The sequence below is a fragment of the Caretta caretta genome, chromosome 11 (genome assembly GCF_965140235.1).
Source record: "Caretta caretta isolate rCarCar2 chromosome 11, rCarCar1.hap1, whole genome shotgun sequence".
Classification (NCBI taxonomy): domain Eukaryota; kingdom Metazoa; phylum Chordata; order Testudines; family Cheloniidae; genus Caretta; species Caretta caretta.
Window position 1 is genome coordinate 72,811,047 of NC_134216.1, and position 71,768 is coordinate 72,882,814.

A 71,768-nucleotide genomic window follows, 5' to 3' on the forward strand; every position below is an offset into this window, starting at 1 on the left:
AGAGCTGGATGCGATAGTTAGGGGCAACCCCACCTCCACTCTGAGTACCATCATGGATACTTCAGAGGCCAGTGCAACAAGGCAGGAGGAGGAGGAGGAGGAAAGTGGGAGTGAGGGTGCTGAGGAGGAGGGAGACACCCCGACATCCCTAGATGCATGCAGCCAGGAGCTGTTCTCAAGCCATGAGGAAGGTAGCCAGTTGCGACGGCCTGTGCTTGGGGAAGGACAAACACTGGAGGAGGTTCCTGGTAAGCAGCTTTTATTTTGGGAATGAAGTTATTCGGTGTGGGCTCTTGGGGCGAGGAGTGTTAGGACTGTTGTAGGAGCAGCAGTGATTTGTATGCTATGTATAGCATGTTACTCAAAAGATCTGTTACACCCCCCACCCCCACCCTTTTGTCTCTTCTCCCTCTTTGAATACCTGTGAAGTGGCTTTCCCCCACCCCTGCCTCCTGGAATGCTTGTGGGAGGAATGGGCTGCTTAAACAGCTGCAAGATCAGAAGAACTCCAAGGTAGACAAGATGTCTGGGACTCTGATTAGGCAGTGATCACAGACCCAATGCATGGACACTGCATGGACACTGTCCGAGGTGGAGTGTGATCAACCAGATGCGGCCAAGTCATCTCTAGTTGCAGGCCAGGAGGAGCAGGTCCTTAAAAGGGGAAGGGGCCACGTGCTCAGGAGTGCACTCACAAGCCTGTACCTCTCGTGAAGGCCCTTTGCCCGGATCGCCTGGCCAGTGGTTCACCACGTTTCATTCCATCGTGCCTCGGGAAGACTTACCTTCATCACACCATTCATCGCTGTGCTCTGGGACACACCATCCATCGCTGTGCTCTGCGCTCTTTACCTTGATGGATCCTGACATCTCCAGTGCTGTGCCAGTCCTGGGAGCACGAATATGGGAGTGTGAGTGTGACCCCCTCCCTTTTGAACTTAGCTACCAGTCTAATAAATGTGCTGCTTTCTGCCAAACTCTGGTGGGTCATTAGTCCTCCCTAGGCTTACTAGCTGGCCCAGTTTTGGGTAACATTAATGGTGGAGAAATGCGGGCAGTTTAGTGGAGGATTTGGCCCAAGGGTAGGGGTCCCCTGGTGCCCCCTGGTGGTCTCTTGGGTGGGTCCTGCTTGAGCCTGCATGAAAAAGTAGTTGGCTAGCTAACTGCAGGGAGAAAAGGACACCACTGTTGAGTGCCGGTGTCGGGCAAGGGAGAGAATTAAGTGTAAACCCCCCAATAGCTTCTTGAGCGGGTCCGGCTCGAGCCTGAGTGAAGAGTGGAAGGCTAGCAACCCACTGCAGGGAGAAAAGCATGCTGCTGCTACGTGTGCCACTGTGGGGCAAGGGGAAGGAAGAGGCGAAGCAGCCCGGGTGAGAAGGCAGCCCCCTTGGGGAGCGGCGCCGCCACCTGGGGTGGTGTCAGAATGGCTCCAAAAGAAAGGGGCAGACCCCTGGGAGGACAATTCCTGAACCAGAGCTCATGTTGGATAAATATGTACTTATACATGGTCCCAGTAGGCTGGACTGGATCGTGCAGCTGCCTGGCTGCTGTGGCAAGCAGGTTGGCAATGGCAGGTGGCAAAGAGTCAGCTCGCCACTGAAATAGATCCACTCAAGGACCGACGTAATGGGTTGGGGAAGGAACGGAATAGGTGGAAGGCACAGGCTCTGACTGCTAGCGCCCAGGCGTCTTCCCTCTCTGGAGCCACCGTGCAGGTGGCGGCAGCAGAGGAGAAGCGGGAGCGGCTGGAAGTAGAGAATGCCGCTCTGAGCCAGGCAGTCACCTGCCTGAAGGTTCTGGTCCTGGATGGGTCCGCCCAGGAGAACAGGGTCCGGGGGACTTATTCAGCCCAGGTCGCCGTCGTTGGGGTGAAAGCCCAGGGGGGTAAGGGACCATATGATGATTGGGACGGGGATATCTGTTGTGATCCGGATCCCCACCCTGGGTGGCCGGCCCCCAGACACCATGTTGCGGTGGTCTGGAGGGTGGTCCGAAACTGTGGGCCTGCGCCCTCAGGGGGCAGGGCAGCCCCAAGTACCGGACACACTGTGGCAGAGACCAAGATGACTCCCGCGCTAGCAATAGAGTTAGCGAAAACCCTGGGTGGCCCCTCACACTCTGGGTTCAGCAGGTGGGTCCGGGATATGGTGACCCTGTGTTTGGATACAGGACTGAACCTAGCTGAGACCCGATGGGTGTTAAAAGCCACGTCTGGGTTGGGAGGAGATTTAGCAGGGGCAGCTCGGCAGCAAGCCGGTCATGCCACACACAATAGTTTCTTTAATATGTTGGCGGGGATGGCGCCTGCCATGGGGCCACGTGGGTTGTTGGCAGAGTTTGTCTTGGCAGCTGCTGCGCCTGGGGAAGACCCCGTCTGGTTTACAGAGAGAATGGTTCTCCTGGCATGTTTATGTGGCTGGGGTGTGGCTGCAACAGTGGGAGGGCAGGAATTGAGGCTGATCGCCCACGGTCTCCCAGTCCATGTACAGCAGGCGATCGGGAGGTGGAACCCGCAGATGTGGAAGCCCTGCTGGACACAATCTGGCAGGCTGCTCTCATCACCCTGCCTATGCCACAATCACCCATGGGCAAGACTTTTAAGGTGGCAGCAGTAGACTGCAGAAATGTCGGGAGACCAGACCCTAGGAAACTGCAGGGGGCAGTCCAGCCTGCAGAATAACCTCTGGCGGGTTTTGCTAGAACAGGGGGAGGATATGGACAATCGGCATGGGAAACCCACCGGGGAGCTGATGCGTCAGTGCATGCAGTTGAGGATACCTCTTCCTGCAGGGGAGCAGAGGGGTGTCCCGGCCCTGTCAGGAGCAGTGACAGCCCGCTTGGATCAGCCAGCGCAAGTCCCATAGGGGAGCTTGCAGGAGGACGGATGCCTGGAGGATGGGTGGCGATGGGTAGCCACCCTGTCCCCTGATCACGGGGGGCGTCTAGTAGTCCAGATGATGGTAGGAATGACACGTACCCCCTGCGTGGCACTGGTGGATACTGGTGCAGCAGTTTCACTTTTACCCTTTTTTCCCCCTGAATGTGTGCAAGTTCAGTCAGTTGTGCTGGCTGTTCACGGGGGTCAGGAGGAGAGAGGAACCTTGTTGTCAGCAACTAGGTGGGAACTGGCAGGTTTGGTGGCTAACCTCCCCTGGGTTCATTCACAGATGGCAGGCAAAGTTATTCTGGGGGTTGATCAGCTCAAAGAGTTCCGTTTGGTGGTAGATTGTGCCAATCGACGTGTGTGGCAGGTCCCCGCAGTGGATTGGGGGAAGATCTACAAGGAGGGGTCTCTGGAGTGCTAATCCGCTCTATGTTGGGGGTGACAGCTGTGGAGGTTCCAGAGACAGATGAATGGAAAAAGCAGGTTCCCGGAGTCTGGGCTAAGGATAAATACGATTGTGGAAGGGGGAGTCCATTGTCATTCAGGGGCGCCCCGGTGCTGCCCCAGAAACAATGCAAGTATCCTCCTGAGGCAGAGCAAGCTGTGGGTGAGATATTGGATGCCCAAGGGAGTAGTTCATTTAACTACCTCTCCTTTCAACTCCCCCGTCTGGTCAGTCCACAAGGCAGATAGGAAGTCCTGGCAACTAACTATAGACTACAGCCAGATCAATGCTTGCACCCCACAGCGGGCTCCAGTGGTGGCAGACAAGACTGCATTGTTGGAAAGTATTCTGCCCGAGGCACAATGGTTTTCAGTGACTGATTTAGCAAACTGCTTCTTCGCCCTGCCCCTGGCTCCAGAGAGCCAAGACTGATTTGCCTTTACCTTTCGCAATATCCAGTATACGTTCACCCAGGTTCCCCAGGGATTCCACAGTTCCCCCACACTAGCCCACCAAGCTGTGACTAGCACCCTAGATACCCTGACCCTCTCTGACCGGCCATGGGACCCCGGAGGGAAAATGGGTACACCACGGGCAACTCAAATGATCAGGGTCTGCAGCGGTGGGAGCACTGTGCTAATTTGTTTCTAAGCTTCTATCTTTCAGCCTCTGAACCAGAACATCAGAAGAGCTGGTACCAGCTGAAGAGTTATAAAAATACCATGGTTATAGTGCCGCGACAAAGTCTGTGTTGCATGTTCTGTGTTGCATGTCCTGTGTCTGTCGCTGGTGGGTATCCTGTACTAGCATTGGGTCCAGAGAGTGGGGGGGACACTACACTAGACAGGGTAAATGCCTTTTCCTCTCTCTACTTCCCCAGTCTCCAACCAAATTATCAATCACATCCGCCTCGGTCCAAAAGACTTTGTCCCCAATGCATCAGGTTTATTTTTTGTTAGGTTCTCTAATAATCATTTTGTTTCTGAGTTTTGTTATTGATGCATTTGTATTGTTAGTTACATTTTCTTGTATTGTTAATTCCACACTTTCCTCTATGCATCCTGGTTCTACTTCCCCAAGCCCTGAAGGGTAGTTCATGGGCCCCCATAACCTATAAAACCTTGGCCCGTGACTGTAGGGCCCCGTCTTTCAGGTCTTGGATTCGTTCCCCCCCCCCCCCACCTGCAGAGACCTCTTGAGAACAACTGTTAGTAATATGTGATTCTGCAACATTTTAGCAACTAGATGTTAGTTTAAGTCCAAATCAGTTTAACCTTGCATGACAATTGTGGTACTCCTATAAATCTTGGAGGTTCTGACCTCAGTGACTTTTATTGTTTGATGGCTATTGCAGCACCAAACTTGGGCCTCATTTTGTTTGTCAATGTACCCAATTATTGTAATGGTGATGGTTTTATTGTATTCCCAATTATTATGATTGTGATTGTTTGCATTTGTGTTTATATTATATCTGGTGTTTAGTCAATTGTAATGGTTTTAGTTATATTCACCTGGCTATGATTGTTTGGTTTGTTTGCAACAGATCATCTGTGCCCTACAACAACAACAACTACTGTAATGATCATAGATCAAGGGGCGGAGTGTTGTAGGAGCAGCAGAGATCTGTATGCTATGTATAACTTGTTACTCAAAAGGTCTGTTACCCCCCACCCTTTTCTTTCCTCTTCCTCTTTGAATACCTGTGAAGTGGCTTTCCCCACCTGGAATGCTTGTGGGAGAAATGGGCTGCTTAAACAGCTGCAAGATCAGAAGAACTCCAAGGTAGACAAGATGTCTGGGACTCTAATTAGGCAGCGATCACACACTCAATGTATGGACATTGTCCAAGGTGGAGTGTGACAAACCAGATGTGGCCAAGTCATCTCTAGTCGCAGGCCATGAGGAACAGATCCTTAAAAGGGGAAGGGGGCCATGTGCTCAGGAGTGCACTCAAAAGCATATACCTCCCGTGAAGGCCTTTTCCCCGGACTGCTTGGCCAGTGGTTCGCCGCATTGCATTCCGTCGTGTCTCGGGAAGACTTACCTTCATCGCACCATCCATTGCTGTGCTCTGGGACACTTATCTTGAAGGATCCTGACATCTCCAGTGCCGGGCTTGTCCTGGGAGCGTGAGTATATGAGTGTGAGTGTGACCCCCCCCATCCCCTTCTTTTGAACTTAGCTATCCATATAATAAATGTGCTGCTTTCTGCCAAACTCTGGTGGGTCATTAGTTCTCCCTAAGCTTACTAGCTGACCCAATTTCGGGTAACAATGGCTGCATGCTTAGATGCGGAATAGGGTGTTGATGTGCTCTCTCACTGCATGGTAATCAGCCTCAGTGAACTCTTCAAAGGGCTCATCCAGAACTTCGGCAATGCGCTTGTGCAGGTTTCTTGGGAGAGCCACTGTGGTCCTTGTCCCAGTCAGGGTAACATGTTCGCGCTGCTGTGCTGTGAGGGGCGGGGGAACCATTGCTGCCCACAGGTAAGCTGCATATGGGCCAGGGCAGAAGCCGCATTGTATTAGAAGACCCTCCCTTGCTTCCCAGGTCACCCTCAGCAGCAAGATCTCTTCCAGAACGAACTCCTGTGGAAAATGTGGGGAGAGTGTTCAGTATAGGGGCTCCCTGCCACTGTTGGCTCTCCCCAAGGCTCAGAAACCTAGAGGACAGTATAGCCAGGAAACAATCAGTCCCCCTGGACCCAGTGCTTACTCACCATTTTGGGGCTCCTGTGGGTTATGGGCGCTCGCTTTGGGATGGACAAATTATGCTATTGTGTAGACTATGCTTGCCCTTAACTATGGGGGAATCATTGCTCTGTCTGGTGTGAACAATGCTGTCTCTGTTAAGTGTTGCATTTTGCTTTACAGATGCAACCTTGAGATCTCAGCCGTCCATGTTATCACCGGCTGAAAGACTCCAAAGAATCATAAAGAGGCCACATAGAAGCAAGGAAGACATGTTGCATGAAGTAATGCAGCATTCCAGTAATGAAAATCAAAAAGTGCAGGAGTGGCGGGACAGGGAAAGGAGGATCCACCAGCAGAATGAGGAGCGCCGGCACAAAAGCACGGTGCTCCGGCAGCAACGCACGGATCGGCTGATAAGCATAATGGAGCACCAAGTGGACTCTATCCAGGCGCTCGTAGCCATGCAGGCAGAGCACAACCGCGCCCGTGCCGCACCCTGCCCTCCTCCCCCGCAGCCTTTGTCCCAAAACTCTTTCCCTTGTGCCCCCATGTCACCTCCAACCCACTTTCCCCAACATCCAGGTTCTTACCACCACCAGCTGACTTCAACACCTGTAGCTTCACCACGCAGCCCTGAAAACTACAACCCTTACCCTCTTCACTCAACCCCCATCACCATGCAGTATAGCCATCCTGAAGTGCAGCACTCATTGCACAGCATTCCAGACTGGAAGGCTGAGTATCATAACAGGACATACGCAAACCTGTGATTGTACCGTTCCTCACCCCACTCCCTTGCCCTTTCTGTTTCCCAAGCAGTTCTGTTTCTTTTCAATAAATGGATTTTTTGGCTTTGAAAACATTCTTTATTATTTATTGCATAAAGTAAAAGATACCTTAGCCCAGGAAAACAACAAGCACTGCAAGTAAGCATAGAAAACACAGATTCCTACTACCATTGGAACCACTTGCACTTCACTCTCGAGCAGGGCACCAAACATTACTGGTGGCTTTCAGCCTCAAATTGCTCCCTCAAGGCATCCCTAATCCTTGCAGCTCCGCGCTGGGCCCCTCTAATAGCCCTGCTCTCTGTCTGTTCAAATTCAGCCTCCAGGTGTTGACCCTCCAAGTTCCATGCCTGAGTGAATCGTTTACCCTTCCCTTCACAAATGTTATGGAAGGTACAGCACACGGATATAATCGCGGGGATGCTGTCATCGGCCAGGTCCAGCTTCCCATACAGAGAGCACCAGCGGCCCTTTAAATAGCCAAAAGCACACTCCACAGTCATTCTGCACTGGCTCAGCCTGTTGTTGAACTGCTCCTTGATGCTGTCAAGGCTCCTTGTGTAGGGTTTCATGAGCCACAACATTAAAGGATAAGTGGGCTCTCCAAGGATCAGAATGGGCATTTCGACTTCCCCTACAGTAATCCTCTGGTGTGGGAAAAAGGCCCGGCTTTCAGCTTCCTGAACAAACCAGTGTTCTGAAAGATGCATTCATCATGCACCTTCCGGACCAGCCTGCGTTAACGTCAATGAAACGCCTACTGTGATCCAGAAGCACCTGGAGAACCATAGAGAAATACCCCTTCTGATTAACGTACTCGGAGGCTAGGTGGGCTGGTGCAAGAATTGGAATATGCGTCCCATCTATCACCCCTCCGCAATTAAACCCATTTGTGCAAAGCCATTCACAGTGTCATACACGTTACCCGGAGTCATGGTTCTTCTGAGCAGGATGCGATTAATGGCCCTGCAAACTTGCATCAACACGATTCCAGTGGTCGATTTTCCCACTCCAAACTAGTTAGCGACCGATCGGTAGCTGTCTGGAGTTGCCAGCTTCTAGATTGCAATAGCCACCCATTTCTCCACCGTCAAGGCAGCTCTCAATCTCGTGTCCTTGAGCCTCAGGGTCGGGGGCGAGCTCCTCACACAGTCCCTTGAAAGTGGCTTTTCTCATCCAAAAGTTCTGCAGCCACTGCTCGTCATCCCAGACTTGCATGACTATGTGATCCCACCACTCAGTGCTTGTTTCCTGAGCCCAAAAGCGCCGTTCCACGGTGGTGAGCATATCCCTGAATGCCATAAGCAATCTTGTGTCTTATGCGTTACTTGCGTCGATATCATCAGAGTCCTCACTGTCAGTTTGGATCTTAAGGAGTAACTCGACTGCCAAACGTGACGTGCTGATGAGACTCAATGTCAGCGTATTCCTCAGCAGTTCGGGCTCCATTCCAAAACATTGAAAGATGGCGCCAAGTGTGGACAGAAGCACAGGGATTGCTGGGATGCGAACTGATGGATCATGGACCTTTGGGACAGGACCCAGAATGCCCTGCATCCCCGTCCCCTTCCCACAAGCCACAGCGCCAGAATGGGAAGATTTCAGAGTAACAGCCGTGTTAGTCTGTATTCGCAAAAAGAAAAGGAGTACTTGTGGCACTTAGAGACTAACCAATTTATTTGAGCATAAGCTTTCGTGAGCTACAGCTCACTTCATCGGATGCATACTGTGGAAAGTGTAGAAGATCTTTATATATACACACAAAGCATGAAAAAATACCTCCTCCCACCCCACTCTCCTGCTGGTAATAGCTTATCTAAAGTGATCACTCTCCTTACAATGTGTATGATAATCAAGTTGGGCCATTTCCAGCACAAATTTAGGTTTTCTCACACACCCCCACACCCCCACCACACACACAAACCCACTCTCCTGCTGGTAATAGCTTATCTAAAGTGACCACTCTCCTTACAATGTGTATGATAATCAAGGTGGACCATTTCCAGCACAAATCCAGGGTTTAACAAGAACGTCTGAGGAACTGTGGGGGGGGGGGGGGAGAGGAATAAACAAGGGGAAATAGGTTACCTTGCATAATGACTTAGCCACTCCCAGGCTCTATTCAAGCCTAAGTTAATTGTATCAAATTTGCAAATGAATTCCAATTCAACAGTTTCTCGCTGGAGTCTGGATTTGAAGTTTTTTTGTTGTAATATCACAACTTTCATGTCTGTAATTGCGTGACCAGAGAGATTGAAGTGTTCTCCGACTGGTTTATGAATGTTATAATTCTTGACATCTGATTTGTGTCCATTTATTCTTTTACGTAGAGACTGTCCAGTTTGACCAATGTACATGGCAGAGGGGCATTGCTGGCATATGATGGCATATATCACATTGGTGGATGTGCAGGTGAATGAGCCTCTGATAGTGTGGCTGATGTTATTAGGCCCTGTGATGGTGTCCCCTGAATAAATATGAGAGCACAGTTGGCAATGGGCTTTGTTGCAAGGATAGGTTCCTGGGTTAGTGGTTCTGTTGTGTGGTATGTGGTTGCTGGTGAGTATTTGCTTCAGGTTGGGGGGCTGTCTGTAGGCAAGGACTGGCCTGTCTCCCAAGATTTGTGAGAGTGTTGGGTCGTCCTTCAGGATAGGTTGTAGATCCTTAATAATGAGTTGGAGGGGTTTTAGTTGGGGGCTGAAGGTGACGGCTAGTGGCGTTCTGTTATTTTCTTTGTTAGGCCTGTCCTGTAGTAGGAGACTTCTGGGAACTCTTCTGGCTCTATCAATCTGTTTCTTCACTTCCGCAGGTGGGTATTGTAGTTGTAAGAATGCTTGATAGAGATCTTGTAGGTGTTTGTCTCTGTCTGAGGGGTTGGAGCAAATGCGGTTGTATCGCAGAGCTTGGCTGTAGACGATGGATCGTGTGGTGTGGTCAGGGTGAAAGCTGGAGGCATGTAAGTAGGAATAGCGGTCAGTAGGTTTCCGGTATAGGGTGGTATTTATGTGACCATCGTTTATTAGCACTGTAGTGTCCAGGAAGTGGATCTCTTGTGTGGCCTGGACCAGGCTGAGGTTGATGGTGGGATGGAAATTGTGGAAATCATGGTGTGCTCTGTGGGATAGCTGCCCATAATGCACCGCTCCCAATGCCACTGCAAGTGCCGCAAATGAGGCCATGTCAGTGCGCTTGTTCCTGTCAGCGTGGACAGACTGCAGCGCTTTCCCTACTGTGCTCTCCGAGGGATGGTTTAACTCAAACTCGCTCTACATCTGCAAGTGTAGCCATGCCCTCAGAGTTGGTGGCATAACTATCCGCCTGGATCGTTCTCTCTAGATCCAAGATGAGGTTTTAGAAACTGTCCTACCTCGTCCCTGTGGTATGTTGTTTTACAGGGTGAGGTGGACCAGATCCAGAACCTTTTATTTGACCCAACCTCCCCCCACCTTAGTTTCTAATTTGAAAGAAGTGGAATGTGGATCACAACCACTTTTGGATTGGGGCTTGGTTTTGCAAAATCGCAAGGTGACCAGTGCAGATTTTCCACAACTAAGGGCATGGCTACACTGATGAGGTCCAGCACCTCGCCATTGCTCTGTACTGGGGATCACCTGGCACGTGGAGGCCTGGTCACCTGGAAAGATTCGCTGAGAGCACTCCACGCCTGGATGAGCAAACAGGAAGGGGATTTTCAAAATTCCCAGAGAATTTAAAGGGCAGGTCTGATGGTTGGTCACCTGAGGGCAGGGCAGTAGAGTTGAAAATGATAACCAGAGTGGCTAGAACAGGCATTGTGGGACACTTCTGGAGGCAGATCAGAGCGCACTAACAGACCAGGACATCCACACTGGCATGGTGGCGCTCCAGCGGGGGCACAGCAAACATTATTCCACTCGCCAAGGTGGAGTACCAGGAGCGCTCTAGCCATGGAGTCAGAGCCCTCTACATGCCTTGCCAGTGTGGGCAGGTAGTGAGCTAGTGCGCCCAGGGCTCCTCTAATATGCTCTAACTCACAAGTGTAGCCAAGCCCTAAAACACGGGACTCCTAAGTCCAGCTCTGCTTACTGGCATCTGGGGGTTAGATTCCTTCTTTCTTTTGAAAAGCAAGACAGCTGAATACATCTCCCCAAAAACATTTCTGTCCCTTTCAGGTAGAGACGTTGTACTCTACACAGCTTCACTTGGCATGTCCTGGGTTTCATACTTCCTTTCACATCAATCTGTTTGTACTAAGTGCTTACATATCCTTCATAAAGTTATCCTCACAATTACCCTGGGAGGTCGGGAAGTACTACCAGCTCCATTTACAGCTAGGGAAACTGAGGCACACTGCTGAAACTTGCCCATGGTCAGCCAGCAGGCCTGTGGCTGAGCCAAAAATCAAACCCAGGTCTCCTGAGTCCCCTTCCAATGCACTAGCCATTAGGGTAGGCAAACTGCTGGACCATTCTTCGTCATCTTTCCTAAGCCCTGAGTCAGAAGCACGTCTCTACTGCTTGAGCTAAGGGATCAGGTTGATTGGCTTGGCAGTAGTACCAACCTCTCTATAGACCCAGTGACTAGTGATTGTGTGATGCAACAGACAGGGCACTGAACTGGAACTTGGGAGACTTCAGTTCTGTTCCCAGCTCCACTGCTGTGACCTGGGGTAAGTCACTGCCCCTCTGTGCGCTACAGTTCTTCAGGTGATATAGATCTGCTCAGCATCAGAGGGGCTCTGAATCTGGCCTGTCACTATTGGTTTGGGATTTTCTTGTGAGGAGATTGTGGCCGCTTTGGGTGTGGCATGAATTCCTGAATTGTGATTTTTATTGCTAAGGGTGCATACACTTGCTTCTGAAGACTGGGCAAGATTCAGCTGCTGACTATGTAAAGGCATGAACAGCTTTGCTGCTGCGGAGCAGAGTTTTCATCACATTCTGAGTCTACTTCTTGACAAAACCCTGGGGAAAATATGAGCCAGTCAATCCCTCCCGCCAACCTTGGCACATTGGTTTCTTGGCTTGTCTGTGCTGAAAGAGCATATTAACTGACACAAGGGAGAATGACAAGGTGACCAAATCAGGCACAGATAAACCAGGTTAAAGTCTCCATGTTGGCCTGGAGAGAATTAGAATCTTCTCTGTCAAATTGGTGCTGCCTGCAGAAACAAACTGTGACGTGGCCCAGAAATGAACCCGTCAGGTCTGACAAAGAGAGAGTTTTCCTGCATGCTGGACACTCAGCAGAGACACAGGAATCCCTAAGTCTTTGGGTCTGGCAATGAGACAGCGGCGCACATTTCAGTTAATCTCGGAAGTAATAATAAGCCTGTTACAAGATCCTTTTATCTGAAGCCAGGGGCAAAGTGGGAAGAGTCTAGTAATATGCCACACCCTGTATTGCCAACACCAAGTTTTCAGAAATCATGAGACTGGCTTAAAAAATCAGGAGGGTTTTTTGTTTGTTTGTTTGTGCATTTTAATCAATTCTGGGTTTGTTTTTGAGGCTTTAGGTCACGCTCAGGTCACATTTTGAAGCTTTTCTCTGCAGCCACAAGGGCTAGACATTGCTTAAGAAGAAGACGAAGCTGAGATTCTCAATCATGTGCCTCCAGGAGCTGGGATTTTAAGAAAACTACCAAATATCATATGACTTGCCATTAAATTGTCAGTCGGCAACTCCACAGATAAATGGGTGTCTGATCAAACTGGGAAGTGGGCGGTTGTGTTGAAAGCAGCAGCATCAAGGTAACATGCCTGACCATATTGCTTCAGAGCCACACTAGAGTATAGTAGGGTGACCAGATAGAAAGTGTGAAAAATCGGGAATGGGTGGGGGGGTAATAGGCACTATATATGAAAAAGCCCCAAATATCGGGACTGTCCCTATAAAATCAGGACATCTGGTCACCCTAGAGCATAGCCATTTGCCACCGCTAAAGATATCAGTGTTATGACACATCTCTTCCTTTCCTGTGTAGATTGAAAATAATATTTTACCACTGTTCTTAGGATCCATCCGTTGCTGGGGTTAACTGGCCCCAAAACACAGAGGCCTGACCTTACAAATCCTTATTTGTGATCAATCTTTACGCATATGACCAATCAATTAGTCAAGTCAGGTCAGTCAAGATTAGGTATGATAGTAATGGTTCGCATGATTTCTTGTCGCAGGCAGGAAAAAGAATGTTATCACCCATGTGCTGCAAACCCTGGCAGACAGCTGTGTGTGTGAAGGCACTAGGTCATCAAAGCACTTTTTAAGCTCATGCTTCAGTCCCACTGATGGAACTTAGAGCTTGTCTATGATGTACAGGTGTTCACATGCACCATTCAATCGGTTTAACATTGCCCCTTTAATTAAACCAGTGCAACTTTGTGTGTAGACCAGGCCTTGCTTAAAGTTAAGCATGTGCTTAAGCCACTGACATCAATGAAAGCTGGATCAGGCCATCTCATTAGCCTTTGGAAATCACTCCTCTTCATGTTGGTTCATAATAGCCTGACTTTGTTAACTTTAGGTGCACAGTACGACTCCTCGATTCTCCTGAGGTCAGGAGATAAATTGGGGCTGGGTGTAGGTGGAAGTCAGTTGGGAGTCAAATTGCAGAAGGGTTTGCACACCATGGTGTCACATCTGTGGTGGTGCAGGGATATCTGATCTAGGATAATTGTTGAGGCTGTGTATTTTTACAAGCTCATTCAGAGTGCACAGAGATCTTTGACTGGAGAACAGTAAAGATCAGCATAAATAAATAACCCGGCCCACTTGATAAAAAGTATTATTTTTCTTGTGAAAATGTTTATAGCCAGAGCACTAAATGGAACTATTATCACAAGCTGAAAGGGCAGAAATCAAACCAGGTGATTTATAGTTTTATTTATTTTTAACATCAGCCTTTCCTGTGACTGGCAGCCAGTTTATTAGATGCCCCAAACCCATTATAAGGGACTGATATAGAGAGATGATTGATGACAAATTGTATTGTCAGACCTTTCACTGAACATAATTATTTATCAGCAAATATCCTGAAGTGATTAACTATAGCCGAGCGTTCCTTTAAATGTGGGGCACGCTGAGGAAAAACAATCATTTACTATTTTCTTTTTCTATTAAGATCTTTTTTTTCTCCTGCTCTGTTTACAGCTGGTATATTTTTAGCCAGTTCTGAGAGAGTGCAGGCTTCCTACAGGTCAGGTTGTGACTAGCGAGCTGTTCTGACCTGGATTTTCACACATGCCCTCTCATGCTGGGATCAGACCCCACTGCCGGACCTGTATAATGGGATTTCCTCTGTCAGCATGGAGTCTTAGGAACTGTTGATGAGAAGAGAAAAGGCTTTCATGAAACAGGATGATTAGAAAACGCTCGTGTTTCATAGTTTCCATTGCACATTTCCAAAATTAATTCCAATTTCATGGCCAAAAGAACTGTCCAATTGATTCAGACATCTAAACCAGTATCTCTTAGGTTCTTATGTGGCCCCCCACTACCATGGTGTCTGATATGATCACTCTATCCTCACAATGCCCCTGTGAGGTAGGGAAGGGCTATTATTCCCATTTTACAGATGAAGACCAGAGACGCAGAAAGAATTCAACCTTGTCTACACTCCAAAGTTTTGCCACGTCAACTGTAGCAATAGATAAAGCAGCCACGTATCTCCTCCCCAAGTGCAGAAGCAATTGTACCGGTATGAATGGTTTATTCCATGTAGCGCATTCCGGTTGGGCAGAATGAAACAAGCCTTACTGGTAGAAAGCACCTTATCCTGGTAAAACTGTGTCTACGCTAGGGCTTTTGCCGGCACAGCTGTTTCAGTAAAACTCTCGCTCTTTACTGATACCGTTATTTCAGTAAAGCATTTTACGTGTCAACCAAACCAAAGTGTCGCACAGGGGTCCTGTAGCAGAGCAGGGAATTTGAACCTAGTCTCCTAACACTGAGGCTAACACTAAACCATCCTTCCTAGCTACTTCAGAGGAAGAGATAGGAAATGCAGCAATAGGCAGTTATGTGAGAATCTCCCCCTGGGGAAAGTTTGTTCCTAACCCCCAGCGTTGTGACTTGGCTTTTGCCCTGAACCATGTGGTTTATATCTCTTCCAACATTCTTTGGGGTTTGTATTTATTGATTGACTTACTCCTTGCTATTGTAATGCTGGGCATTCTCATTTTTAAAATCCTACTGAGCTAAGATCATGTCTCAAAGCCCTGCACTGTTCAAGTCCTGGCTCCCTTGGAAATCACCGTCCTCTCCTGGCATTGCTGTAATCAGCTGGGGCACTGGAGTTCACAGCAAACAGAAGGGTCGCAGTGGTGGGTCTATCAGTGATGAGTCCATTGATGGTGTTACTGGCTTGGGCTGAGGGAGACAGCGTTTAACAGGCCTTGCTGCATGACTGCATGATTCTGTTTTAATCAAGGGAAGGGAGCTGGATAGTTTGAGGTGGCAGGTTTTTGTTCTCCTTTGTACTGTGGGGGACATCAAAATCTCCAGATTTTGTATGCATGTTTGTGATCCAGTAGAGAGTGTGTGTGTTCACAGTGATTCCAGTTGTGCCTGGTTTTCAGACAGGAGTTCACAAGAATCTATACACAAGAATCTATAAACAAAGGGCACCTATTTGGCAGAAGCAGAATTTCAGAGGGAGATCTGCCTGACTAAGGACTGAGTAAACACTGAGTAATGATCTCAGGACTTGGCAGAGCAATTGCTTCTAACAGTGAGGACTCACTGAAATAATTTATACAGAGCAAACATATCTGCTGATTGTACTCTAGTTTGCATATGTGTCCAGCGTTTGTTCTGTGTGGGCAATGTGATTTCCTAAGCATAGCTATGGAGAGCGCAGTGAAGTGATGGACAAATTATACATGAGTGTGAATAGTGGTTCAGATCCTCAGCAGTATTTAGACCCCTAACACATTCATTTCAATGGGAGTTAGGTGTTTAAATACCTTTGAGGATTTGAGCCACTGTTCTGATCATGCAGGCTCTTGTGTGTGGTCAATGGGTCACACGAGGAAGGGCCAACAGTACCACTTGTATGAAAAAAGAGCTTTGGATGGTTATAAACCATTTATCGCTCTCTTGAGGCTTTTATTTTTTTTATCCTGACCCTAAGTGGTTGAGCTTGATTCTCCTCTCCTTTGCCCTGGTTGCATGCCAATGTAATTGCACTAATGTCTCTGCAGCTGCCTCCAACCTCCTGTTGACAGTGAGGAATTGAGCAATTTACCATTGTGGGAGTGATTCTCCATAGCAGGGACAGGCTCCTGCAGGCAAACAGTGTGGCTCTGGAGTTTGCTTTCTGCTCCAAGGAAGAAAAACAAAAACAAATGTAGCCTTGCAGGAGGACAAGGGAAGACACAGCCCAGGTCAGAGATAACCAGCTCCCGAGTGCCACTCAAGCAATAACCCTGAGCAGGAATCTGTCATCTTATTTTTTTATCTGGCTTTGCTCAACAATATAGCTGGCCCCAAAGCACCTGGGGAAAACTTTTGACAGTTCTGTCACTGTCATTTCCTTTTTTTATCACAACTTGCATTTTTTTGATATCAACATTCAAAAAAATGCCAACTGGTTCTAGTCACTTAATTTGAAAACTTTATTTAACACCCCCTCCTCCTCCCCCACCCCCCACTTTAGTGATGTTAGGATTGAGGCCCCTTTGTGCTAGACACACACAGTGCAAACACTTCAGACTTGTCTAGACAGGGTTGAGAGTGTGAAAGTGAGGTAGAGTGTGTTAGCTAACCCATTGTGACCACCCTGTTGGAAAAGTCTAGTGTAGACATGCTACGCTGGTCAAGCTCCAGCACTTTAACCTGGCCAATTTAGCATGTGTTAAAGGCAGCCTGCCTTGTCTACACTAGATTATTTTCAACTGTGTTAGATAGAGCATTCTAACAACACACCTCTTATCCTAGTTTAGGCAAGGTCCCAGTAAGAGACAGTCCCTGCTGTGTGGAACTTACAACGTAAGGCCTTGTCTACTAAGGAGAGGTTTTTCGGTATGACCTAAAGTGTGAATGTAAACAGATCTATAGTTCTACTGGTATGCTATCAGTACAGTTATACTGGTATAATCCCCACTGTAAATGAGTGTGATGTTGCATTCCATATGCTTTATGGAAATATGCTTATGAATATGACATAACTGGAATGTGATTTACGCTAAATAGCCCTTGTATGGTGTCATTAGAAAGCTTGTATTCTATGTGTTCGTCCTATTTGTTTGCATGTATTATTTCTATATCTGGAGTTAGGGGAATAAGATATAAACTTGTATTACTGATGTAAACATATTAAGTGGAGGCCATTCAGGGTGCTCTAGAAACAATCAGTTGTAAATGGCCTTAGTTACTTGAAATCCTTCCTGTGTACGTGTGGGCCAGCCCATGGGGAATGCAGACTAGGGGGTCTTACAGTGACATGTGACCATGTCACCTGATAATGAAATCCATCTTAAATCTGGTACTTTTCCATTTAGAAGGAGGGGTGGGGACCCAGAGAGACAGAAGATTCCCTCCTTGTGCCAAAGCTATAGAAGGGGGTGGAGCAGGACAAAGGGGGAAGCCAGTCATGAGAAAACCCCTGCTTACCACCTGAGATGTCTGCTGGAACTAACAAGGACTGTACCAGGGAAAAGGATTGAGCACAGACTAGGAAGGAGTCTAGTCTGTGAAAGACGCGTATTGGAACATCTCGGAGGGTGAGATATTACCTGTAATCAGTTTTTTAATGTATTAGGCTTAGACTTGCATGTTTTTACTTTATTTTGCTTGGTGACTTACTTTGCTCTGTCTGTTATTACTTGAAACCACTTAAATCTTACTTTTTATACTTAATGAAATCACTTTTTTTAATAAACCCAGAGTAAGTGATTAACACCTGGGGGAGCAAACAGCTATGCATATCTCTCTATCAGATATCATATCTCTCTATCAGTGATATAGAGGGTGAACAATTTACGAATTTACCCTGTATAAGCTTTATACAGAGTAAAATGGATTTATTTGGGGTTTGGACCCCATTGGGTCTGTGTTGCAGCAGGCTAGTGTGTCTGGCTGAACAAGGCAGGGTTCTGGAGTCCCAAGCTGGCAGGGAAAATGGGCTCAGAGGTAATTTCAGGTGACAGTCTTCAGGGGATCTCTGTGACTGAACCCGTCACAATGAGCTCAACTGAAAAAGGCACTTTTATACCAGAATCAGAGGGTCCACATGGGTGATTATACTGGGATAACTATAGTGTTTTAAATTAGCACCTTGAGTGTTATCAGAGAAGACAAGGCCTACACAGACAAGAAGGGAAGTGCATGCCCCAGGTCACCGACAGAGCTGAGACCAGAACTCAGGTCTCCCGCTGCTCAGTGCCTTCTCCACTAGCCTATGTTGTGACAGAGGGTTTCCTAGTCAGCTTGACAGCATTCTTTGGTCCTACAGGACTGTTACCATGGAAGAAGATAGAGATGCTTTGTTTGTATGTGAGTCATGAACAGAAGCCAGGTGTGCTGGTCTAACACACGGAGCACAGTGCGTCTCTGGAATGTGTTTCTAGATGGGAGCTGATCTGGTGCAAGTACCTATTTGCTTTTTCATAATAATGGTCTTGAGTCTCAAAGTGGTGCTCTGCTTTGGCTTTTAGGTCTACACACCAACGGGAGCACACTGGAATGTGATAGCGTCTCCACTCCAGACTGCTACTCACCTCTCCCCTTCTATTTCAACTTTATTTCTCCCCTGGCTACAATGTGGCGTTGAGTTGTAGATCTTCAATCACCTATACGCCCCCTGCCCCATGCTATTCAAGGACTGCAGACCATCCCACTGGATTGAGAATGCAATCTGTCCATCAAAGTCACGACCTGCAGCTCAAAGCTCCCAGAGCTTTTTCTGTCATTGAAAGTTTCCTGCCATTTCTTATTTTAGATCTGTTTATTGAAGCTATTCTTCAATCCTGACACTCTTTCATATGCTATATATTTGCCTGTGCAATCCCTTATAGAAAGATGTGTCAGGCCATCAGATTTATGCAGCCACAATCAGGTTTCTTGAGAGTGAGATGCAGTAGCCTTTACATGAATAAAGTTGGCATTTGAGTCTGGGTTTCTGTACTGTTAAAAAGGAACAGGAAGGGGGAAAGTAAGACAAGCTTTTTTCATTATACCTGTACACAAGTCATTAACATTCTTTGCAAGTACCCTCTTGTCTTAACTGAACAATTTAAGTTCTTTGGAAACCAACAATTTCTGCATATTTCCTGGTGAAACTACAGTGAGACAGAAAGTGGGGGAATTTGGATTTATTTCATGTATCATTTCGGTTCCATTAGCCTGGTAATGGATGGAGGTTTCCGAGCTAATGATATCAGGGTGTTGTGGCTACCATAGGGGAAGATGGCCCATCAAGGAGGGGAAGGGATGATATATGGGTATTTGATACTTTCAGCTGTGCATTTACAGACTATTTAAACAGAAAAGACAGAGTGGGGAGATGGTATTGTGTTTAAGGATTGAGCTGGGTTCAGTTAGGGACTTACCCAAGATCACATCTGAAGGTTGTGGTGAAGTCATTCAATTTCTCTGCTGGTGTGTCGATTCTGTTCTAGGTAGGATCATAGACCACCTTCATTAGTGTAGCATCTGAGCACTTTCCAGTAGTGTGTTAAATGACCCATCTCACATCTGTCACGTGTGGTTTGTTCTCTCCCTAGGGAGAGAATGGTGGGTGTGATGCAGTGTTTTGGTTACGCAGGCATTTTAAAAAAATCATTTTAATCTTTTTTGTTTGTCACCGTGCTGCTCTGTGTTTATAGCCAAGAAAGCCAGCTGGAGCAGGGCACCTTGAGTAGAAGGTGGTGAGGTTTGGGATGGTCTTTAGTTCCTGGGAGAGTTTGTTCGACCGTCTGGTATCAGCCCCTGAGAAGACTCTCTCTCCTGCACAGGCCAGCTTTACCCTTATTGCAGGGAGTTCCATGGTGCCAGAGGTGCAGAGCTGTCACCCACAGTCACGTGCTCTCCTTGCTTGTTAGAGCCTTGGCTCTTTGAGCATGCCCCCAACAGCTGCTACAAGGAGAACTCTTATTGACTCCCCGCACACTTCTCTGGATGTGCACACAGGGGACACCACGCCGTCCCCTCAGGCCTGCCTAGCCCTCTTTGGCAATTTGGGGAATCTGTACAATTCATGAATCCAGTGTGAGATTATGAAAGCTCTGCCTATAACTATACAGACTCCATTTTCAGTGTGTAACCCTTTGTCTTCTCTATGGTCTCTTGGCCTCTGCTTTGGACTGCAATTCCAAAGGCATTGACATAAAGTGCTCTCCCATTGAAAGGGGATAACTCTAAACATGTTACTGGCTCCCAACCAGGAGCACTGGTTGGTCAGGGGAGAGGTCACCTGGCAATGAAGTCACCTGGTAGGAGTTTCTAGTCACCTGAGGAGGCTGACCATGAGGTCTCCTGAGAGAGAGGCTGGAGGGTGATCTCTTTGGTCCTCTCTTCCTGAGCCATTTTTCACCAGCTACAGCTGAGAGATGCTGAATGTAGGACCTGGTGAGGCTGGGGAACCTCACTAGGAACGCCAAGGGACGGGTGAGCTAGTGAAAGGCAATGGGGTCAGGGTGCTCAGTGTCTTATAACTGTTCTGTACGCTCTTGTGCTTCATCTGGAAAGTAGAAGAGCAACAGTGTTAGAACCCTTTGCAGAGTGTCTGGGTGTGTCAGATGCTGCACCTACCACGTGCCCCTGGAGAGAGGTACACCGTGACCCGGGAGGCTCACAGCTGCAGTGGGACTCTAGAAGAGTGTGTGTTTAAGCTGAGGGCGTATCCTGGAGGTCAGCACTAGTCCTGGGGGCTCGGGCCAGACAGGCCTGAGGAGATCAATTTCCATGAAGGGGAAGCAGAGAGGAGCCCAGGAATGTGCCAAGGAGGAGACCCAGGGGAGCTTAAAACACCCAGGGATCCAGAGATGGGATTTGGCCCCATAGCAATCTGGTGAAAAGAAGCCTTTTCTTTCCTGATGAAGACCCGGTCTCAGTGTCTCAAGAGGCTTATGAATAATTGCAACACAATGCTCCAAGCGGAGCAGGCCTGCTCCATTCAGTCCCCTCTCTAACATCCCTTATGCAGTTGAAAGCAAGCATCTATAGCGAACATCCAGGATGTAAAATATTCATTGAAAGGATGGCATGTGAGGAGCACATATACCGCTGCCAGAATGTCTCTGCGGCTTCAGGTTGTCAATCAGAACAGCGCAGAAGGACACTACATTCCAGGGACATTAAATCTGACCTTCTGTCCTTCCTGGCCAAACTCTCTGCTTACAAGCTTGGTGTGATATTTTATATATGCGGGGACTAGGTTGATTTAATCCACAATCCCCCAAACTCCCCATACACATAAACTAATTGCATTGTTTATTAACTATAAATAAATTAGTGCCAGAAGCCCAGCTCTCATCATGAGCAAACCCTACACTAAATAACAAGCTAGCGAAAGGGGAGGAAACCACATTTCAGGAAGGGTACATTGACACTGCAGCTGGAGGTGTGGTTTCCACTGTGGGGAGATGTGCTAGCTTTGAAAGCTAGCGTGCTAAAAATAGCAGGGTAGTCTAAGACATGCAGGTTGCCTACATGCTGAGGGTCCCTGGCCGACTTGTACTAGGCAAGCTAGCCTGTGCAGCCACGGCTACCTTATGTGTCGCTCGCTAGCGCATGTACGTCTAGCCGAGCTGGACATTGCACACCAGCTGCAGAGTAGACAGCCTAAGAGCCAGCCTGTGACACTTGCTGCATGCCCATGCAGGGCAGCAACTGTGTAACAAGTCCCCTCACTTCCTTGTGCTTATAGGTGGTATCATGGGAGGAGCATGGGAGGGAGCAGACAGCGTGGGGCTGACCCAACACCGAGCGGGAAGTAAGCTGTGCAGGGTCCAGGTTGATGATGTTCCTCGCCAGAGCATGGCAGGGAGTGGAGACCAGATTGTAGCTCTCGGAGTCACATTCTGGTTGGTCCTATGCTCCTCGGGTGCATTTCTGTGCAGCCCCTTATCAGGGCCGGCTCTAGGTTTTTTGCAGCCCCAAGCAAAAAAAATGTTGGCTGCCCCCCACCCCAGCCCTGGGCTCTCACTCCCCCCACCAATGCCCTCCCCCACCCGCACCCTCTGCCGCCCAGCGCTGGGCTCTCCCCCCCACCCAACTCCACCCCACCCGCGCCCCCTACCACTCCAGTGCTGGGCTCTCCCCACCACCCCACCCACACCCCCTGCCACCCCAGCCCTGGGCTTCCCTCCACCAGTGCTGACTCTGCCCGCTCCCCCCTCACCTCCAGCCAGTCTGGCGCTGGCAGGGTTGGGGAAAGCAATGGGGCTCCCGGGCCGCGCCTCAGCCCAGGGTCCCTCCAGCCAGGGCTCCCGCCTCTAGGACCGGCCGGGACACGGGAGGGCAGAGCCGGGGGACCGCCCCAGCAGGGGGCTGAGGAGCCGGGGCAGGGCAGCCCCAGAGGAAGCGCCCCGCCCTCTATGGTCGCGCTGCTGCTGCTGGCTGCCCTGCCACAGTCCCTGGGCAGCTCGGGCCACTTCGCCCAGCCCCGGCTGCGGCGCTGGGGGGCGGCTGCCCTGTGGAACCTGCAGGCAGCTCCGTGTGCCCCGCTGGACGGCCCCCAGCCCTAGTGTCGCCCGCTCAGAGCCACAAGGTGCGGGTGCTGCTGCCACGTGGCACGAACCGCAGTGGCCCCAGGGCACCCCCTGCGCACGACGGGCTGCTGCTGCCAGGGCCGGCTCTAGGCTTTTGCCGCCCAAAGCAAAAAAAAAAAAAAAAGAAAAGGATGGCCGGAATGGTGCCGCCCCTGAAAATGTGCCGCCCCAACCACGTGCTTGGTTTGCTGGTGCCTAGAACCGGCCCTGCCCCTTATGCAGGACTTGTGGCGAAGCCATGATTTAGCCCCTAAGCTAAATACTGTGACAAATCCACCATTAGTGGTGCAGCTCAGCTTCATAAACACTCCGGCCCCAGGGCTAACATTCCAGAAGGGTTTGCATTTCGCAAGACAGTTGTCCAGCAATTTCTCAGAGGTCTCCCAAAGCAGCACCACGGCCTCCTGCACACTTCATAGAATCATAGAGTATCAGGGTTGGAAGGGACCTCAGGAGATCATCTAGTCCAACCCCCTGCTCAAAGCAGGACCAATCCCCAATTAAATCATCCCAGCCAGGGCTTTGTCAAGCCTGACCTTAAAATCTTCTAAGGAAGGAGATTCCACCACCTCCCTAGGTAACGCATTCCAGTGTTTCACCACCCTTCTAGTGAAAAAGTTTTTCCTAATATCCAACCTAAATCTCCCCCACTGCAACTTGAGACCATTACTCCTTGCCCTGTCATCCGCTACCACTGAGAACAGTCTAGATCCATCCTCTTTGGAACCCCCTTTCAGGTAGTTGAAAGCAGCTATCAAATCCCCCCTCAGTCTTCTCTTCCGCAGACTAAACAATCCCAGTTCCCTCAGCCTCTCCTCGTAAGTCATGTGTTCCAGTCCCCTAATCATTTTTGTTGCCCTCCGCTGGACTCTTTCCAATTTTTCCACATCCTTCTTGAAGTGTGGGGCCCAAAACCAGACACAGTACTCCAGATGAGGCCTCACCAGTGTCAAATAGAGGGGAACAATCATGTCCCTCAATCTGCTGGCAATGCCCCTACTTATACATGCCAAAATGCCTTCTTGGCTACAAGGGCACACTGTTGACTCATATCAAGCTTCTCGTCCACCATAACCCCTAGGTCCCTTTCTGCAGAACTGCTGCCTAGCCATTCGGTCCCTACTCTGTAGCGGTGCATTGGATTCTTCCGTCCTAAGTGCAGGACTCTGCACGTGTCCTTGTTGAACCTCATCAGATTTCTTTTGGCCCAATCCTCCAATTTGTCTAGGTCCCTCTGTATCCTATCCCTACCCTCCAGTGTATCTACCTCTCCTCCCAGTTTAGTGTCATCTGCAAACTTGCTGAGGGTGCAATCCACACCATCCTCGAGATCATTTATGAAGATATTGAACAAAACCAGCACCAGGACCGACCCTTGGGGCACTCCGCTTGATACTGACTGCCAACTAGACATGGAGCCATTGATCACTACCCATTGAGCCCGAGAATCTAGCCAATTTTCTACCCACCTTATAGTGCATTCATCCAGCACATACTTCTTTAACTTGCTGACAAGAATACTGTGGGACACAGTGTCAAAAGCTTTGCTAAAGTCAAGGAACAACACATCCACTGCTTTCCCTTCATCCACAGAACCAGTTATCTCATCATAGAAGGCAATTAGATTAGTCAGGCATGACTTGCCCTTGGTGAATCCATGCTGACTGTTCCTTATCACTTTCCTCTCCTCTAAGTGCTTCAGAATTGATTCCTTGAGGACCTGCTCCATGATTTTTCCAGGGACTGAGGTGAGGCTGACTGGCCTGTAGTTCCCAGGATCCTCCTTCTTCCCTTTTTAAAAGATGGGCACTACATTAGCCTTTTTCCAGTCATCCGGGACCTCCCTGGATCACCATGAGTTTTCAAAAATAATGGACAATGGCTCTGCAATCACATCCGCCAACTCCTTTAGCACTCTCGGATGCAATGCATCCGGGCCCATGGACTTGTGCACGTCCAACTTTTCTAAATAGTCCCGAACCACTTCTTTCTCCACAGAGGGCTGGTCACCTCCTCCCCATGCTGTGCTGCCCAGTGTAGTAGTCTGGGAGCTGACCTTGTTTGTGAAGACAGATGCAAAAAAAGCAGTGAGTACATTAGCTTTTTCCACATCCTCTGTCACTAGGTTGCTTCCCTCATTCAGTAAGGGGCCCACACTTTCCTTGACTTTCTTCTTGTTGCCAACATACCTGAAGAAACCCTTCTTGTTACTCTTAACATCTCTTGCTAGCTGCAACTCCAGGTGTGATTTGGCCTTCCTGATTTCACTCCTGCATGCCCGAGCAATATTTTTATACTCATCCCTGGTCTCCCTGGTCCAATCTTCCACTTCTTGTAAGCTTCTTTTTTGTGTTTAAGATCAGCAAGGATTTCACTGTTAAGCCAAGCTGGCCGCCTGCCATATTTACTATTCTTTCTACACATCAGGTTGTCATGTCAAGGTCCCATGATTGCGATCGAGGCAGACTTTTCTCTCATCACACCCAGGGGACAGACACAACACAGGTGGGCAAAAAGCTGACATTAAGAATTAATACACAGCTTTACTTCCCTAATTGCTTTGCTATAATTAGGCTTCACAGAAGCTTATAATGGATGGACGTTTATCCCTCCACAAGGCTGGGGAGTGCATAAATTATGAATCACCCTGTAACTGTTTTATCCCACTGCAACCTAAACAAATTCTTTCCATCTTACCCCAGGGATTGCGAAAGGAAGGTGGGCAGCAAAGGGAGATATGGGGTCGGATCCTCAGCTGACTCTAATGGAGCAGTGCTAATTCACTCCAGCAGGCCCAAAGTCAGAAATAAAACTTAAGCAGACATTCTGTGTTGCCCGTCCAGGAGGCAGTCTGAGGGAGACATGCAGCTTAAAACCACCTTTGACCTTTCTCCAGGTTCTGGCCTGTTTCTGGGCTAATGAGCTGAGCCAGCACACTGAGTTTGCTCCCTCTGGTGAATGGCCTTTGGGAAATGCACAGCAACTCAACCACGCTTTCTCGCCTGCACTGAGAAAGGCACAGGCACCACCCCAAGGCCAGTGCTCACCAGCCAGACAAATATCCTGTTAGCCAAAGTCACCATGCCAAATGGGACATGTCCTGTGGGAAGAGAGTCATCTGGTTCGTCGCCAGGAACTGAACAAGAGCTAAAAGCGTGAGTCCCCTGGTAGCTGAGTGTGTCCTGCAGCTCTGAGCAGTAATGGACTCAGATCCTTTTGACTGGGCACGGGGTGCGGAGACAATACATGGATGTGCTGGATGGTGGGTTAGATACACATGATCCTGAAGGGGCACAGTCTGTGCGTCCACTGCCTGGGCATGTAGAGGCAGGGTGCCAGGAACTGGCCAGCAGCCCCATGAGGAGGACAGTCCCTGCTCCTTGTGATCTAGCAGGTATTCGATGCCTGGCAGTGGTCAGGTAAATGATGGAGCTGCAGTTCTCCCTCCCTCTCCTCTCCATGGACCAGCAGAGCTGGCTGGGCACAGAGGGGGGGTTTATACAGTATCCTCTTCCAGGTTGGCGCAGCAGGTATGCCAATTCCCACTGACCGGAAGCCTCCCCTACTCCCCCGGGATTCAGGGGGGGCCTGTGGCACTGTCTAGCTCTGAAGAGCATAATCAATGTGGAGCAGAGCTGTGGCATTTGCATTAAGAGTGTGGATGACAGCCAAGGCACTTCCCTTCCCATCCCATCCAGGGGCACCTGCCTACTCTTAGCATCAATACTAGGGCTTGCCGTTCCTGCCTGTTCCCGTGCTGCCGGGTGCTATGGACAGCCTGAGTTATGTCGGCTGGGTGGAGGTGCCCAGCATGCCTAGGGAATGCCTTGGAGATCTCAGCGCCTCTCATGCAGCTGACTCACCCGGCGGTTACTGGCTCAGCAAAGTGAGGGGATGATCGGGGACAAGAACTGAGCTAGTGAAACATGCACGCTTCAGAATGGATCAGGGGTGATGGAACAGGAAGAATGTCAGCAAAGTCTCTGAGGAAGGGACAGGAAGAGGAGGGATGAGAAAAATGAGGGTGGGGAAGGAGGAACCACAAGCAAGGGGAGAAAGTTGGTGGAGGCAGGACTCCAGGTGGGTCACAACTTGCCAATGTAGGTAGTGCCAGAGGCTCAGGGATCTTTCCTTTGCACCCGGATTTCTGCTCTGCATGATGCTACCCAGGGATCCCCTTGCTTAGCAAACTCTACCTTGAGTGGTAAGCGCCATGCAGAGACCATTCTGGGTAACAGCGTTGTGTCCTCCACAACCTGCCATAGCTGGCTGTGTTCAGCAAGATGGACAGAAGTGACCCGAATGCAACCTGAAAACAAACATTGCCGTGAATGATGTGCAAGAACCACATCATGCCAGTCTCCTTTTGCTCCTCAGGTGCAGAACTCTTTGTACCAACTTTCCTGCATCTATAAGCCCATAAACAAGCCACCAACCAATGAGTTTGCAGCCTCTCCTCTGCTAGTCTGGGCATTGGCCTGTGTTTTCTCTATAGGTGGGAGGATTTCCACAGCATTACAAATTGCTCGTTGGTCCTGTGTGGGGTTCTCTGTTCGGCAGAGTGCTCTTCAGTCGTGCCATGTGTGGTTTGAGGGAGCCACAAATGTTTGAGCAGCGCCCTCTGTGCTGTGAAAAAACTCCCCAGACTTGGAGATATGGTGGTGCCTGGTGCACACCTGCACAGCCACACACTTTGATGGTCATGCCATAAGGGCAAGATTGCATCTTGCTCCTGTTGAAGTGTGTGAGAGAGGAGAAGGCACCTTTAGTGGGAGCCAGGAGCATTGGCAGCCCACTGCTCCGGTTGGATAATTCATTCTCTAAGACCCATTCAGTGCTTGGTGCCTCAGCTGAGTGTCAGCCCTTCGCTATTCTTTGCACTGGTTGGCATGGTGGGTTTTGTGCTGTGAATACGGGGAGCTGGACTGGGCTCTCCCAGCCAGATCACATCCATGACCTTGGCTCCATTCTCTTCTGAACCAAGCCAGCTACTGCAAGGTTTTGTAGATTAATTGATAGGCATTCTTCAGACCCCCTTCTTATGAGTGGTGCAGGAAAGCATCCAACCCTCCAAAATGTCCCCCACCTCCAGTGGTCTAACCTGTCTTGCAGAACAATTTCCCTGTCAGAAGCATCAGGATTGTGCATTGCTTCAAGGTTTCTTTGGCCCAACACTGGGATATAATCAAATCTCAATCAAGTCATGTCTAACAAGGCTGGTCAGAAACTCAGTGACAGAATAGATCTAGTGAGCTGCCAATAAACAAAGACTGCTGCTCAAACTGAGACTTTCACAGACAGCCCAGGGGTAACACAGTCAGGAAGCAATTTCTGTCTGATTCTCGTCAATTTTTTTCCTACCTTTTGAAATGTATTACTGCAGTCTTCATATAACAATGTGGTACAGGGTCACAATACATTTAAAGCAAAGCCCAGCATCCATTTGTTTTGTTGGTGTGTGCTGGGGTCACTACTGTTAGCATCTAGTTCAACTGCAACACAGGCCTGTTTCTCAGAGTGGAGGGTTTTCTCCAGATCTTCAAAAGCATCAGGCGGAGTTAAGTGCCTAACTACCTTTGAAGATCCAAGCCTCAGTTTCCTGAATGAGCTTATCATAGAACACTGACAAAGTGTCAGTAACATTCATGGTGAGTATAAGAACAGTGGTGATTGCACCTAGACTTATTCAACTCCTCTTCACTCCAACCACTGTTCATCACACCAAACCCTTGCTCCTCTGCATTGCTGGAGCTATGAAACAGAAGCCGAGATCCCTAGGGTCAACCTGGGTTCGCCCTAAAAGACATTCCAAGCTGAAAGATTACTGCAGCTTTTGGAAACCACAGACTGTAACTCAATTGTGTATATATGTTTGTTTGCTTTAACCTTGTAATAACATTCTCATTTCTTTTTCCTAGTTAATAAATCTTTAGAGAGTTTATTCCAGGATTCGCTATAAGAGTTGTCTTTGCTGTGAGATCTGAGGTACAAATTGAGCTAGGGTAAATGACTGGTCTCTTGGGACAGGGAGCAACCTGAATATTTTCTGAGCTTTGGTGTATGACAACCAACTATCACTAAGTCCACCTTGCCTGTGTGACAAGATAGACTGGGGATTGTCTTTGATTGCTATAGTGCTTTAGGACTTCACATTTGTTACCGGGCTGATGAAATCTAATTGTAGAATGCACAACCAGTTTGGGGTCTCTGTCCTGCTTCTTGACAGTCTGCCCTGAGGTTGGCACAGTCGTGACTCACTCCAGCAGCATGACATTGTGAAAAACCAGGATGTGTGGTTACTTTAGCCAAATTGTGTGCAAGCCCCTCAGTGGGAAGGAAAGCCAGATGCTTCCCTTCCTTGTTACACAAAATAGCAGTCGCAAAGCACTAAGCAAGGGCTGCTTAATCTGATCCACCCTCCCCATCTCCCCCGGGCCCCAGAGCTGGCTTCCAAAGATAGAACAACTGAATGTGCACTGGGAGACATTGTACCTGCCTATTGTACCATCTCCCTTTACTGTTGCTGGGATTAGGACAGCTCCACATTCCCCTCTGTGCAGGGCTGTGGTGTCAGTAACACTATCACACCCACGCTGTGCCCTAGTGTAAAACATAACCACGGGAAACATACTGCACAGGAAATAAGTGAGCATAGCATCCTGGCAAACCAAAGCCATGATGTGAGCTTCTGCAGCTTCTAACAGAAACATGCAGCAGATTGGGCACAACGGCTTCTGTGACTTTGGCATTTTAGCAGATGCCAGGCTGTTTCTGCCACCACCGGTCATAGCTCACTGCCCACCCGGTGCCAGACTAGGAGAGCAAAGTTATTTCACTGATCCTGTGTAACAGAGGCTACAACTCTGACAGAGGACTAAAAAACCAGTAACTGAGTCTTGCTTTGACGTAAATAACCCTGGGCTTCAGAGCTTTGCTGGTGAAGATAATGCTCTGTAGTAGGGTTCAATGAAATTTTGAGCAAGTTCAATACTCAGAACATGCCACTAAACTCCAGCGGTTGCACCTTTAAATGCAGCCACCACCGCCTTTGGTTCATATTAGCCTGCTTGTTAACAAAACTAAAAGGATGGGAAGGTTGCCAACTCTTTCAAATAATCGAAAGAGGCCCCTTGTTATGAAGTGGCAGAGGCTGCAAAGGAGAGAACTTACAGAGGTTATTTAAACATTAACTAGTGCAACAGGCCCTTGGCATTAAGGATTTCCATTGACATTTTGGTCATTCACTTTCCTCAAGCCTTGAAGCTGTGGCTGGTAGCCTGTGCATAGAGTATGGAGTTTCTTTGTGTGTGGTATAACATACAACATAGTATGTATTACATCTTTCCCCCGCCCCCAAATCATTAAAGGAATGTTGGTTGCAAAGTCAAACACTGAAAAGCTAGAAAATGCCAGAACAAAAGTCATTGTCCAACATGGATACTCTACTAAGGACTGTTGTGCCATCCAGAGTGCCCACGGTTGATGGCGTCCCACCAGGCATGTGTTGTGAAGTTCCCAGAGTTGACTCAGTCCTGCAAACTCATGAATCTCTGGGAGGCCCCACAGATGAAGCTAGGTAAGGTCAGGACATGCAGCCTGTGACGGTTTGGATCACAGAAACCCCCTTGGGGCTGCCAACTGATGTATTAAGACTACTTCTGCCCCTGCTTTCCCTGCCAGCTTGGGAATCCAGCACCCTGTCTTGTTGAGCCAGACATGCAAGTCTGCTCCAACACAGACCCAGGGTCTAAATCACGTGCCCCAAAGCTGTAGACTTAACTGAAAGCAGCTTAAGAAGTGTTCCTGTCTTTAACACTCAGATGCCCAACTCCCAGTGGGGTCCAAACCCCAAATAAATCCGTTTTACCCTGTATAAACCTTATACAGGGTAAACTCATAAATTGTTCATCCTCTAAAACACTAATAGAGAGATATGTACAGCTGTTCCCCCCCCCCCAGGTATTAATACATACTCTGGGTTAATTAATAAGTAAAAAGTGATTTTATTAAATACAGAAAGTAGGATTTAAGTGGTTCCAAGTAGTAACAGACAGAACAAAGTGAATTACCAAGCAAAATAAAAGAAAACATGCAAGTCTAAGTCTAGTACAGTAATAAAACTGAATACAGATAAAATCTCACCCTCAGAGATGTTTCAATAAGTTTCTTTCACAGACTGGACACCTTCTTAGTCTGGGGACAATCCTTTCCCCTGGTACAGCCCTTGTTCCAGCTCAGGTGGTAGCTAGGGGATTTCTCATGATGGCTGCTCCCTTTGTTCTGTTCCACCCACTTATAGATCTTTTGCACAAGGCGGGAATCCTTTGTCCCTCTGGGTTCCCACCCCTACTTCTCAATGGAAAAGCACCAGGTTAAAGATGGATTCCAGTTCAGGTGACATGATCACATCACTTTACAACTTCATTACCCACTTGCCAGCCCACAGTTATACAGGAAGACTTAGGGCATGTCTATACTTGCAGACGTAGAGTGCTTTGAGTTAAACCAGCCTTCAGAGAGCACAGTAGAGAAGCGCTGAAGTCTGTCCACATAGACACATGGTGGCCACATGGTGGCCACATTTGCGGCACTTGCAGAGGCATTGAAAGCAGTGCATTATGGGCAGCTATCCCACAGAGCACCTCTTCCTATTCTGGCGCTGTGGCTTGTGGGAAGGGGGTAGAGGGTGCAGGGCTTCTGGGTCATGTCCCAACGCCCCGTGATGCATCAGTTCGCATCCCAGCAATCCCTGTGCTTCCGTCCACATTTGGCACCATCTTTTAATGTTTTTTGCACTGCGTGCTCTGCCTTCCCTTTCGGTCTGCAGGAAGGGAGCCTGAACTGCTGAGGAGTATGCTGACGAGTCTCGCCAGCACATCACGTTTGGAATTCCTTATGATCCAAAGTGACAGTGAGGGCTCCAACGATATTGACTCGAGTAACGCATATGACACAAGTTTGCTTGTGGCATTCACGGACATTCTCACCACCGTGGAACGCCACTTTTGGACTCGGGAAACAAGCAGTGAGTGGTGGGATCACATCATCATGCAAGTCTGGGATGACGAGCAGTGCCTGCAGAACTTTCGAATGAGAAAAGCCACTTTCAAGGGACTGTGTGAGGAGCTCGCCCCCCCACCCTGCAGCACAAGGACAGGAGATTGAGAGCTGCCCTGACGGTGGAGAAGCAGGTGGCTATTGCAGTCTGGAAGCTAGCAACTCCAGACAGCTACCGATCGGTTGCTAACCAGTTTGGAGTGAGAAAGTCGACCATTGGAATCGTGCTGATGCAAGTTTGGAGGGCCATTAATCGCATCCTGCTCAGAAGAACCGTGATTCTGGGTAACGTGCATGACATTGTGGATGGCTTTGCACAATGGGGTTTCCCTAACTGCGGAGGGGCACTAGATGGCACACATATTCCGATTCTGGCACCAGCCCACCTAGCCTCCGAGTACGTTAATCAGAAGGGGTATTTCTCTATGGTTCTCCAGGTGCTTCTGGATCACTCTAGGCGTTTCATTGACATTAACGCAGGCTGGTCCGGAAAGGTGCATGGCGCACACATCTTTCAGAACACTGGCCTGTTCAGGAAGCTGCAAGCCGGGACTATTTTCCCAGACCAGAGGATCACCGTAGGGGAAGTCGAAATGCCCATTCTGATCCTTGGAGACCCCGCTTACCCTTTAATGCCATGGCTCATGAAACCCTACACAGGGAGCCTTGACAGAAGCAAGGAGCAGTTCAATAACAGGCTGAGCCAGTGCAGAATGACTGTGGAGTGTGCTTTTGGCCATTTAAAGGGCCGCTGGTGCTCTCTATATGGGACCTGGCCGATGACAGCATCCCCGCAGTTATATCCGTGTGCTGTACCCTCATAACATTTACGAAGGGAAGGGTGAACAATTCACTCAGGCATGGAACTTGGAGGTTCAACACCTGGAGGCTGAATTTGAACAGACAGAGAGCAGAGCTATTAGAGGGGCCCAGCGCGGGGCTGCAAGGATTAGGGATGCCTTGAGGGAGCAATTTGAGGCTGAAAGCCACCAATAATGTCTGGTGCCCTGCACGGGAGTGAAGTAAAGTGGTTCCAATGTTAGTAGGAATCTGTGTTTGTTACGTGTGATACACTGACTTGCAGTGCCTGTTTCTTTCCTGGGCTAAGGTATCTTTTACTTTATGCAATAAATAATAAAGAATGTTTTCAAAGCCAAAAAATCCATTTATTGAAAATAAAATTCATTTATTGAAAAGAAACACAACTGCTTGGGAAACAGAAAGGGCAAGGGGGTGGGGTGGGGAATGGTACAATCACAGATTTGCGTATGTCCTGTTCTCATACTCAGCCTTCCTGTCTGGAGTGCTGTGCAATGAGTGCTGCACTTCAGGATGGCTATACTGCATGGTGATGGGGGTTGAGTGCAGTGGGTAAGGGTCTTAGTTTTCAGGGCTGGGTGGTGAAGCTACAGGTGTTGAAGTCAGCTGGTGGTGGTAAGAACCCGGATGTTGGGGAAAGTGGGTTGGAGGTGACATGGGGGCACAAGGGAAAGAGTTTTGGGACAAGGGCGGTGGGTTGGGCGCGGTAGCGCTCCGCCTGCATGGCTATGAGCGCCTGGATAGAGTCCGCTTGGTGCTCCATTATGCTTATCAGCCGATCCGTGCGTTGCTGCCGGAGCACCGCACTTTTGTGCCGGCGCTCCTCATTCTGCTGGCGGATCCTCCTTTCCCTGTCCCGCCACTCCTGCACTTTTTGATTTTCATTACTGAAATGCTGCATTACTTCATGCAACATGTCTTCTTTGCTTCTACGTGGCCTCTTTATGATTCTTTGGAGTCTTTCAGCCGGTGATAACACAGACGGCCGAGATCACTAGGTTGCATCTGTAAAGGCAAAATGCAACACTTAACAGAGGCAGCATTGTTCACACCAGACAGAGCAGTGATTCCCCCATACTTAAGGGCAAGCACAGTCTACACAATAGCATAATTTGCCCGTCCCAAAGCGAGCGCCCATAACCCACAGGAGCCCCAAAATGGTGAGTAAGCACAGAGTCAAGCGTGACTGATTGTTTCACAGCTGTACTGTCCTCTGGGTTTCTGTGCCTTGGGGAGAGCCAACAGTGGCAGAGGGCCCCTATACTGAACAGTCTCCCCACATTTTCCACAGGAGTTCATCCTGGAAGATATCTCGCTGCTGAGGGTGACCTGGAAGCAAGGGAGGGTCTTTTACTGCAATGCAGCTTCTGCCCTGGCCCATATGCAGCTTGCCTGTGTGCAGCAATGGTCCCCCCGCCCCTCATGGCACAGTGGCGCGAACAAGTTAGCCTGACTGGGACAAGGACCACAGTGGCTCTCCCAAGAAACCTGTGCAAGCGGATTGCCCAAGTTCTGGATGAGACCTTTGAAGAGATCACTGAGGCCAATTACTGCGATGTGAGAGAGTACAATCAATGCCCTATTCCACATCTAGGCATGCATACAGCCCTAACCCTCCTCGCCCCAAGAGCCCACACTGAATAACTTCCTTCCCAAAATAAAAGCTGCTTACCAGGAACCTCCTCCGGTGTTTGTCCTTCCCCAAGCACAGGCTGCCGCGACTGGCTGCCTTCCTCCTGGCTTGAGAACAGCTCCTGGCTGCATGCATCTAGGGATGCCGGGGCGTCTCCCTCCTCCTCAGCACCCTTACTGCCACTTTCCTCCTCCTCCTGACTTGTTGCACTGGGCTCTGAAGTATCCATGATGGTACTCGGAGTGGAAGTGGGGTTGCCCCCAAGTATCGCGTCCAGCTCTTTGTAGAAACGGCAGGTCGCAGGGGCAGCACCGGAGTGGCGGTTTGCCTCGCGGGCTTTGCAGTAGGCATTCCGCAGCTCCTTCACTTTAGCCCTGCACTGCAGTGCATCCCGGTCATGGCCCCTTTCCATCATGTCCCTTGGTATCTGCCCGAAGGTATCGTAATTCCTACAGCTGGAGCGCAGCTGGGACTGGACAGCTTCCTCCCCACAAACACTGATGAGGTCCAGCACCTCACCACTGCTCCATATTGGGGATCGCCTGGCACGTGGAAGAATGGTCACCTAGAAAGATTCGCTGAGAGCACTCCACGCCTGGAAGAGCAAACAAGAAGGGGATTCCCAAAATTCCCAGAGAATTTAAAGGGCGGGTGTGATGGTCACCTGAGGGCAGGGCAGTAGCGTTGAAAATGATGATCAGAGTGGCTAGGATCGGCATTGTGGGACACTTCTGGAGGCAGATCAGAGCGCATTAACAGATAGGCAGCGCTCCAGCGGGGGCGTAGCAAACATTATTCCACTCGCTGAGGTGGAGTACCAGGAGCGCTCTAGCCGCAGAGTCAGAGCACTCTACATGCCTTGCCAGTGTGGATGGGTGGTGAGCTTGTGTGCCCGGGGCTCCTTTAATACGCTCTAACTCGCAAATGAAGCCAAGCCCTTACAAGTAAAAAAGCCATCTACAGGTAATTGTCCTGGTTAATGGAAACCATTAAGATTCCAAGCCACCACTAATGGCCCACACTTTGCATAACTACAATATGACCTCAGAGTTATATTTCGTATTTCTAGTTTCAGATACATGAGTGATACAGTTATACAAATAGGATGACCATACTCAGTAGATTATAAGCTTTGTGATGGTACCTTAAAGAGACCTTTTGCATGAAGCATATTTCAGTTTACTAACATTTTTATGGCTGACTTAGAACAACACTTCCTTAGGTCTCGTCCCCTAACACCCCTTCTCTACTTGCGCTACATTGATGACATCCTCACCATCTGGACCCATGGAAAAGAAGCCCTTGAGGAATTCCACCATGATTTCCACAATTTCCATCCCATCATCAACCTCAGCCTAGACCAATCCTCAAAAGTGGTCCATTTCCTAGACACTGCGGTGCTAATAAGCGATGGTCACATAAACACCACCCTATACCAGAAACCTACTGACCGCTATTCTTACCTACTTGCCTCCAGCTTCCATCCAGGACACACCACACAACCCATTGTCTACAGCCAAGCTCTAAGATACAACCGCATTTGCTCTAATCCCTCAGACAGAGACAAAAACCTACAAGATCTCTGTCAAGCATTCTTAAAACTACAATACCCACCTGCTGAAGTGAAAAAACAGACTGACAGAGCCGGAAGAGTACCGAGAAGCCACCTACTACAGGACAGGCCTAACAAAGAAAATAACAGAACGCCACTAGCCGTCACCTTCAGCCCCCAACTAAAACCTCTCCAGTGCATCATCAGAGATTTAAAACCTATCCTGAAAAATGATCCCTCACTCTCACAGATCTTGGGACACAGACGAGTCCTTGCTTACAGACAGCCCCCCAACCTGAAGCAAATACTCACCAGCAACCACATACCACACAACAAAAACACTACTCAGGAACCTAACCTTGCAACAAAGCCCAATGCCAACTCTGTCCACATATTTATTCAAGTGACACTATCATAGGACCTAATCACATTAGCCACGTCATCAGGGACTCGTTCACCTGCACATATACCAATGTGATATATTCCATCACGTGCCAGCAATGCCCCTCTGCCATGTACATTGGCCAAACCGGACAGTCTCTATGCAAAAGAATAAATGGACACAAATCTGACATCAGGAATCATAACATTCAAAAACTGGTAGGAGAACACTTCAACCTCTGTGGCCACTTAGTAAAGATTTAAGATTTAAGGGAGGCAATTTTGCAACAGAAAAGCTTCAAAAACAGACTCCAAGGAGAAACTGCTGAGCTTGAATTAATATGCAAACTAGATACCATTAACTTGGGTTTGAATAGAGACTGGGAGTGGCTGGGTCATTACACATATTGAATCTATTTCCTTAAATATCCTCACACCTTCTTGTCACCTGTCTAAATGGGCCATCTTGATTATCACTACAAAAGTTTTTTTCTCCTGCTGATAACGCATCTTAACTAATTAGCCTCTCACAATTTGTATGGTAATTTCCAACTTATCTGTATGTATGTATATATGTATATATATATGTTCCATTCTATGCATGCAATGAAGTGGGCTGTAGCCCATGAAAGCTTATGCTCTAATAAATTTGTTAGTCTCTAAGGTGCCACAAGTACTCCTGTTCTTTTTGTGGATACAGACTAACACGGCTGCTACTCTGAAACCTGTCATTATATTCACACTCATTAGCATATTTTTATAAAATCATATAGAGTGCAACGTCACACAGCCCTTCACGCGTTGATGGAGCATTTGAGAGCATGGTCTGCAGGGGTGTTTTTGTCCATCCTGGCAACATAGCCAAAGAGCATGCAACACCACTTTTCACCGTAACAAGCAATAGAAGGGAGGCTAGATCTCTGTGAGATTGTGACATTTTGCACAAAGACAAACCACTTTATGCCCAGGATTTGGTGCTGACAGTGCATATGGAATGCCTCCTGCTGTTCCAGATCTGGCTGTAAGAGGAGCCAAGTTTCTGAACCACGTAGCAATACACGTTGCAAAAAGGTCTGATGGATAGAATCATAGAATATCAGGGTTGGAAGGGACCTCAGGAGGTCATCTAGTCCAACCCCCTGCTGAAGGCCGGACCAATCTCCAATTTTTGCCCCAGATCCCTAAATGGCCCCCTCAAGGATTGAATTCACAACCCTGGGTTTAGCAGGCCAATGCTCAAACCACTGAGCTATCCGTTCCCCCAACCCTGAACTTTGTCTCAGTGCAAAGATGTTTTGTGTCCGTAAGTGAGATGTGGACTTCATGCAGGAGGCTGCAAGACCTGTTCGCTGAAGAACATCCGGTTTGCTCTCGCCCTTTGAACTCTGCCTGCCGCGTAGGTGGATGAACTGTCAGTGCTTACAGAACTCAACCCCACCTGTACTGAGGTTTCTGATGCCCCACTCCAAAGTTCTGGACCTTGGTCTTCTGCCATGAGACTTCAACCCCATAGTGCAGGTGGTGTCTTGGAAATCTTGGAGGGAGGGGCTGAAATTCTCTGAGCAGGAAAGGACAGATGCTTCTTTTTCTTTATGATTAGATTTATACTTCTGGCTTAAAAACAAATACCCATTGGTTCGATTCAGACACTTGGCAGGGCTCCCTGCATGCCCTGGCTGCTTAGGAACAACTCCTTGTGTCTTCGTAGGGAGGGGGTGGGCACAAACTCCTCTGACATATCAGCCCTACTGCTTTTTCAGACTGGAGATGCAGGCTGCAGCTATGCCCCAGCCACTTCTCTTGCTGTGCACCGTTTATCCTCAGCTGTGCCTCTTGCTGTGGTTCTTAGCCTGCACTGGGTGAGACATCACAGTTTAGTGGTGGGATTCTCTGTGGATCCTTTTCACCTCCGACAATAAGAGGCACCATGGAAGCAGGTGATGACACAGCAGCCTCGGCTATTACTCTATTAGCTACCTGCTATGAGGAGCACAACCGGCATTAAGCAGCAGCGCTGAGTACTATGCCAGGACACATTAGCAGCATGGGAGAGTCACGTTTATGAACCCTGGAAGGGCCACACTTTGGTTTTGCCTGTCTTAGGTTTTGAGAAAGGCAGAGCAGTTGTTTCCTCTTTGGGAGATGGGGAGGGGGACTTGGTTCTGAAGATCAGGAGACACTAGAGTCATCTCTGAGCCTGAACTTCCCCATGGTTTCAGCAGGTTTCCTGATCCTGGCTTTTGTCTTGGCAAACAGTAGAGCTAATGACCAGCTTATCTGTATTGTGGTCGCACCATTGTTCTAATGCTGTACTTACACAGAGACAGTCCCTGTCCCAGAGTTTACAGGAGATCACAGATGGGAGAGCACTAGGAAACAATGCTGGTCATCATGATAGGCTGTGGTCTCAGCACACCAGCTGCCGAGTTGTTACCAAGATTTGTGTAGGCATTGTGGCAGAAATAGGATTTTAACCAGGGATTTGGAAAGACAATGAGGTATCTTTGCAGATGTTTGTGGGTACTCCTCCGACGTGGTCAGGCATCCAGCTCTGATTTCCATGGTGGTGTTGCCCTTTGGCCCCAGCAATGAGCCAATATCTGGGGCCTTGTTGGGTTGTTTCCGTTAGGAGGAGAAATTGACAATGGAGTTAGGTGTTTCTTTGGTTCAATCCTGTTTATTGACAGACTGTACACACAGTCCTGTTTCCCTGAACTCAGGAGGAACAAACAGCTAGCAGGTTCCTTGTTCAAAAATCCAACCTTGCCTTCTCAGCAGGTTCTCTGCCCAAAAGCAGTTGTCTCTTGGCTTCCTCCCAGGGCCCTATTCACACTGCTGCTCCTATGCCTGCTCGCTTTCTCCCTGATTTCTGGTTCCTTTCACTTGCCTTTCTTCTCTGGCACACAGAGTTACACATGCACAACTGTAACCAATCCATGCCCAGCCCCTGTGCTTGCATCCAATCCCCAGGGAACCCCTCAGCCCTGATGACCTAGCCTCTCTCCAGACCTTGCAATATGGTTTAATGCCTTGGGTATTGGCTTCCACTGTCTTCAGCTTTCTTACTCCATAAAGGAGCTTAATTGCTTCTTCCATTTAGTCTGAATGAAGGGTGGCTAGCATACCCATCAGGTTTAATGAGGTCCGAGACTGCCTAAAGATCAAAGACATGCTTCAATGGCAGTCAATAACACCTTCTACAATAGCAATGTACTAGTCACAATAACATGGGTCTCCCATGAAATCCAACCATACAGGTTCATCTGAGCAGTGGAGTTCTCATTGGCTCACTGATAACGTTCTGCTTTTTAAAAAGACTATGATCCTCTCATGCAAATGTGGATGGTGGAGCGTCTCCATTGGATTTATAATTAACCATGTTGACCTTCATGTATTGTGTCTCTCAGAAACGGAAACTGGCAGATTTAGTTTTGAGATGGTCAAACCAGTTTGGATAAGATAAGAGCCACTCATGCATCTCTGCACAGGGCTGGACTTGAAACTGAACCAAACCATGTTTCGAGCTGCAGACAGTTATTTATGTTGGGATCACCTCCAAGACCTTTTCCGCTCAGCGTATCTAGCCACACCTTGTCCAATTCTGGAAGGACATTTCATTCAGTTCTCTGGGATCCAAAAAACTCAGTTTGCCTCCAGACTGTCACTCAAGTTCCTTTATTTGGCACACAACCGTGTACATTGCAGCTCCAAAGTCCCACAGAAACCCTCTCCCTTTATGTATATTTACATATCTCATTGCATTTCCTATAAATTACATCACACATTTTTGGATTGGCTTGGTTACTTTGCAGGAACCAATCCCTGTGCAGCCTGCTCTGTCCATGCATTGTCCAAGCTCGACCTACTCCTTACCTCATCTGTACAGTCCTAACTTATCTTACCCATTGTTATGCTAGTTCATAGTAAATGGTTCCCTGGATGGTCTCCCTCTTATCTGTGCTGGCTCAGACATTCTGTCCTCTTAGCCGACAGACCTATTTACTTATCTTATTTAGACAAATAAGGTAAACAGACAGTTTAGCTTGTTGGTTGCCTGTGATGTTTCAGGGCCGGGTGACCTCTGGGACAGCAACAGCTGTATGTCTGGCCTGATTGGAAGGAAGTATCGTGGGAAGGGAAGGAGTGTTCCAGGGAGACTCCCAACTCCATGCTGACCCAAGAGGTGACTCGGATAACCAGCCAGACTCTGCGATGAGGTTAGTTTGTTGCTTCCCCACATTTAGAGTCCTTGGCTCCCAAGTTTCATGCGGGGGGCAGCAAATATGAGCACTGAGCAGCAGAGTGGTACCTGTGCAACTTTCTCCCCCCATCCATAGGAGTTCATGGAAGCCCCATTTCACAGCATTGGGACTCCACCACCTGAGGGGAGAGCACATGGGGTTGGTCATAGGAACAAGGGTCACGATGGTGTCAGTCTACACTGCACACGCCGCTACCTAACCTGGGGGAATGCTGCCAGATTTGGCAGTAGCTGGAGCCTGCCCTGGGGCGAGATGGTATGGCAGGGCAGGTTTGGCAGTACTGTGAACTGACTGGAGGAGTAGGGCAGGTTGGCTGGGGCTTGCATAGTAGGATGGCTCCAGAGGAACCATGTCACCAAAAGTATGGGACCCATGGAGCTTTGCAGATCAGGCCCTGGGTGTGGGCTCTGCTGCATACACACAACTGGACCTCTCTCCTCCCTCAGCTGCCCAAGAGCTGTGGGTTTGGAGGCCACATCCTTGCCCCTTCTTCTGACTCAGACCCCAGCCCTTCCCCCTGAGGGGGGCATTACCAGGCAGTTCCACAAGGGGAACTCGGTGTGGGTTCCTGGGCCCTGGCTTGAGGGAGAATGTGGACACGTACTCCTTGCTGGGCACTACAGGGTTCTCCAGGCATAGACATGTTGCTATTGACACACAACAGGGTGGAATAAGAACAGTCTCAGCCTTGACTCAGAATCCCTGGGCATTTGCAGGTCTAGGCCAGACCTGGCTTTATTTAAACACAGTTCTTGGTGCTTTCAGGGAAAGTTTACTCATGAGTGCTGACCAGAGTAAAGTAAACACGCCCCTTTGTAAGAGTGGGCTGTAGCGGGAGGGACCTATGGAGTCTTTTTATTTTAAAAGGGTTACTGATTAACTTCACTGCTGCAGTCCTCCCCCACAGAACGCAGCTAAGGAGCCATGTCCCATGACCAGAAAGCAGAACTGCCTGGGGTCATTCACTGTGATAATCTCTCGATATTCTCTCATTATTAATTATTTGTACTATGGTAGAGCCTAGAAGAACTGGTCATGGCCCAGTTTCCTTGTGTGCTAAGCGCTGGATGTGACGAAGTGGGACTGTTTTAATGTTTCCTCTGAATAGTGTGGGGGTGCCTCAGTTTCCCCTATGCAGTTCTTAAGTATCTAGGTGGTGGGGTAAGGGTGTATGATCACTGCAGAGCCCTAGAGGGCAGGTGTGTGCAGGGGTCTAGACACAGAGAATGGCCAACACCCTGTTTCCTGGCAACTGATGGCCTGGGCCCTTCCCCCCTGCAAGGTGAGAGCTAAAGGGTTGGAGAACAAAGGAATCAGGTGACCTCCTGGCCCAGGAAAGGGGAAAGCCCAGAGGAGGAGGGACTGGAGGGAGTTTCAGTTTGGGGCTGGCTGGGACATGGAGTGAAGTGCAGACGTGGTTGTCTGGCTCACTGCCCCCGCAAATGGACCCAGCTGAAAGGTCCTGTTCTCTGCACCTGCAAACTCTGTTTTAGACCATGTTCCTGTCGTCTAATAAACTTCTGTTTTACTGGCTGGCTGAGAGTCACGTCTGTCTGCGAAGTTGGGGTGCAGGACCCTCTGGCTTCCCCAGGACCCCGCCTGGATGGACTCGCTGTGGGAAGTGCACGGAGGGGCAGAGGATGCTGAATGCTCCGAGGTCAGACCCAGGAAGGTGGAAGCCGTGTGAGCTGTGTGTCCTGAAGACAGTCTGCTCACAGAAAGGAGACTTCCCCAGAGTCCTGACTGGCTTCGTAGGGAGCAGTTCCAGAGCATCGCCCCGGGGACTCCGTGACACTGTACAAATACAGAACAAAAAGGCAGTGCCTGCCCCATGGAGCTTACTTTCTAAATATAAGACAAGAACCAACAGAGGGATACACACAGACTGGGGAGCACAAGGAAACAATGGGGCAATGCTGGTTAGCATGATAGGCAGTGGTCTCATTGCCTCAGTGGTGTGTTATTGTCACGTTTTACAGCTGTTAAAGTAGTGCCTGCTTAAGTCTCTCAGTACCTCGGGTCAATTGTTCCAAGTTCACAGTTATCTGGTGCAGATAGAGCTGATTTAAGTGATAGGTTACATACCACAGTTAGTAGTTCTGCAGTGGCATATTTGAGTGCCAGTAGAACTCATGGGTGAATCCCATCTGGTCCTGGTGACTTATTACTGTTTATCAATTTGCTCCAAAACCTCCTCTATTGACACCTCAGTCTGGGTCAGTTCCTCAGATTTGTCCCCTAAAAAGAACGGCTCAGGTGTGGGAATCTCTTTATGTGGTGTTCTCTAGTGACGACTCACAGCCTTAAAAGAGCAGGTACTTGACTTTGCTGTGAGGGGCCAAAGACTCTCCCTTTTGTTATGTGTGTAAAGTGCCTCGTGTAATGGGGCTTTGATCCACGATTAAGGATTTTGGGTGCTACGGAAATAAATAAATAAATAATGCTCATTGTAATTATGATGTAATCCATAGTGAAAAATATCCAGAATCCAACTCATCCATCTGTCAGTAAAAAACAGAATAAACAGGGTCCAAATTCAAGTCATCAGGAGATTTTGCAATTTAAGGACCATCATTTAGAGACAGATTTTCCTACAGGTGTGAGTTTACAGCCAATGCATCACTGGACACCTTGCCATGTGAAGATAAAGCCCTCTCTGCAGCCACTTACTTCACATCGAGGGTTTGGATTCATGGGCACAGTATTAGTTGGGATAATCCATTTAAGTGGGCTACTTTCTTGGGAACAAATCCCATTTGAAATAATGCAGAGAGATTTAGCTTACCAAGAAAGCGGGATGAACGAGGGCATTCTGTTTGCTCCAGAGACACCTCTGCTGAATGCATGTACGAGGCAGACAAGGGTCTGTCTCTTGGAGAGCTGGAAGGGGGCCTCTTGGCACAAGGAGACCAACTCAGCTGCCACAATTTTGTGCATGAAAACATAGTCTATATCAAATTGTAAATTGGATTTGCAAAAACAGGGGCTAGAGCATGGAATGGGACTTGGGACACATGGGTTCTATTCCCAGCTCTGCCACTGGCTTGCTGGGTGACCTTGGTCAAGTCACTTCCCTTCCCGTGCCTCAGTTTCCCCATCTGTAAAATGGCGACAATGATACCAACTTCCTTTGTAAAATGCTGTGTGATCTACAGATGAAAAATGCTGTATAAGAGCTGGGGATTAATATTATTTGTATTACTAGTGACCTACCTCTGCTTCCATTGTAGACCAATGTCACTGGCATCACAGCCAGTGATGGGTGCCTTTGAAACTCCCTCTCAGCATCTGTCAGACTTTAAAAATAATGGGAACAAACTGTTTCAGGAAATGGAAAGGCACAGCTGCTCCCTCACCTCTGCCCTACACCAACCTCCTTTCTTACTTCATTTCTGTGCCTCAGAACTTTTGCCCATCAAACATTTGGGGTGGGGGGGAGAGAGGAGGAGGAACATGATTTAAAAAGGCACATGTATTTTTTTTAGATCTGAGCTTTTCAGGGCAGGTACCATCCCATATTTTGTATTAGAAAGTACCTAGCATGTTGTCGGAGCTGTGCAGAATAAAATACATTTGCTATCAGCACCAGGATAAGATACATGATAAGTTAGGAGAGTGTAGCTTTTAAGGCAGTAAGGCCTAGATCCACAGAAGGATTTAGGCACCAAAATATCTGTTGAGAATCTGGGTCTGACTGAAAAGTTAGGAGTAGAGATCAACCCAAACCCAGATCTGGGACCTGTGCACCATCAAACGTAGGGGATGCCTGGATCCAGACACTGAGCAAGCTTTTGTGGCTGACCCATATTCAGTGCTGTCCTTACCCGTATGTAAAGCAGGCAGCTGCTCCAGCCCCTGCTCCGGCTCTTCCGCAGATCCCCGACCCTGCTCCTCCCCAGCCCAGCCCCACTCCCCCGAAGATTGCAGCCAGGCCCGACCCTGCACTCACCGCGTGGTAAGTTTATGGAGCGGCCCCAGCCGGCCCCGCTCCCCTGGCTCCCAGCCACGCAGCCGGCGAGTGCTGGGGGGCGGTTCCCCCTTCCCCCAAGCCTGGGAGCCAGGGGAGTGGAGCAGCCGGGTCCAGGGGGAGCTGGCCCCAGGCCTCCGTGGGGGACAGTGGCTGGCCACTCAGTGACCCTGCCCCTGCTCCGCTCCCCTGGCTCCCAGGCTTGGGGGGAGGGGGGAACCGCCCCACAGCACTCGCCGGCTGCGCGGCTGGGGCTGGGTCGCTCCACTTCTCGCAGGAAGTGGCAAGCCCCCCTACCCCTCCCGCGGAGGCCTGGGGCCCCACACAGATCCCCCGGGGAGGCGTGGGGCCAGCTCCCCCCCGTTCCTCCCCGTGGAGGCCTGGGGCCCCACACAGCCCCCCTTGGGGGAGGGGGGGGCTGCGTAGGGCACCAAAATAGCTAGGGGTGGCCCTGCCCATATTGCTGTATAACGCACCAAACCAAAACCCCAGATCAGAACATTCCCAAAGTTCAGACCCTTGTCAAACGGCACCTCCAAACTCTAGGTGTGTTTGGAGCTCAGCTACAGTCCTATACACTATAAATGGAGTCTTCATGTGTTCTGGTAAGAAACCACTCCGCTGCTCCCCTGGAATGTGGAATGTCAAACACAGGAAACATACTTGACTGACCATCAAAGACTCCATCAACAAACATACTCCGGACAGAGCTGGCAATTCTTAGCACTGGTCAGCACTGGTCACACAGGTAGCAACAGCGCAACTCTTGTGCTTTTTTGACCCTGCACTTATTTGATTTTTTCCCCTACACCTAACAGTGCAGCAAAGAAAATAGCAAACATTTTGTGCTTGTATTACTGTGGCACTCAGAGGGCCCAAGTGAAGTAAGGGTCCCATCATGCTAAGAGCTGTACAAATGGACCCTGCCCTGAAGAGCTCCCAATCTAAACAGACAAGATAGAAAGGGAGGGGGAATGAAAGTGTCTTACCCAACAGACAGAACCTGGCCTCTGCTCTCCACACTGGCTTCCCATAGAATAGCAAGCCATATTCACGGTCTTGGTCCTTATCTTTATAGTGGTCAATGGCCTGGGACCAGGGTAGCTAAAACATCACCTAAAGTTCAGCAACTCCACTCCTAAGGCACAATGAAAATCTGTGCAGGAGCCACAACAGGAAGGAATCTGGCCCATCAACTCTTTACAGATCCGCAACTGGTGTATATGGGCAGAGCTGCCCAGAAGACAATGCCCATGTACACCAGCCGAGGCCCTGTCCCTTGAGCTCTGCTCACTAGTTTGTTTATGGCATTTTCAGTCTACGCATTTAGTTTTAAGTTTGCTTACATTTTATAGTCAGTGCATATTTAGGTCCCAGAGGGTGGGGCTGGGAATGGCTTGGAGTCCCCTTTGTTCTAAAGGGCTAGCTGTGGCAAACAGGACCAAGTATAGCAATTAGACTGGACAACCACTTAATCACAGCTCAGTATCTCTTCTCCTTTCAATCAATGGCTTAAAGCCAACTTCCCCCATATCCCAGTGAAACAGTTGCAGCCCTGCCCATGGGAATCAGAACACAAGCTAGCCTCATCTATGTTAGGAAATCCACCACGGTTACATGCTGCAGTAAAACATGCTTCTTGAGGCACAGTTGTGTGAATGGGATGTCTTTGTTAAGTTGTGAGATGCGGCTAGAGGAAACATGGTTTAGTAGCTAGAGCACTGGCCTGGGTGTCAGGGGACTCAGGATACGGTCACTGGCTATTTGACCTTAGGTGCATGGGCTCACTGCTGTGCACCTGTTGCCCCTTCCCCTCTTTGTCTATTTAGCATGTAAAGCCCAAATCCTCCTCGGTATTGAAATCAACGGGAATTAGGCACCTAAATGCTTTTGAGATCTGGACTTAAACTGTTTGGGAGAAAGGATGTCTGTGCCGGGCTAGCATGATTGGGCCCTGATCTCAGCTGAAGTCTCTACAAGTGCCATAGTTCAGCTGAAATAATTTACCTGAAGCACTGATCTGGAACCTGGTTGATGAGATGAGGCAGTTAGACCAGCCTCAGGGCTGCTGTGAAGTGCCCCTAAGGGCTGTTGTGGCAGCTAGGAAGTGCCAGAATGCACTTAACACCTAGGCCATGCTGCCAAAAACCACCTCCCCTACAGCACCTGGATTTGCCTCATAGCAGGAAGTCCCCACACTGACTTTAAAAGGGCTTGGCATAGTGTAGAGCTAAGTCTTTAGCAGGGCAGACCTGCCTCCATGACTCTATATGTAACTAACAGCATCTCCAGTGTACTTTACATTCATGTGTTATCCATCATACAGGACTATAGCCTTGCTCCTGCAAAGACTTATGCCTGTGCTTATCTTTATGCACTGTGCATACAATATCTTTTAACTCAACAGGGCTACTCATGCTATGTAAAGCTAAGCACATGTGTAAATCTTGGCACATGTGGGGTGGACTACATCATGTTTGGAAAGCCCCACGTGACACGCAGCATGTCAAGTTGCACCTTCAGGAACATGTCCCCTGACTTCACATCATGTTACACATGTCTCACTTACCAACAGCTCCCACCCTGAGCCACCCTTGATTTTACAGGTGAACAGCAACAAAAGTACTGACAAAAGAAAAGGAGTACTTGTGGCACCTTAGAGACTAACCAATTTATTTGAGCATAAGCTTTCGTGAGCTATAGCTCACTTCATCGGATGCTGTAGCTCACGAAAGCTTATGCTCAAATAAATTGGTTAGTCTCTAAGGTGCCACAAGTACTCCTTTTCTTTTTGCGAATACAGACTAACATGGTTGTTACTCTGAAAAGTACTGATGTTTCTAAATTCACCATTGTTAGCAAGACCACCTGGCCAACGTTCAGAGGAACCAAACAACCGCAGATCTCTCCAACCTCAGGTGGTGTTGTAGGTCAGAACTATTATTTTTTCCTTAATATTATTTATATGAGTCATGACGAGAGGTCCTCCTGCACTAGATGCTGTACAAATGCATAGCGAGGGACAGGCCCTTGTCTGCCGAATTTACAATCTAAGTAGACAGGACAGACAGTGGTGTTATCTTCATTTTACCTATGGGGACTTGCGGTGCAGAGAGACTATATTATTTGCCCAATTTGCACAGGGAGTTTTTAGCAGCACTGGGAATTGAACTTAGATGTCCTGAATCCCAGTCCTGTGATTATCCACAAGATTATCTTTCTCTTGGAGGCAGTGTAGCCTGGTGGCTAGTGCATTGCATTAGGACTCCGGAGCCCTGAATTCTTTCCCTGGCTCTGCCACTGGTTGACCTTAAGCAAGTCACTTCCCTTCTATGTGCCTCTATTTTCTCATCTGTAAAATGTGAATAACAATACTGACCTCCTTTGTAAAGTGCTTTGAGAGCTATGGATGAAAACACACTGAATTATTAATAGAAGGAACAAAAAGACTATGTCAAATTCTTCATTGTATAAATAATTTATTTCAGTTCACAGCATTATGTTTCCTCTTAAAAAAAATGCAAAGATGGAAGGAACAGAGGATGGATGATGAGATAAAAGGAAAAGTTACACTAGGTAGCATGGCATTTTTCTTGAGTTCTAGGTACACTGAAGACAGTCTGAAATGTGACTGGCATCTCATGACACCTGCTGAAAAAAAAATTTTTTTTTCCCAAAAACATTGTTGAGAAGACAACCTGGAGAAAATCCAACCTGATTTTAGAACAGCAGACTGCGTAAAGCTTTTCTGTAATAATTGTTTCAGAGGACTCATTATCTGGTCAGTTGCAGACAACACAGCTCAACTCTGCCATGGCACTGAGGAGTAGTCATTACAGTCCTGAAATTCTATAGAAATACCAGTGACCCTGTTACCTACTAATTGGAGAAGTATTTTAACTTACTGCATACATGTACAACTAGTGACCATGACCCTGGTCAGTACCTAAACACATGCCTAAAGTTAAGCACATGCTTCAGTGCTTTTGCTGGATAGGGATCAAATTAGGCAATGCTTAAATAATTTGCTTAATTAGGGCCAGTTTAACGGAATGTCCAGTAAGGGGTCAATCCTGCAACTGCAGGTCTTACTTCCACAAAAAGTCCCATTTAAGTCAATGGAACTATTTGCCTCAGTAAAGTTGTCTGCAGGATCAAGAATCAAGTCTTGGCGGGGGAGACCCTGTAATTAAGCATTATTTTTAAAGCATGACAGGTTTTGATCAGAACGTTTTTATTTAACCCCTAAACACTTAATATTCAAAACAAAGGTTGGAGCATTTGGCTTTTGCAGTGTCACAAAATAAATATATTCTCTCTCTCAATAGTGTGGAACTACCAAGTGTCAAAGTGCTTCAGAAAGTGTTTCATGTGACGGCAAAGAAAAAAACAAAAAAATCCAATGAAAAACTGTACAGACCCTCCTGAAATGATGGGACCAGCCCACTTCTTAGATTAGTGAAGCAGTCACGACTCCTGTAAACTGGACTCTTGCAGGCATATAAATACCATTTGGTTTCAATATTGGATTCTACAAAATGCTATGGGAAAGTACCAAGTTCATTGCTGAAAAAGGAGAATCAGCTGCCTGAAATTCACCCTGGTTTTTTCTTGGTTTGGGAAATGCACTCAAGCAGAAAGACAAATACTTCACTCATCCGAAATTCCCACATGACCATGTTAAGACCAGTGAACCACAGGTGTGGGACATTAGTATGCCAAAAACTGATTGCAGCTGATTTCCAAACTCTCTTCTTGTTATGAAATTCTAGGAGTCAGAATTTTCTCATTGTGAGGTGGGTTTCCATGAGAGAGAGAGAGAGAGAGAGAGAGAGACACCGAGACCAAGAAGCAGCCAGCTTATGTATATTTAGGGTCCAATCCTGTGCTCAGTGAAGTTAATGTTAAAACACCAACTGATGGGGAAGGGCCAGCTAGGATCTTGCTAAAACACTGGGCTTGATCCTGCACTAGTGAAGTGACTGGAAACATGTTTGAGCCTGTTGTAATACATTTACTGCACTAGCAGGATCTCCCCTTGCATGCTTTGCAGCTAGGACTCTCACCCTTGAATTTGTTTAAAACCTTTGGTTGTATCAAAAAGTTCTTAAAACTTCACTTCCCACTCAATAGGTGCTCTGCACTCCAATATCCCTTTGCATTAAGAGATTTTGCACTCTTGCCATTTTGGGCAGAGCAAGTTTAGTTTAGCTACCTAATGTTTGTAGTCTGTTGGTCAAAGTACTGGCTTGATTTACAGTCCATGTTTATACCAGAGTTTAATTAGCAACTCTTGTGCTTTTCCATTTGCAGCTGAGGTGAACTGTTGGGGCTTATCATCCAGTAGTGTCAGGAGACTTTTTTTTAAATGGAGTACACAAATTCAATCAACCAACCAGATTGAACCAAATTAGATAATCCAAACGGGTCTCCACCTGTAGACTACAGCAATAAAGTAGCAAGCCCTACTGCTTACCATTGCTACAGGATAGAGTCTGTTAAAAAAAAAAAAGCCACCTTTGAAAATGAAAAGATGCTTGAGAACCCTTCATGGCAAAATTCACACAGAACCCCTTTTCGCAAACAATTTAGAACTCAGCACCAGTCAACAGGTGGTTACAAGCCATGGAGCTGGCCATACAGCTTTAAATCTCCTGTGGATCAATACAGGTCTGTCCTTGGGTAGACTTTGTTTTTAAAAGAGGATGGGCACCCTCAGCTGAAACAACTGGGCACTCCCATTAAACACACACAGCTACTGCAAGCAGTAGTGTATCATTCCTTCATTCCGGGGCTTCATAGTTTTGTTGGTCTGATTTTGTGTGTGATAATGATCCGCACATGGGCTGAATCGAAAGGGGGGGGAGGGGGAGGGGAGATCTGGTGCAACCTGAAAAGCAGCTCTCCCAAGAGGCTCACCTTACCTACCCGCCATTCAGCAAGATGTATCTGCCTGTGATTTCCTACCGCAGCTTTCTAACCACAAACAGATGCCTCAGCACCCAATGCCTCCTGAAACATTATCCCCCCCCGAAATACACACCCCCTTAAGATCCACAGGCAGGAGCAAATCCAAGCTCAGTTTCACAGGGGCCAGCCCTGTTGCATCCAGCTCCACCGCAAATCCTCCGATTTCAAAGGAAAAGGCAATTCCCTCCCAAGCTCAGATGCCAGCTGATCTGGTCGTCCTGGGAGGGGTTACAGCAGCCTCTTCACCCAGACGCCAGCCTCATCCACCTCCTAGTCCTGCCAGCAAGTTAACAGCAGTGGAGACCCAATGAAAGGCAACGGGGAGCCGAGCGCTCATCTAGACACAGGCGCCCATTGGGGGCACCTAGGGAGGCCGGCGTGCCCGGCAATGTTTCAGGCTAGCAGGGTTTTGGCCTGGCGGTTATCGTTTCTTCCTCTGCTTGAGGGACTTCCTGCGCTTGAGGATCATCTCATAGAGCTTGTCCATGCCCTCGGTGAGACCCTCGCCGATGATGGCGCAGGCGGGCTGGACGTGGTAGGTGGTGGAGGGGGCGAGCTCATGCAGCGCCAGCTGCTTCTCCAGCTCGGCCACGGGCAGGGACTTGGGCAGGTCCTGCTTGTTGGCGATGACCAGCAAGGGAGTGCCCTGGTTCTCAGCAAACTTGGTCACCTTGTGCAGCTCGGTCTTGGCCTCCTCCAGCCGGTCCACGTCCACCGAGTCCACCACGTAGATGATGCCGTCGGTGCAGCGGCTGTAGGACTTCCAGAGCGGCCGCAGCTTCTCCTGGCCGCCCACGTCCCAGAAGTGGCAGCTGATGCCCTTGGCCGTGCCGTTGCTCAGCCGGATCTTCTCGGTGTTGAAGCCGATGGTAGGCACCGTGTTGACGAACTCGTTGAACTTGAGCCGGTAGAGGACGGTGGTCTTGCCGGCCGAGTCCAAGCCCAGCATGACGATGTGCAGCGACTGGAAAGCGGAGATGTTGGAGGAGATGTTCCCCATGGCCCCCACCACCTCCGCCGCCGGCGCAGCTAGAGAAGCTACGGGAGGGGTTTCGAAAATGGGGGCGGCTTTTTTTTTTTTTTTACAGCGCGCCCATACCCGTCGCGTCGGGGCTCTAGCGCTGCAGCAATCCCCCAGGGCACGCTCTCAGCAGCCGCCCCGCGCGGCGCGGCGTCCCGCACAGGGGAAGCCAAGGGGCCGGAGCTGCAATCAGCGCAGCCAGGGCGCGATCAGCCCGGGGTCCGCGCTTGCACGGCTGGGAGCTGACGGGGCCATCAAACACTCGGCAACCGCCTCTGGGCTGGGTCCGGCCGGGCTGTGCTGGACGAGGATGTCGGGTCCCCTCCTTCCCCCACTCCGTGGGGGCGGCTGGGAGACGCGCAGCCCCAGATCAAGTCCTCCGAGCGGCGCCCGCCCCGCTCATTCCGGGGTCCCGGTCCCTGAGGAGGCGCGCTGACCCCCGAGAGCGCCGCGCCGATCCGCTCCGCTCCACTCGCTCCGGCTGCCCCCTGGGCTCTGAGGCGCCGGCGCCGGCTGGGAAAAGCAGCCGCAGTTCAATCCATCAAACCCCGCCCCTCCGGCACACCCCGGCGCCAGGGAGGGAGGCGCCTTTAAAGGACAATGACACACCCCTCCTCCGCCACCGCCTCCATCGCTCCTCCCTTTCTCCTCGGCGTGAATGTGTGGGGGCCGGCTCCTCGCCCAGGCTCCCTGGGGCTGGGTCCGGGCGACCGACAAGCTGCTCAGGGAAACGGGAAACCCTTCCCCCTAAGCCGCTCACGGCGAGGAGCTACTGAGCCCAGAGTGACCAGACAGTTGATTTAGTTGCCGATTGGTCCTGCTTTGAGCAGGGGGTTGGACTAGATGACCTCCTGAGGTCCCTTCCAACCGTGATATTCTCTGATTCTGTGACAGCAAGGGTGAAATATCGGGGGGAATAGGCGCCTATATAAGAAAAAGCCCCAAATATCGGGACTTATCAGTCAATACCATCATGTTCAAACTATCTGCCATAGGGACAACAGTCCAGCCCCCTGTGAGCAGAGAGCCTTGTCCCCTTCTTGTAACAAACTGTGTCCCCTCTACAACTTCTTTCAGTCCTTTCTTTGCTCTGTTTTAACCGTGTGAATGCGGATTATCCAGTGTGCTGCTGCTTTATAATATAGCACACTAAGGGGCTGTTTTACGTTACAGGGTTTTTGCTGAAGACAGGCAAGACCAATACAAAAAAAGACTCCGGGACTGCTCCGGAGAAGATATTAACCTAGATTGTTGCCTTTCTAAAATACATTTTCAACCCATCTGCTCTTTACTAAAAAAACCAACAACAATCTTTTATAGCCACAGATGCTTTCTGCTGTGTTTTGATTGGCTTGTCACTTAATGGCCATTATGTCTGTGCAATCTGAGCTCTCCCTTAAGACTGTCCTACTTCTGAATTATTTCTGGATTGCTTTTATTCACCAGATTCCTGTCCCTGTGTGACGCTCATGCCCCTTCACCTTTAACTGGAAGGCAACCTGGTCTGGTGGAATTACTGCAGGGTTGGAGGTCCCAAATTCTAATCCTGCCTCTGCAACTGACCTGTGACATTGGCTGAGTTGCTTTACTGTTCTGCCTCAGTTTCCCTGTCTGTAAAGGGAACAATAATAGTCAATATCTGTGCAGGGCCGGATAAAGCCCTATAAAATGCTGCATAGTGGTGTCTTACACATTCATCCCAATGCAGGCAAACTCCGAAGAAAATCAATAGGAGTTTTTCTTGGGAAAACCCCTATAGCTCCTTGCTTGTTAGTTAAACAAAAGGCATTACAAGGAGGTTCCCTTTTCCTTAGTGTAAGCAGTGTCAGGATGAGCTGCACCCTGACATCTGGTGGTGAGGTGTGGCAAGTTGTGGAAAAGAACTTTAGGAGCTGATCTCATTTGCATAGGCACACCCACCCCACCTGGAATGAGGCCATAGCTGCCCAAATGGTCACTTTGGCTGCTGTGGGATCCCCAGTGTCTCTGTTATTGGGGCAGGAAGAATAAATTGTTATTACCCTGATTATGGGAACTGTGCTTGGAACTGTACTTGGCCTTTTGTTATGATGGAGGGACTCACCATCAACTAAGTGGCACTCGCTAGGCAAGGGTCATGGGTTCCAAAACTCTGTGAATTGAGAGAGGCTGGGGACAAGTATTAATAGTTGGTGGTATGGGCCTTACATGCTAATTGCACTTCCTCCTGTCTCCACTGTAGAATATCAGAGCTAATTTTGATTTCGTTAGAAGTCTGGTTACAGGCTGCTGAGCTCACTTTGGGCTAATAGTGTACCAGCACTGAGGCTCCTCTACTACAAGCTGAATTCACTAAAGAGCTAACCTGAATAAGAGCTGAAATCACTAAGCATTGTGGTTAAGTAGTGGGGGAGCCTGAAGATATAGTGTGGAGCAGTTTGTGGGGCGGCTGGAGTGCCTTGTGGACAGGCTGGTGGAGCAGTTCATAGGATGGCGGGAGCTGCTGGTGGGATGCGGAGCAGTTTGTGGGACGGTGGGAGCTGCTTGTGGACCACGGAGCTGAGCGAAGGAGTTCGTGGGGCAGCTGGTGGAGCAGAGCGAAGGCCTATGGAGCTGTGGGGTGGTCAGCTTCAGATCATGTAAGGTGCCTCTTACCCCCGTCCCATCTCCACCCAGGTTGGGAGGTAAAGCTCCGCAGATAAACTTTCGAACTCAGGGGCTGCCCTGACCAGGGACAGAGACTTTTGGGTCACTGGGTGATTTGGGGTTGCTGGACTCAAGAACCAAAGGGAAAGGGGAATGCCCCAATTTGCATGGTGGGTTTTTTTGCTCATGGGTTGTGTTATGAATCCTGTTGGTGGTGTTTCCCCAACATAATGCCACATTGTTTCTCTCTGTTATTAAAAGGCTTTTTGCTACACTCAGAGTATGTGCTTGCGAGAGGGGAAGTATTGCCTCTTGGAGGCGCCCAGCGGGGGTGGTATATATTTGTCCCAGGTCACTGGGTGGGGGTTCGAGCCGGTTTGCATTGTGTTATTGGAATGGATCCCCTAGATATTGAACCCGGCCCTTGTTGCTGCCAACTCTGACGGGCAGAAGGGTTACATTAGTATTTCTCACTAGGCTATGAGATGTGTAGTTCCTGAAGAGTCCTGTCTTCCTGGGATTTGTTTGCACACACATTTTGGAGGCTTGATCATCCCTTTGTCCCTGTTCTCACTGGAGTCAGCTGGAATTTCACCTTTGACATGAATGGGAGCAGAAGTGTGACCTTCGTTTTGATGCTTTTAAACTCCACCCTTTCTCTTGGCTGAGTAGGCTTGGTCAGGGCTCCTTCCAGAGTGACTCAAGGGCCATTGCTGAGGAATTTGTGGCACCCCAGGGGCTGAATATATCAGATCCAGCCACCACCAGCCAGAGGAATCTCTTTTATACTCAGGCCTGTCAGATGGCAAGCAAGCCCCAGCAGCCTGCAAAGCGTTATCTATCACTATGGTCCCCATTCAGCAGGGTCCTTAACAAAGTGAAGTCAGTGGGGCTAATCGAGAGGTCCTCAAAGTGTGGGGTGGGCCCCCCTAGGGGGGCATGGAGGACCATCTGGTGGGGCAGGGAGGAAGCGCCAGCCAGGCCTTCCCCACCCCCAACTCTGCTCAGGTCCCACCTCCAGCCATGTCCCTGGCTCCCAGCCCCGCACCTGGCTCCCAGGCTCCTGCCTGGCCCCGTCCCCAGCCTTGGTGCAGCTCTGCTCCTAGCTCCGCAACAACCCCCAACCTCGGCCGCTGGTCGCAGCTCTGTTCCCAGCCCAGGGGCAAGGCTGGAGGCAAGGCCGGGAGCAGAGCCATGCCTGCCCACAGGCCCAGCTGCCGGCCGCCACCAGAGCCTGGTTGCAGCTCCACTCCCACCTCCATCCTGCTCCCAGCTCAGGGGGGTCACAGACAGGGGTAAGGGAGCATGACTTTCAAAAGCTTGGGGATTACTGAGCAAGTCACATGCCTCGAGAACCTTGTTGAATTAGTGCCTATAACTGGCTCCAGGACTAGCCTTACGCACAGGCACAGCAAGCCGTGGCTGAGAATCTGAGTCTTTGTGAGTCACCATGTCCCATGCAAGAGCTGAATCAGAGGAGAGCAGGGAGAGCTCAGCCAATGCTGCACAGCCTGCAGCCATGGGAGATATTACCAGGCACACGCTATGTTGGCATGATCTTTACTGTTCACGCTTCATGGCCGTGTGCTGGGGAGTCCAAGCAGTTTGGTACTGGCTAGGAGCTGTGTGGAGCAGAGTGCCTGAAGAATCAGGGGCTTTCCCTCTTTGACCCCTAGGGCATAATGCAGTGTTCCGCCACCTCCTTGGCCCCAAATCCCTTCTCTGGGATAATCACCCCAGTCTGCTTTCAGAACCTTGAGACAACTCATGTGACTGAGGCCAGGAATTAACATGTCAGTTCCTTACCATACTCATGCAGCTGAGATCAGAGTCTGGCCTAGCTCTGATTTGGGAGTATGGGTGACAGATACCACAGCAGGTTTAGAGGTGGTGGTAAATGTATAGACAGAAGCCCCTTGGTTATCAGCTCATAGACCTGATGGCTATTGCATTCATGTTTCATGAGAGGGTAGCTGCTAAATATTATTTTCCAGCACTTGGGTGATAGATGAGACCTTAGTTCATTAGAAACCCTGGGCCAATCCCTCAGCTGCTGTAAACTGATGTAGCTTGACTAAAATCAGTGGAGTTAAGTGGACATATAAAAATCCCTTCTTTCCATGATCATATGCAAATGACACACAGATTCATGCCAGACAAAAGTAATTGTAGGGATTGTTTTCTATCCACTAAGTAAAATACCATTAAAAAAAACCAGGAATCATCAAAACAACTAGCTGCTGTTGTATGTCTGGCTGCTCCACACAACTCTATTAACAAAATAAATCTGATTTCTTAAAGTCAATAAAAAAGCATATCTCATGTACAGGGGACATGCTCTTCGGACAATAGTGCAATGACATAAAAGGAGGCACTAAAGCTCTTGTCCAGCCCCTCCTCACCAAGCCATTGGAGAGAAGAAACGCTCAGCTCCCAGAAGAAAGGGTGCCACATCATGCATTTGCAATCCTACCCTGACATGTAGAGCAGCTCAAACTATGTTGTCTCCTAGCCACACAGTTTTGATCCACTGTGATCCAGACTGGGAACTTGACCCTGATTTTTAGTTCAGCACATGTCGTTTACCAGGTTGTAATAAAGATATCATTAAAAGAAACAGCTGTTTAAAAAAAAGTAACAGTAGCTAATAGGAGTTATGAAGATGCTACCATTTTTGGTTGGGAAATAAAATAACTACAGAACTGATTATCAGTGGCAGAGCTGTATCATGGACAGGCAGTGTGCTCTTGTGGGTGGGGGCACTGGACTGGGACTCAGGAGCACTCAGTTCTGGTCCCAGTTCTTCCACTAACCCACTGGGCAAGTCACGCACCCCCCCATTTCCTCTCACACCCTTTTCCTGCTTAGATTGCAAGCTCTTCAGGACAGCACCTAGCACAATGGAGCTCCTCTCTCATTTGGGGCCTTTGTGTATGTGATGGAGTGGCCACCTCACACCAGCCCTGATAGAGCTAACAGCAGCCTGAGAGGCCAGTTAGCTTACCTGGCTCACCTGTGAGAGGGAGGATTAACTGAGAGTGAAGCGCAGCTGGGGAAGGGCTGGGACAGCAGTATAAAGCCAGGAAGCTGTGGGGGGAATGAGGGTCATGGTCATTCTGTGGAAGGCTGTCAGGGACAAGGAGGGACTAAGTCCAAGGGATTCGTAAGTCCTGGGATCCTGCCCTGGAGTAAGGAGTCTGGTAAGAGGCAAAGAGGGGGGTGAACTAGCTACAGGGAGCAGAATTTGATCCTGTGGTAAACCCAGAAAAAGGCAAGGGAAGAGAGAGGCTGGCCAGGAAGGAGCCCAGCCCAGAGACAGAGCAACAGGGAATGGGGACTGAGCAGACCTGGACTGAAGGCTATAGGGTCCCTGGGAAGGAACCCAGTGTATAGCAGGTGGACCTGGGTTCCCCTGCTAGCTCCTGGTATAATGGCACAGAGCCTGAGCTGGGGCTGAGCACTCTCTGGGGAAGGCATTTGGAGAGTGGTCATGTCAGACTTCCTAGTCCTGGAAGGGGTGGACTAAATGGGGACCTGGCCAGAGGGATAAGTTCCCAGAAGAAGAGATTCTTGCAGAGTGCAGAAGGAGGTACCCCATGTTGCAAGGGTTACTTTCCCAGATCTAGACACAAGGAGGTACCCTCATAGTGAGTGGGAACCCTGTTACAATGTGCTATTGTAATATTACTGCTAATTATTGTATTCTCTTCCCTCACAAGAAGGCACTGTGGCAACTTACACTTGCAGAGGACTTTTGGTAGCATTTCTTCTATCAAATGGTTGAATGATTATTAAAATCCTACACCCGATCAGTGTTCAATTAGCTCACATAAACAAGAGACTGATTTTGAATTCCTGCTGTAGGGGCTCATGGAAGACATCCCACTTAGTATTTACTTTTCTCCTCTCACTGAAAAGCTTTGCAAAAGGAAATGCACCACCAATTAAAATAAATGCTAAAGAGCTGTAGCAAGATCCCAGCACTCCAGTAATGGGGGTAGCAAGTGTAACTATTGGTCTTATTGAAGAGGTGCTATCTCTATTATTGTTTAAAAGCAGGTTTTGGAAGACCCAACATCTGTTTGGCTAGTCAGAGGGTTATTCATTTATTCTTGCAAACCCAAACCGCTCAATTACCTTCCAGTCACCCCCCCAATAGCTGTCATTGTTACACCAGAGCGCCCTCTGTTGTGCCTGGGTGGGATAAACCAGAGCTGACACATGGGCCCCAGAGGCCTCTTGTCGTGTGTCTTTTGCAGAGGACTGTGACGAGGAACTAAGAAGGGTTGGTTCTGCACAAGAGTGGATTTGAAAGCTGCTGCGATGCACCGTGCACGATGGCTAGGAAAAGGACACTTATTTTGGGGTGATTTTTGCTTTATTTCAAAGTGATACTGCAGCACACAAAGGGAAAGTATTCGGCTGCGCACCATTTCAGACTCAAGGGTCCAGATCCTCCGAGGCATTTCAGCGCCTAACTCCCAAAGTAGTTCAGGCAAGATTTTCAAAAGCAGCTACATGACTTAGGCTCCTACGTTTTATTAAAAGTTAGTTGGACTTAGGCTCTCAAAGGTATGAGTTGCCTGAAGATGGATCCTGACACAAGGAAGAAAGGAGAGCAGCAGAATACGGACCCTGGACTTCAGAAAAACAGACTTTGACTCCCTCAGGGAACTGATGGGCAGGATCCCCTGGAAAAATAACATGAGGGGGAAAGGAGTCCAGGAGAGCTGGCTGTATTTTAAAGAATCCTTATTGAGGTTACAGGGACAAACCATCCCGAAGTGTAGAAAGAATAGTAAATATGGCAGGTGACCAGCTTGGCTTAACAGTGAAATCCTTGCTGATCTTAAACACGAAAAAGAAGCTTACAAGAAGTGAAAGATTGGACAAATGACCAGGGAAGAGTATAAAAAATATTGCTTGGGCATGCAGGAGTGAAATCAGGAAGGCCAAATAACACTTGGAGTTGCAGCTAGCAAGAGATGTTAAAAGTAACAAGGGTTTCTTCAGGTATGTTAGCAACAAGAAGAAAGTCAAGGAAAGTGTGAATGAGGGAGGCAACCGAGTGACAGAGGATGTGGAAAAAGCTAATGTACTTACTCACTGCTTTTTTTGCCTCTCTCTTCACGAACAAGGTCAGCTCCCAGACTACTGCACTGGGCAGCACAGCATGGGGAGGAGGCGACCAGCCCGCTGGAGAAAGACCTGGTTCGAGACTATTTAGAGAAGCTGGACGTGCACAAGTCCATGGGGCCGGATGCGCTGCAGCCGAGAGTCCTAAAGGAGTTGGCGGATGTGATTGCAGAGCCATTGGCCATTATCTTAGAAAAATCGTGGCGATCAGGGGAGGTCCCGGACGGCTGGAAAAAGGCTAAAAGTAGTGCCCATCTTTAAAAAAGGGAAGAAGGAGGATCTGGGGAACTATAGGCCAGTCAACCTCACCTCAGTCCCTGGAAAAATCATGGAGCAGGGCCTCAAGGAATCAATTCTGAAGCTCTTAGAGGAGAGGAAAGTGATCAGGAACAGTCAGCATGAATTCACCAAGGGCAAGTCATGCCTGACTAATCTAATTTCCTTTTATGATGAGATAACTGGCTCTGTGGATGAGGGGAAAGCAGTGAATGTGTTATTCCTTGACTTTAGCAAAGCTTTTGATACAGTCTCCCACAGTATGCTTGCTAGCAAGTTAAAGTAGTATGGGCTAGATGAATGGACTATAAGGTGGATAGAAAGCTGGCTAGATCATCAGATTCTATGGGTAGTGATCCATGTCTAGTTGGCAGCCAGTATCAAGCGGAGTCCCCAAGGTTGGTCCTGGGGCCAGTTTTGTTCAATATCTTCATAAATGATCTGGAGGATGGCGTGGATTGCACCCTCAGCAAGTTTGCAGATGACACTAAACATGGAGGAGTTGTAGATATGCTGGAGGGTAGGGATAGGATACAGAGGGACCTAGACAAATTAGAGGATTGGGCCAAAAGAAATCTGATGCGGTTCAACAAGGACAAGTGCAGAGTCCTGCTCTTAGGATGGAAGAATCCCATGTACGACTACAGACTAGGGGCCGAATGGCTCGGCAGCAGTTCTGCAGAAAAGGACCTAGGGGTTAGTGGATGAGAAGCTGGATATGAGTCAACAGTGTGCCCTTGTTGCCAAGAAGGCTAATGGCATTTTGGGCTGTATAAGTAGGAGTATTGTCAGCAGATCGAGGGACGTGATCATTCCCCTCTATTCGACATTGAGGCTTCATCTGGAGTACTGTGTCCCATTTTGGGCCCCACACTACAAGAAAGATGTGGAAAAATTGGAAAGCGTCCAGTGGAGGGCAACAAAAATGATTAGGGAACTGGAATACATGACTTATGAGGAGAGGCTGAGGGAATTGGGATTGTTTAGTCTGCGGAAGAGAAGACTGAGGGGGGATTTGTAGTTGAAAGCAGCTATCCTGAAAGGGGGTTCCAAAGAGGATGGATCTAGACTGTTCTCAGTGGTACCAGATGACAGAACAAGAAGGAATGGTCTCAAGTTGCAGTGGGGGAGGCTTAGGTTGGGTATTAGGAAAAACATTTTTGCTAGGAGGGTGGTGAAGCACTGGAATGCGTTACCTAGGGAGGTGGTGGAATCTCCTTCCTTAGAGGTTTTTAAGGTCAGGCTTGACAGCCCTAGCTGGCATGATTTAGTTGGGGATTGGCCCTGCTTTGAGCAGGGGGTTGAACTAGATGACCTCCTGAGATTCTATGATCACAGATAACAAAACTCCAGTGGGGCGCAGAGGGTCTCAGGTATGTGATGTATTGTTTGTTTTTTGTTTTTTCAGAATTTCTGTTGGGAACAGTCATGTAGGTGAAATAGCTGGCACTTATGATTATGCTATTTCTATGAATGTATATTCATCTTGGTATCTGAAGTGATGAAGATTAGTTATGTTTATTACATGTTTGCTCCTGATTATGAACATATACTAATGGGAGCATTCTAACCAAGGGACTGAGGACTTGAAGGTAATCTGGAGCCTTCATATTTCCTTGATGCTTTGCAGATAGACTTATGAGTTGGATATGGTACAGAGACTGTTCTAGCCTCATTGATTGCTGATTTCTCCCTTGCAATGGACAAAGATCAGATGTCTGCTGACTTTCTCACATGCATCAGCAGCATTTGATACCTGTGGTATAAGCAACATAGCCCTTGCTTGAGTGGTTTTTGTTCTTTCCTCTCCAAATGTCAAAGTCTGTTCCCATTGAACTGAATAGCAAAACTTCTTTTGATCTCAATGGGAACCAGATTTGGCCCCAAGAGATCAACAAATGTGATTTTGATCCATTACTAATCTGTCCAGAGACAGTTCTCATGCAAGATCTCCCACTGACCTAGCTTGTTTACCCCAGCACTTAGGCTGGTGTAATTTATATCGCTCGGGGTGTGGATTATTCACACCCCTGAGTGACCTAAGTTATGCCAAAGTAAGCTCTAGTGTAGACCAAGCCTTAGGGTCTGGGCACAAAGTGAGCAGAAACTGCCCCTCTCCCCCCAGACAAGGTAGGTGGGAAATGGGTGGAGCAGTTTTGCTTAGCCAGCTATGGACCAGCATCAAATCTACTCTCCTTCCGGACCACGGGGAGGGACTTGTGCATCAGGGACGTGTCTGCTGGGGCTATTCCTGGGGTATGGTGTGGCTCTCACACTACCCTTTGCTCAGGCCTGTGCCCAAAGGTACAACCTGCCCCCAAGGCAATCTGACTTTATACCTGGGGGAATAGAGTCCAGTTTCTTTTCACCCCTTGCAGGACCCAAGACTCTCAGGGGCAGTGATGCAGTCAGGATACTTGCTGAAGGCCTCTCTGCACCAGCAGGCCAGAGCTAATACAGTATGTGTCAGCTGCTTTTTTCAGTGGGCCCCATGCATAGACTCTTCTGAGACTGCATTTCCCAGTTGTGATTTAATCCAGGTCCTTGGAGTACTGGATAGGACCGGTTTGGAAGGGCCTGAAGGTGTAACCACAGAGGGTTGCTACCAGCCCTTCCGTTTGCAGTATTCATAGAGACGAGGAAACCCGCGCTCCTGGATGTTCATTGGTGACAAGATGCATCACAGAAAGGTGATTATCTGAATTTAAAATCCTCCTGACAGGAGGCAATTGCACCTTCTGTGCAGGGGTTGAAACCCAGATATAGGCAGAAGACACACTCGTTAAGCAGCTAAATCCCTGATTTCTGCAGGAGACACTGTCACAGAAAGCAGGAAGTCCCAAAGTAGTCTGGGATAGCAGGCCTGGCTAATGAGGCAGCTCTGACCAGAGGCGGATTAAGACTTACTATATGGGGGCCCTGCACACAAAACATTTGGGGGGCCCCCACACACCCTGCCACAGGGCCCCACTCCCTGTTCCTCCCCTTCCCCCATGGCCCCGCCCCTGCCTGGCCAGAAGTTGGGTGGTGGTAAGAGCTTCCCAATGAACCTGGACTGCTGTGGGGAGCCCTGGACCCTCCACCTGGGCACCCCGGGCACATGGGCACCCGGGCACCTCGCCCAGGGCAGGCGGAGGGTCTAGGGCTCCCCACAGCTGCTAGGGGTGACCATCTGTCCCATTTGGCCAGGACAGCCCCCTTTTTAAACCCTGGCACCCAATTTCGCAAAAGAAGTTGGGACATTTGTCCTGTTTGCTCTTGCCGGTCGATCATCCGCTGGCAAGAGCAAACGGGACAAATGCCCACTTCTGTGATAAAGGGGCTGGGAGGTGAGCCATGGGGCTCAGGAGGAGCGGCTCGGGCCAGGTCATTGCAGGGGTGGGGATGGAGGCAGGCCCAGTGTGATGGGTGGGCCGCCTGGGTGACTTCCCAGAGATGCCATGTGGCAGTGCAGAGGTGTGGGCTGCTGGTGTAGAGTGAGAAACCGCTCCTGACTGGCAGGGGAGCGCTGGTGAGGCAGATTCCTCCCGTGGAGGAAGAGGGCAGGAGCAAGCTGTGGCACGCTCCCTCCTCCCTCCCCCGCACATTCCTCTGGGCCCCCCTAGGGCTGTGAGCGGGAGGAGCAACACCAAGCGCTCTGTGCATCTAGGTCACTTTCCCATCTGGGCTGGACTGTGAGGCAAGCATCAGGAGTGCTGCTCTCTTCCCTCCCCTTATGTAGTCCAGGTGGGGAAAGTGACCTGGATGCAGGGAGCCTGACATCACTCTTTGCTCCGCCCCCACCACTCCCTGGGGTGCGTGAGGAGGAGCAGTGTTTGAGGGGAGAGCGAGAGGCAATGCCAGCTGCTCCATGCACCCAGGTCAGTCTCCCCATGTGTGCACAGCAGGGGGTGCAGGGATTAGGGATGAAGGTGGTACAGTGCAGGAGGAGGGGACACAGTGCAGGGATTAGGGGTGAAGAGGGAATGGGGAGGCTGGGAACCAGGGGGAATGCAGGGGTGCCCTGCCCATGGGGGGGGTGTGTAGGGGGCAACAAAATACAAGTTTGCCCAGGGCACTGTTCTCCCTAAGGCTGGCCCTGGGTAGGGGGGAGGGGCTCGGGCCAGGTCCATGCTTAGCGGGTGGGTGAGGAGAGGGGTTTGGGTGAGCAGCTCAGCCAGCTCCGGGTGGCGGGGGGGCAGGGGGATATACTCACCCTACTATTGCTGAGCTCCAGCTTCTTGCCTAGCCTGGAGGCAGGGCCTCAGAGGGAAGAGGAGGAGCAGGGCAGTAGGCCGTTGAGAGGCGGCGGGGGGGAGAGGAAGAGAGAGGGCAGAGGCGGAGTTCTGGCGATCCTGCGGGGAGACCCTCAAATTGGTCGGGGCCCCTGGGCATGGGCCCCATTGGCCTTTGGGCCTGAGCCAGTGATGGATTACCTCAATGTCCTCATTACTCCTGGGAAAGAGAAGAGACCTCGTGATCTGGCTCCACATGTCCCAGTAGTTCGGGGAGGCTGAATGGAGGTTTTTGGATCAGTCCCCTCACTGACCAGAAGCCAACACTAAGGCAGAGTGTTCATAGTGGCAGTAAGTAACTTAATTTACTGGCCTGCTTGTATCAAAACTGGGAGCAAAGTGGCTATAGAGAAGACAGCTTTTACCGCAAGGATGAGAAGATCAAATGGAGAGGTAATGCATGAAAGCCTGAGAGATGTGATTGCCACCTGACAGTAGGCAGTGGAAGAGTAGTTGCTGGAAATGTTAGTGGAAATGGACTAGCCTAAGCCGTCAGTCTAGTACCTAGCAAGCAGGTTCCATGTAATCAAAGCACCACCCTAGCAGCTGACACCTCTGTGGACACCCTCAGCAGACAGGAGGAAAATTCCTCCTGAGGGGAGGTCCTACGTAGTCAGGGCTGAAAGACATTACCAGTGGTCTGACTGGCAAGAAAGTGTCATTGTCCAGGGCTGCCAGTCCAGTCCTCTTCCCAAGCACTAACATTTGCAGACATCTGACTTCCCATTGTGGCTCGTGATGTTATCACAAGTCTTGTGACACTTGGAGGCTTTTCTTAAAGGCTCAGCTCCTGGTGTCACATGATTACATGTGCCTCTCAGCTGTCACTAATAAAAAAAAAAGGAACTTTCTATCCTTCTTGATTGCAGAGAAAAGGTGGAAAATGTGATCTCTATCGACTCAAATATGAGAAAGACACCCCCGCCCCAACATAAAAACACTTCAACTTATATATTACAAAAAATCTCATGCTTTTTAAACCGATTTTGTGATGTTTGAAGTCCTGACTAGTCACTTTTTGAAAGCGAGGGCTTGGCAATAGTGGGAACAGCAAGGATTGTGGGAAATAAGGGAGCCTGGAAGGGTAGCTGTGGAGTGGGTTTAGAGATGGGGTAACAAGGACCACTGGAGTTTGCCAAGTGGTCTGGGAGTTCCTGTTTGAGGTCAGGTCTCAGAAGGGGAGAGAGGGAGTGTTAAGGTCTACATTGAAAGCCTTAGCCAGTGTAGTATTGTTGAGTGGAGGAGTGATTTTTTTTCCCCTCTTCTCTCCCCCCACCCCACAATTTCTATACTGGTGAAAACCCCAGCATAGCCTAAGTTACACTAGCATTAAGTGCTTCTCTTGACATAGCTTATTTTATTCAGGGAACTGATATATGCTAATCTACGGATGTGGGGGTTGGTTGGTTTTTGCCAGTATAAATTGTGCCTACATGTAGAGGGATTAGCTTCATTGGCAAACCTTCTCTAATGTAGACTAGGATCTGTGGATCTGCAAAGGGTAGAAAGGGATCTGGGGGAAGAAAGCAGAACCTGTGCGGCTTTAATCTGTTCTCCGAGTTTGGATAACAATTGGGAAGATGTTGGAGCCATCTTATCTGAACTGAACTCCTCTTTCCATGGTCAATGATCACTATTTTTAACACCATTGATTCTTGTAGGAGTTCATTGCTGTTCCACACTGACAAGATGGCTGCCTGACAGCAGCAGCACCTATGAAGCTGGAAAACAAAAGCTCATGATTTTCATATTTATTTGCACTGAAGATCCTCTGGGATTCCCAATGTGCCCCTCAGTCAAAGGTGCTCAGCGTATGCATCTTGTCTTTGATCCCAAAATGGGGACAGAATGAAGTGAGTTGCACTGTATGCAATGGGGAAAGCCTTGTTATGTTTGACCCTGTGTTTGTTTCTGGTATAATTCCTGAGCCAAAAATAGTGCAATGGTGAGTCTTAATCTGATTTTATAGCTCTTCTTTCCTGCATTTGCTAAATACATATCAACTGTCCATGACAGCAAGAATATAAAGCCCTGGAGAAATAATTTTACTGCTGAACACAGCTACTGTTTTTAAACTGAGACCTGTTAACAACCCTCACTGCAGACTGTTACTAAGCTTAGACCTTTATCATTTCTCATATTCATATTTCATACAGAGTATGTGTTGCTGGTTTGCTTGGAGATAGGATTACCTGCTAACACATGCCATCATGAAAAAGAAAAGCAGCCTTAGCTCAACAAAACTTGCGTTTAGGCTATTAGAAGTGACACTGGTGTAACACTGATGGAATTCACCAGCTGATGCTATTCCAAATAGTCCTGAGTTCTGTGTATCTGATTTATGTAGGAGCAAGATCTTGAAGAAATACTTGTTGTCCACTGTGATGCAATATTCTTTAGGTGCTGAGCACTGTATTATAACTAACCCCAAGCATTCAAAAATCATGATATAAGTTCAAAATAACACAAGATTGGTTAGGAAATAATTAGATCTAAAAATATAATACGTTTGTGGAGGGGTTTGAATTTGCCTTCTAGTTTTTGGACCATTATTAGAGTGCACTGGTGTCCTGTTTCAAGCTTTTTTCTGCAACTTTGAAAGTTAGAAGTGTATTTTCTTGTCTAAATGAAAAGTGGAGAGTTTCATGTTTAATCACTTGACTCCAGGGGCTGGAGCTTTGAGGAAAAACACCAAATATAATGTATTGGCAACAGAGTATTATCAGTAAAATCTATTTTGTTTTACGCTCTGATCAAAAATTATTCTTAGATGTAGCCACTGCCTAAAGATCATACCCAAGCAAGTGTCATTCATGTTACTCAGGGACCCCCTGTAGTGGCCAGCCCATGTAAAGAGGTTTGTGTCTATTAAGCTTCAGCACAGCTGAAAAATCCATGTATTTAGATCTAACGATCTCAGTTCAATCCCTCCATACAACGCACCCAAAGGTGTAATTTCCTAAGCAAACTAAATGTTACATGGTGTGAAAACATTCCTTGGTTTCGTACGCCTTATCTCCCTAAATTTCAAAACTGCTGGTGCTCAGATCTAATCGAATAACTGAGTATTTATTTGTGCAGTGTTGTAGTCATGTTGGTCCTAGGATATTAGAGAGACAAGGTGAGTGAGGTAATATCTCTTACTGGACCAACTTGTGTTGGCGTTAGACAAGCTAACACAGAGCTCTTCCTCAGATCTGTGAATCACTTTTCTGATTTAACTTAGACTTGTTTTCAGCTTGTGGAAGAATCACAAAGAATGTGATTCCCTCACATTTATTCTTCAGTGTTTATAATTCACACCAAAATTCATTGATAGACATGTAGGGCTGGAAGGAATCTCCAGAAGTCAAGTCCAGCCACCTTCACTGAGGAAGGACTCCTCCGTAAACCTAGACCATCCTTAACAGGTGTTTGTCTAATTGGTTCTTAAAAACCTCCAGTGAAGGAGATTCCACAGCCTCCCTAGTACAGAGCTTAACTACCCTTAGAGTTATTAGGAAAATCTTTCTACCTACTCTAAAACTTCCTTTCTGCAAATTAAGCTCAGTACATCTTGTCCTACCTGCAGTGGGCATGGAGAACAGTTGATCACAGTCCTCTCTAACATAGGTGAAAACTGTTATAAGGGCTGTTATCATGTCCTTCCCTCAGTTGTCTCAAGACTAAACATGCTCAATTTTTTTTTTTTAAACCTTTCCTCAGAGGTCAGATTTTTGTAAATCTCTACCAGTTTTGTTGCTCTCCTCTGGACTCTCTCCAATTTATCCACATCTTTCCTAACGTCTGGTGCCTAGAATTGGACACAGTTCTCCAGCTGAGGCCTCACCCAGTGCTGAATAGAGCAGGACAGTATCCTCCCGTGTCTTACATCCAACATTCCAGTCAATACACCCCAGAACAATATTTGCCTTTGTCACAACTGCATCACATTGTTGACACTCATTAAATTTGTGATCCATTATAACCCCCAGATCCTTTTCAGCCATATTACAGCCTAGCCATGCATCCCCCTTTTGTAGTTGTTCATTTGATTTCTTTACTTCCTACATGAAGTATTTTGCACTTGTCTTTATTGAATTTCCTCTTGTTGATTTCACATCAATTCTCTAATTTGTCAAGATCATTTTGAATTCTAGTCCTGACCGCCAGAATTTTCTGAACGCTATGTAGACCTACCCTGAAGTGCTGAGTGCTCAGGCTGAGGTCAGCTCATTTACAAATTCAAACCACTATTCCCAGCATTATGATGATTTATTTAAATTACAATTGCATCGGGGGCACCAGCTGTAAATCAAGAGCCCATTTTTCTGGGGGCTGTACAAACAGCAAACATGTAGTGCCTTCCCTGGAGCTTACAAACTGCTGCACTGTTCACCCATCTCAGCTGATGGCACCTAGCAGCCTGATCCAAAGCCCACTGAATTTGATGGAAACTCCCATTGGCTCAATTTTTTTCTCTCCCCTGCCCGGCCCGGCAGTAATCTGGTGTGTCTCACTTCAGTCACTATCCTGAATATCTCTGCTCTATAAATGCACCCATGAGAGAAGGGGTTTCTGTTAATGTCTCTTTTTTACTGTGAACTTGTAAGAATTTCTGTTCTTCAGGTCACCCAGATTCCATCTCCAGGGTCTCCTTTCCAAGATACTTGAATAGCTCCAAACCTCTTCCAGGCTGCTGCAGTGGGTCCCATCCCAGGGGCTCTCAAATAGAAAAGTGGATCCTAGACTATCTTATACTGTACTCCTGTTTGGTGTTGTTTCTGGGTTCATGGAGCAGTTTGGGATCAAGGGAATTTTGGGATACACTGCAAGAAATGGTGGGAGTTTGACCCCTGGTCCTATAATTTTTCTGGCCTCCAGGAGATATCCTACGATACAATAGCAACATTTCCCTGAATGCAGTTTGCCTGGGGCATTACCACCTAATGCAATTAACTAACATCAGTGCAACTTCTAGCCATGCGGAGCGGATGCATGGCTCAAGTATGGCGCCTCTTACAGCAGAACACAATGGTGTGAACATGCATAATTGGAGGGAGGATGCATTGGTTTATTGCTAATCAATTTGGGTTACTCTGCTGGCACCTCCATGTGTAGACAAACTCATAGTGAAAGTTTTAGAGTGGTAGCTGTGTTAGTCTGTATCAGCAAAAAAAACGGGGAGTACTTGTGGCACCTTAGAGACTAAGTGGAGAAGTACTCCTTGGTTTTTTTCATAGTGAAAGTGTCTGTTTAAAAATTCTCCCATCCCCTGTTTTATTTGTGACCCTTTAATTTAATCTCATTTGGGTCATCATGAACTCAAGAAACCCGGGACTGGAAGGCATACGCTACAAAGTAGTGCGGATTTCCCTATTCCAGCTTGCCCATATCTCTTGGTGGGGAGAAAGAGACTGGGGGAAAATGCATGTTCTCAGATACCTTGTTTAGTTGCTGCTGATCTGCAGAAGAGAAGGAATGTGTGCAGAGAGAGGAAAGATAATTAGATGTCACCATGTGGACAAAATTATTCCAAAGCAGCTCTGATTGCTTTTGGGCCCCTAGGGCAGCAGTGGTTGTTTCTATTTAATTAGAACTAGTTCTCAGAGCCCGAGAGAGAGAAAACAATCTGGCTTTTTGTCTTTATCAGGTCTAGTGACTTGAATTTCAGCTGATAGTTTCTTGCCTCTAAACTCTCTTTTGCTCACTTTCCTGATTGGCACTTGTAGTTTCTTTTCCCTTGCTGACATACAAAAGGCCTAATAGAGAGGGAAGGCCAGGACACTAGCCTAGGACCCAAGACAGCCAGGTTCAATTCCCTGATCCACCACAAACTTCCCATGTGAACTTGAGCAGGTTACTTGGTCCCAATCTTAAAAGATATTTAGGCTCCTAATTTCTACTGAACTTAGCCTCTCGGTGTGTTACCTTCTCATCTGTAAAATGGATATGATACCCCTGACTCACCGGGGTATTGTGAAGAGAAATACATTAAAGCCCCTGTGCTGCTTTGAGAGATACTGATAAGACATATTATATAAGAGCTGGGTATTATTCTCATTGACACCATGGCCCCTTGACAGGACAGGATTAGAATTCAAAATGATTTTGACAAAATGGAGAAATGGTCTCAAAACAATAGGATGAACTTCAATAAGTATTTTGCATTTGTCCTACTCTTAGGAAGGAATAATAAATTGTACAAAAACAAAATGGGAAATGATTGCCTAAGGAAAAGTACTGAAGAAAAGGATCTGGGGGTCATAGTGAATAACAGACTAAACATGAGCCAACAAAGTAGTACTGTTGCAAAAAAAGTGAAGATCATTCTGGGATGTATTAGCAGGAGTGTTGTAAGCAAGACACAAGAAGTAATTTTTCCGCTCTACTCAGCACCAATAAGGCATCAACTGGAGTACTGTGTCCAGTTCTGGGCACCACACTTTGAGGAAAGATGTGGATAAACTGCAAAAAGTTCAGAGGTGATCAACAAAAATGATTAAAGGTCTAGAAAACATGACCTATAAGAAAAGACTGAAAAAATTGGGCTTGTTTAGTCTGGAGAAGAAGAGACTGAGGGCAGGGAGGGGGGAGAGAGAAGTCTTCAGGTACATAAAAGGTTGGTATAAAGAGGATGATGATAAATTTAGACAAACACCTGTCAGGGATTGTCTAAACAATACTTAATCCTGCCTCAGTGCAGGGGGCTGGGCTAGATGACTTGTTGAGGTCCCTTCCAATCCTACATTTCTATTATTATCCTAGCAGTGCTAAGGGGCCTTGGTGTTTCTTTTTGGCCACCCTTTTCAGTGTTACCATAGCACTCTCCCACTTTGGGTGGCTGGAGTTAATGTACTCGCAGGGTTCCAAGTGAGGACACGGCCCAGTGGCTTGAATGAGAGCTGCATATCCATTGCTGTTTTTGTTTTATGATGTCTTGAGGGTTTATTTTTCCCTCGTTCCATGGTCATAAATCTCTTCTTCTTTCTTTTTTCTTTTCCTTTATGCTACTTTTCCTGGTGAGGGTTGCAGTGGCAGCATGGAGAGTAGACCAGACCTTCTTTTCCGCTGCAACAGGTTCCAGCTCCTCCTGGGGGATTCTCCAGTGCTCCCACACGAGCTGGGAGATATAATCCCTCCAGCATGTTCTGGGTCAGCCTCAGGGCCTACACACAGTGGGACGTACACAGTAGAGTTCCAAGGGGGCATCCTTATCAGGTGCTCAAATCACCTCATCTGGCTCCTCTCAATCTGGAGGAGTAGTGATTCTACTCTGAGGCCCTCCCAAAAAGCCAAGCTCCTCACCCTATCTCAGTGAGTAAGCCCAGCCACCCTGCAGAGAAACCTCATTTCCACTGCTTGTACCTGTTGTCTTGTCCTTTCAGTCATTACCCAAAGTTCATGACCATAGGTGAGGATGGGGACGTAGAGTGACCTGTAAACTGAGAACTTTGCCCAAGAACTCCGCTCCCGCTTCACCACCATGGATCGGTACAGTGCCTAGATCACTGCCACCATCACACCAATCCACTGATTGATCTCACGCTCCTGCTTGCCATCACTCATGAACAAGACCCCTAGATACTTGAACTTGTCCACTAAGGGCAGCTGCTCCCCCTCACCTGTAGAGAGCAGTCACCTTCCTTCCAGGAGAGGATCATGAACTCTGATTTGGAGGTGCTGATTCTCATACAAGCCGCTTCACATTCAACAGTGAAACGTTCGAGTGCATGTCAGAGATTGCAGTCTGAAGAAGCAAGACGGACCTCCTCATCTGCAAACAGCAGAGATGCCACCTCCAAGTCACTGGATATACTGGATACACTCCACAGCTCGGCTGCGCCTTGGTATCCTGTCCATGAAAATCACAAACAGGAGTGGGGACAAGACACACAAGGCCCACCTTGAACAAACTTGACTTAATGCCAAGAATCCGAACGCAACTCTCACTCTGAGAGTACGGGGACCAGATAGCACACACTAGCGGCACTGGCATCTCATACTCCCACAGCACTTCCCACAAGTCTTGGGAAACGTGGTCATGTGCCTTCTCCAGGTCTACAAAACAAAGGTGGACCAGATTAGCAAACTCTCATGACCCCTCAAGTATGTGCGAGAGAGCAAAGAGCTGTTCTGTTGTTCTACAGCTGGGACAGAATCGGCATTGTTCCTCCTGAATCTGAGGTTCAGCTAACGGGCATAATCTCCTTTCCAGCATCCTGACATAGGCTTTGCTGGGGAGGCTGAGGAGTGTGATCCCCCTACAGTTGGAACACACCCTTTGGTCTCCTTTCTCACCTGGACTAGCGGTAC

The 71,768-nt window shown here is 48.5% G+C and overlaps 1 protein-coding gene and 1 long non-coding RNA gene across 2 annotated transcripts; both read right to left on the bottom strand.

Moving 5' to 3' along the window:
• Positions 1-13,709: 13,709 nt before the first annotated feature.
• On the bottom strand, positions 13,710-44,298 carry LOC142068476 (uncharacterized). The gene is made up of 4 exons (XR_012664299.1): positions 44,154-44,298; positions 43,418-43,500; positions 19,339-19,508; positions 13,710-14,109 (listed from the first exon to the last, which is right to left on the bottom strand). It is a non-coding gene; the product is annotated as an uncharacterized LOC142068476 (long non-coding RNA).
• Positions 44,299-47,630: 3,332 nt separating this feature from the next.
• On the bottom strand, positions 47,631-51,746 carry ARL4C (ARF like GTPase 4C). Its single transcript, XM_048869956.2, has one exon. The coding sequence runs from the start codon at positions 51,139-51,141 to the stop codon at positions 50,563-50,565; it is 579 nt and encodes a 192-aa protein (XP_048725913.1). The 5' UTR covers positions 51,142-51,746; the 3' UTR covers positions 47,631-50,562.
• Between the last annotated feature and the right edge of the window lie 20,022 nt (positions 51,747-71,768).

Excerpts from the sequence above, each read along its gene's own strand:
- ARL4C (XM_048869956.2), bottom strand. The coding sequence starts at position 51,141 with ATGGGGAACATCTCCTCCAACATCTCCGCTTTCCAGTCGCTGCACATC.